The 72,089-nt window shown below is 41.5% G+C and overlaps 1 protein-coding gene across 1 annotated transcript; it reads left to right on the top strand.

Annotated features, from left to right (window-relative positions):
* The first annotated feature begins 36,691 nt into the window (after positions 1–36,691).
* hsd17b12b (hydroxysteroid (17-beta) dehydrogenase 12b) lies at positions 36,692–62,007 on the top strand. The gene is made up of 11 exons (XM_080729217.1): positions 36,692–37,027; positions 47,257–47,303; positions 47,910–47,985; positions 51,107–51,214; positions 52,675–52,739; positions 54,414–54,458; positions 55,297–55,331; positions 58,162–58,243; positions 58,930–58,995; positions 59,792–59,941; positions 61,717–62,007. The coding sequence occupies exons 1-11, from the start codon at positions 36,841–36,843 to the stop codon at positions 61,822–61,824; spliced, it is 969 nt and encodes a 322-aa protein (XP_080585343.1). The 5' UTR covers positions 36,692–36,840; the 3' UTR covers positions 61,825–62,007.
* The last annotated feature ends 10,082 nt before the right edge of the window (positions 62,008–72,089 follow it).

Raw genomic sequence — 72,089 nt, 5'->3', positions numbered from 1 at the left:
TGGAAAATATATCTCCTGCCTGAGAAAATGTGACTTGTGAAGGAATTAACTGTCTCACACACACACACCTCATCTCTTTTAGCGTTTTATGTTTTCTTGCCGTTGCTTGATCATACTGCAGTGTCACACACACAAGTAGCAATGTACAATGAAAATGCGGAATCCTGAATCGTCCGTCTGTTGGAAACCTTGTATGTTCAAAATTGTTACTTTTCAGGATTCAAATCTTAAAATGGTAGCAGATCAGAACTTATTTTATTTTACTTATATTTTGTTTTTACTTATGTGTGACTGTAAGCTGTGTGGTAAAGAGGGCATTAACGTGTGTGTGTGTGTGTGTGTGTGTGTGTGTGTGTGTGTGTGTGTGTGTGTGTGTGTGTGTGTGTGTGTGTGTGTGTGTGTGTGTGTGTGTGTGTGTGTGTGTGTGTGTGTGTGTGTGTGTGTGTGTGTGTGTGTGTGTGTGTGTGTGTGTGTGTGTGTGTGTGTGTGTGTACAGATTCACCCCACTAGTTTGTAGTAAAAAGCTACTTGATGAATGAAGCTACAAGCTTGGATCATCCACATGAATTAAACAGTGCACAGCAGCAGGGGAGTGAGAATCTACAGTGACTCCAGTGGTCACGGTGGGAAAAGTACAACAATGTTTTACTTAAAGAGGTGGTGCCATGATTTTTTTCCCCCCTCTAAAACATGATTATCAGGTATTATGATTATACTAGGAGGAAGATTTTTTCCAAAAAGGTATACAGAAAGAGTTAAAATTGGGTTTGTATGTGGCCACACCCCCAGTTCATTAAGTATGCATGGATCTCATGGTGGGTGGTGACCCAGCTGAAGTTAGCCACACCCCACAGTGTTGGGTGAATGGTAATTAGGGGAGGAGTTGATACTGTGACATACTTAGTATGTGTGTTTTTTAACTGACACTTTTGACCACAAGGTGGCAGCATCCAAGAGAAAACAAACAAATACCAAGAGAATACATACTTGCTCATAAAAACCACACCAGGGGGTCTAATGAAGTATTTTACCTCCTAGACACATGAAAAACAGAAAAAGTACAAAACTATGGCACCACCTCTTTAAGTAGAAGTATCAATGCTGCCTGCAATATACTATATAACAGTGATATTCAACTGGCGGCCCGCAGGCCAAACGCGGCCCCAGTGGAGCTTTCTTGTGGCCCCTGGAGAACATTCCATATTCCAATGTAAAAATAAATTATAAATGAATAAATCACCATGTTGCTAGGTAGCTTGGCAACATACAAGAGCTCACCAGATGAGTTCTGAGTGCAGTTCATCCATCCATTTGAAACCATTTCTGGGTCTTGAATGGATGTTGTCCTTTTGCCCCAAAGAAAGAATTCACCTGGCGTGTGTCCTTCTTTCATCTTCTCCATCATCAATAACTTCAAACACATCTTGTGCTCTTATCGGGTGCTCAAAATAAAAGCAAAAACCTTTCATTCATACGAACATGTAAACACTTCACCTTGCCAGCCTGCCTCAAATACTCTTCCCGCAAAGACGTTTCCATGCCAATGACCCATGTAGAACATACTGAAATACTGTATCTACTTCCTCTTATGTTAATATCAGAATCTAAGACGAAAACATCAAAATGCATGCAGTGAAGCAGGCCCTAATAAGTTACCATAGCCTAATGGACATACTGTACATGTCCATTGTTGTGTCTTATTGGACATAATGGCGAACAACAAACGGTCAAGTGGTTAACCTTGAACATTTTTGTTCATTTCTGTTGTCACAGTCTTGTGGCCCCGGACTTCAATTGATTTTACAATTGTGGCCCACTGCCTAATTTAGTTGAATAGCACTGCTATATAATGTATCCACCTCTTTCCGCGGGAATTTACTGGAGATGTTTTTGCGCCACACTTCCGGTTGACAGGAGACATACAAGCTCACGTCGCGTCTCAGATGCGACCGCTGTGAGCTTGTAGATCGCACTCGGCTGCGACGCCGGAAGCTCAGTACAACTTCTGCGCAATGCACGATGGGATGTTGGAAAGTTGTGGATAGAAACTCTCAGTTACGAGTAAAAGTCTGGTCAAAATCTACATGAGTAAAAGCACACAAGTCAAACATACTAAATATACAAAAAGTAAAAGTAGGCTACTCATGTGGAAAGGAGGTGCCATTTCACAAGGTTTTCAAATAATAGTGGTGGAGTAAAAAGTCTCCACTACTAAAAATACAATCTGTCTGAGATGTAGTGGAGACTCCACTACATCTCAGACATGTAGTGGAGACTCCACTACATCTCAGACAGATGTAGTGGAGACTCCACTACATCTCAGACATGTAGTGGAGACTCCACTACATCTCAGACAGATGTAGTGGAGACTCCACTACACTACATCTCAGACAGATGTAGTGGAGACTCCACTACATCTCAGACATGTAGTGGAGACTCCACTACATCTCAGACATGTAGTGGAGACTCCACTACATCTCAGACAGATGTAGTGGAGACTCCACTCCACTACATCTCAGACAGATGTAGTGGAGACTCCACTACATCTCAGACATGTAGTTGAGACTCCACTACATCTCAGACAGATGTTGTGGAGACTCCACTACATCTCAGACATGTAGTGGAGACTCCACTACATCTCAGACATGTAGTGGAGACTCCACTACATCTCAGACAGATGTAGTGGAGACTCCACTACATCTCAGACAGATGTAGTGGAGACTCCACTACATCTCAGACATGTAGTGGAGACTCCACTACATCTCAGACATGTAGTGGAGACTCCACTACATCTCAGACAGATGTAGTGGAGACTCCACTACATCTCAGACAGATGTAGTGGAGACTCCACTACATCTCAGACATGTAGTGGAGACTCCACTACACTACATCTCAGACAGATGTAGTGGAGACTCCACTACATCTCAGACAGATTGTATTTTTACTGTGGAGTAGAAGTACAAACTAGAAATGGCTCAAGTCCTTTTATACCGGCTTGCACCTTAAAGTTATACCATGTAACTTTTTTTATAAAACAAATCTTAAAATTGTCCTAACTGTTAAATTGCTAAAGTTTTAGAACACCCACTCCGTTATTTTCAGCTTCTGAAGCCTTCTCTTTATATGTTTTCTATGAGCCGTGAGGGGGGTAGCATTTCGCGGCAAAATGACGTAATCTGCATCATCTGTATACGTTGTGTATACGTTGGCCAATCACATCGCAGATCATACACACATGATACACTACCGGCCAATTACAGTGCATCTTGTGTCTTTTCAGGAAATAGCTTGCTTCAACAGCTTTGTTTACGCTGGTCTAGAAGTCTAGCATGTAACTCCCCAACCGCAGCTCGTAGAGGGACACGGGAGACCGCGATGGATGCGTCTCGGCGAGGCGAGGTGGACGCGGTGGTCAGAAGGCCCGGTCCGCGGCGAAAAACGGCCGAAAAAAGCAGAAGCGACCGCGGTTTGCTATTCTGCTACAGACCACTAGTTGAGCAACTTACACAGTATAGCTTTAAAGTTACTAAAGTTTATATATAGGGATTTAAAATTAAATAGCCCAAGTAGGCAACAATATAACTATACAATCTGTCCATCAAAAGAACTTACATTCACACATAAAAAGATGGCCTAAAACAGACAATGGCCGGGTTTCCCAAAGCGATTTTAGCCCATCGTAGCTCACGCATGGTCGTAGAGACCAAGCCCCTACCGTCATGTTCCCGTGTTCATATGGGTTTCGGCAGAGCGACTTATTTAGGCCCCTACAACTACACCATCATTCAGATTTCACAAACAAACTTTAACAAAGTGCTTAATAAAGTCTAAATACGGTACAGCATTCTATAATTACCCGTATCCTCCGTGTTCTTTAATAAGAAGCCTTTTTATCCGATCGCTGTCTGTTTATCTCAATGAGGTTGGTGCGCATGGGGAAGGCCAGGAAATACATGGGAAAACAGAAAGCGATGGGATAAAAAGGCTTCTTATTAAAGAACACGGAGGGTACGGGTAATTATAGAATGCCGTACCATATTTAGACAGGACTCAGGAGTGAGACTTTATTAAGCACTTTGTGAAATCTGAATGTTGGTGTAGTTGGAGGGGGCTAAATAAGTCGCTCTGCCCGATCATCTTGGTCTCTACTTTTACTCAAGTAAAACATTTGAGTACTTTTTCCACGCTGTTTGCAGGCCATTGTTGCAGGAACGCGTGTGCCCCGGACCTCGTCTTAAACCAGTTCTGTGTGTCTGGTAACTGAAACTTATTGTTTTGTCTACAATATGTTTATATCACCACTCAATCAATGTGATTTGAGACGTGAGTTCGCACTACACGAACACTACCCGATGTGTGCTGCAAGTCCCTTTAGTTAAAGGGGAGGGCATCCCGCAGCGAGCCAATATATATTTTTTTTACTTATAATTTTTATCCCACGATTTTGTAAACCCATTTTTCACCCAGTGCCAATTGCCTATGTAATCCTGGGCTCTGCTCTCCCTCTGCCGCGCCTGCGGAGACAACGGACTGACCTCATGCTTCCTTCAATGCATGAGGAGTCCAAGTTGCTTCTTTTCACCTGACAGTGGGGATTTCCCTGGTTTGGACGTAGCGCGTGGAAGGAACACGTTATTCCAACCAGTTCCTTTCCCCTCCATCAGGCACCCCGGCTGGCCAGGGGGAGGCATTATTGAGACCAGGATTACTGCATGTTTTTGTGAGGGTATCAACCCCAGGAGACACGGGGAGACCATGCAAACTCCACACAGAAAGGCCCTATCGCCAACCCCACCTAGGGTGTGGGTGCTGATGACGCCAAGGGAGGAACACGCCCCCAGTGCCCACAGCGTCCCCCGGCGGGAATCGAACCCAGGACCTTCCAGCTGTGAGGCGAAGCGCTAACCACTGCACCACCGTGCCCCCACGAGTCAATATATCTAATTGTCTGAATATAAAAAGTAAACTTGGATGGGTGTGTTTCAATTACCCAGGCTGTTTACTTCAAGCCGAGGAAGGCTACTGCATCTCTGCTTCAACTGGTGATCTTAGCTTTAATATTCCTAAAATAATAGGCTATCCTGTGGAATGGAAGTGAGGTATTGCAAATGTATTCTTGGTTGTTTTGGCCAGTGAGTGAGACTTAAGTCACTTAAGTGAGATTGGTGCAATTCCGACAAATAAACGCGCCTCGTCGCGACATGTTGTGAGCTTGTAGATCTGCTACTTTCGAAGCGAGACCCGCTGGGCTGTACGGAGAAGTGTAACTCGGGCTTATATAGTTTATGAGGGCTTCCCAGAGAGGGGTCCACCCTATGTTCCACAGGTTCTATGTTCCCCACTTACCCCCCAAAAAGGTTCTATGTTCCCCACCCACCCTCCCCACAAAAAGGTTCTATATTCCCCTCTCAACCAAAAACAGGATCTACTGTATGTTCCCCACAAAAACTGTACGTTCCCCACTCAAATGCAGGAAATGGTGGGACATCTTGCCGAGGTGCCCAGATGTCTCCACCCCTTAGTGCCCACTTGTCCAAATGCCCAGACATAACAAAAGTATGGTGTCCAGATGTCTCTAGTGCCCCCTGTCCCACTAGTATTCATAATCTCTACCCATTATTGGGTGTTTTGAGTTGTTATTAATAATTATAAAGGAATGTTTCCTGCATTTTTGGATAAGTGGGAAACATACCTATTGTAAGTTGAGCGGGGAACATAGAAACCTTTTTGTGGGGGTAAGTGGGGAACATAGAATCTGGGGAACATAGGACCTTTTTTGGATAAGCGGGGAACATAGAACCTTTTTTGAACATAGGTACGGTCCATTCAGAGACATGGGCAGGGCCAAAGAAGGTCTCAGCAAGAACAGTCACCAACGTCATTTTCGCCATTTTAGGCTCCATGGGACGCCGCCATGACACTTTGGGTGGCGGAAGTGCCACCCAAAATAACATTAGCGTCTATGAGCACTTTGTCACTTCCGCCACCCAAAAGTGTCATGGCGGCGTCCAGGCGGGGTCCCATGGTGTGCCAACTTCCGGGTGTTGTCTGTTCCTGCCTAACCTTCCTTGGGCAGGGCAGACCCTCCCGTTCTAGCAGAGACAGGCGTGTCACTGTGTGACGTGTCTCTCTTTCCCCCCATAGCCTGGACGAGCGCGTTACCATGGTCGAGCTAAACTGTCCTGTCATTGGCCGTTACCATGGCCACGGTTAGCCAACCCTGGAACTAGTCTGTAAAAGTCGTGTAAAAGTATCTCATTTGGTCAGTTAAGAAACTGACCGGCTTTCACAAGCCGGTAAATATTGAACATTGGAAACACTCAATTGTACTCAGTACTTAAAGGGCCACTTCACCTCTGGGACAAACCGATCTTATTTTATTGTTGTTTGGGACACGATCAACACAATCCTGAGTTATTTTTTGTTCAATCTGTGTTTTTAGATATTTTAGTATTTCAGCATACATGTACTAGTGATGCATTTTGCATCATGTGATGCAAAACGCATCACTGATGATGCAAAATGCATCACTAGTCATGCTGAAATACTCAGGATTGTGTTGATCGTGTCCCATACAACAATAAAATAAGATCGGGTTGTCCCAGAGGTGAAGTGGCCCTTTAAATAAATGTACTTAGTTTCTCCCCACCACACTGGGTGACACAATGAAGCAAGCAACACCTTTCACAACAACGTTTTGACCTGAAAAACGGCCACACAATCAATCAATGAAGATAAACATCGGCACCGGCCTAAATTAAAAAACTGGCAGAACATTAAAAAAAAAGAAATGTAGAAAAAAGAAATCATCATCATCCACGTATCAGAGACTGCAGGGCAGTCACAGTGCAGCTGTGCTATTTATAGAATCCTGCGAGGCAACAGCGCAGCTGCAGAGAGGGCTGCTGTGCATGCATGCATGCATGGGCTTCTATAAATACCAGCAGAGGACTGCAACCACTGCATCAATTATTCTCTTAGCAATTATTCTATTCATTATACGTAGGCCTACAATTTGCATGAATGTGAAGTGTCTTTTTAAAAATATCTTGTTTTATTATTTTTATAGATCAGCGAATTGATGTGAAAAGCGTTTGATACATTTGATACGTATATATTTTTTTATAATCAACTAAATCATTTAGTTCGATTAACCACTTCATTTCTATTTCATACATTACCGGTGGCATCTAAATGTACATAGTCAATCTGCAAGCTCACTGTGCATCACATCGCGAGCGTGTAGATCTGCGATTTGAGCTATTTTTGCCATTGTATCTTAAAAAGAAGAAAAAAAAAAAACAAGTTTTGATTGATTAAATCGATTAGTTCGACTAACCGCTGCGTCCCTACAAGAAAAAGTTTGCAGACTAGCACAACATAGGGATGGGATGATATGAAAATGATACAATTATTTTATCGATAATCAAAATATGAATGCAACTTTTCTGAAGCACTTGAACCCCCTATTTTTGGGGTAACGTTTGCCGTACATAGACGATATGCAAGCTCATAACGGGTTGCGTTGCAACATGTTGTGAGCTTGTAGATCTGTTTTTTGCCACTTTTCTGAACCACTTGAACCCCCTATTTTTGGGGTAACGTTTGCTGTACATAGACGATATGCAAGCTCATAACGGGTTGCGTTGCAACATGTTGTGAGCTTGTAGATCTGTTTTTTTTTCTTTTTTTTCTTTTACAGGTCTGTTTAATCAAGTACGTATAGATTAGAGGGTTTAAAGTGGAACTGATCAAAAGCTATTTTGGAATTCCTCCTAGCGTAGACGGGCCTACGGCAGCAGAGGACCACGATAAATTAAAATGTATGCGATGCGATCGTTGTGAGCGTTTTCTTTTATCGCTACAAACGACAATAAGGATTTGCTATCGTCTCATCTAGGGCTGTCACAATTATTACATAATCGTCTAATCGCAATTATTTGACATAACCGCGATTATTTTCCATAATTGTCATAATCGTGTCCATGTTGAAACATGTTCATATTTTTTTTTAAGTAAAAAAAAGAGTGGAAATGGCAGATCTGTGAGCTTGTAGATCGTCTATTTCCACTATCAATGTTCTTTTTTAAGTAAAGTTGTCAAATATGTCAGTAATTTCTTTGTATATTTAGGTTATGTGTCAAATCTGCCATGTGAAACTTTAAAGCCTAAAAGCCAAACAGGAACGTAATTATCAACAACAAAAATTAACGCAATTAAATCGTTAATCGCAATTATTTGAGTGACAATTAATTGTCATGTAAAATAAATATCCTAATGGTGACAGCCCTAGTCTCATCGCTAACAGCACCAAGGCATCACGTTTAGCCTAGCGGTTCCACATTGGGTTCCATTGAGCAGAAGACTGTTCCAGTGCTGCTGCATGGCTAATGGATGAGGATCATTCTTAGCCCTGCAAGGCTCGAATTAATTTCTACTGGCCAAAAGAAATTCAGATGGTTGCATTTTGGGGATATTTTTCACAATAATAACATATGTACATGTTCTAGACATTCTAATGATCACGAAAAAAATATTACAGGCATTTTACGTATGTTTTAGTGAGGAATAGCTTCAGTTAAAAAGTGAGATGTTGTTCGTCCAGACGCTGGAATTTCAACTTCTCTGGGAGGTGTGAATGTCAGCCTCTGTCGTTTACAGTTTACAGTTTAGGCATTTAGCAGACGCTTTTAATCCAAAGCGACTTACAATAAGCAGATAACATCACAATAATAAACAAGATAATATGTCAGTACATCATCAATATAACACATGCTGTGGTAGGTATTTTTATGCAAATATCGTGGCCAATGGCCTTGTAATACTAAACAATAGGATTTAATGGTGATGTTAATGTGAAAAAATAACAGGAAAACTAATTATACATTTTTTTTAAAAATGATTTAAAAAACGTTGCCAAAAAGCAACGCTGGGCCTTGCAGGGTTAGATCCTGGGTCTATTCCTGGCTGTGCTGGGCTGGGCTGGGCTGAGCTGACTGCAAGCCACTCTGTTTTGGAATGTTTCTCAATGAATAATTGACTGGGGTGGTATTTTTGAGCATGCAGCCACGATGTCTTGGGTACAGTGTGTGTATAAATAGATCGTGTGCAGCAAAGCGTGCATGGATTTGTCAGAGCAGGCGGCTATGTGTGTGTGTGTGTGTGTGTGTGTGTGTGTGTGTGTGTGTGTGTGTGTGTGTGTGTGTGTGTGTGTGTGTGTGTGTGTGTGTGTGTGTGTGTGTGTGTGTGTGTGTGTGTGTGTGTGTGTGTGTGTGTGTGTGTGTGAGAGAGCGAGAGAGCTGTTATGTAATATACATGTGAGTGAGCACACCACTGCATTGTGTGTGTGTGTGTGTGTGTGTGTGGGCTACTTGTATTGCTATATTTCTGAGGACCAAACGTTCCCACAAGTATAGAATTTAAGAAATAGACACATGGATATCATGGCTGGAAAAAATAGTTTTAGAGACAGGTTTACAATTAGAACAAATGTCAGGTTTAGGGTTGGGTTTAGGATCAGCCATATAGATGTTGGGTTTAGAGGTTGGAATAAAAAATATAATATAAAAAAGAATCATAAAACACAATTTAAACATACATAGCTGCATACATATGTCATGCTCAGACAAAATTGCTGATCTACAAGCTGACGCTGTCTATGCTTAACAGTTAAAAATGCCAAAAAACCTGAATGGCATCCATAAAGCTGTCGTCCTAAAATGTCCTCACAAGTATAGTTATGGAAGTGTGTGTGTGTGTGGCTCTGCATCCATTGAGTGGGTTTGGAAAACGCTCCACGTTCAAATCCTCAATGGAACGCTCTCAGTGAAATGGAAGGGTCCATTTTACACTCTCAGTGAAATGGACAGAGGATTTGTACAGTGTAGCACACAGTTAAACCCTCAGTGTTGTTGATGTTGAGTTACAAATGGATGGATTAAGACATTTGTGTGTGTGTGTGTGTGTGTGTGTGTGTGTGTGTGTGTGTGTGCGGTTTACAAAATTCACGGTTCGATATTTTAGTGTCACGGTCCAATACCGTTTGGTGTAGAGGGGAAAAAAAGAGCAGACTAAGTACAAAGTGAAAGGTCAAGTTTATTAAGTATTGACGGTTCAAGTGGTTAAATATCTGAAAACACTAACTGACATGAATCCAAAATACACTGACGATTGTGCTGTCAAACTATGAAACTATATGGAATCTGGGGGTCCCTGCTTCTTCTCTCTCTCAGCTAAGGGGTCCTTGGCCTGAAAACGTTGAAGACCCCTGTATTAGATATTGTGATGTCAAGTGAAGCATGACCAAAAGCTTCACTTTTTGTTGTGCAAAGGTTAACAGAAAGCTTCAAAAAATAATAAAATCACAGACCTAGAACAATAGTCTGTTGCCTATAGCAACCACACGAATTACAGCTTACGAGAGTTCATGGTGATCACCAATTGAGAAACTCAACTCTGAGAGTGTACAAATGGAACCAAATAGAGCCGTAAGGGTCATTTGTACACTGCACTCTCAGAGTTAAATTAACACTGATCAAGTGGTTCATGTGTGTTTTGCAGCAATTGAATCTGCAAAGTATACTAAACGAGTTACTAAAGCTGTCACGTGTATTTTAGCAAACGTTGGACACTTTGCCTCTGAGATGTAGAGCAGTGGTTCTCAACCTGTGGGCTGGGACCAGGCATGTGCACACATAGACATCAAAGGGGGCTTGAGCCCCAGTCCTTTTACCCGTCTGTAAAAAGTGCCCTCTCCAGACCATGAATGCAGTTTTTACTAAGGTGAAAGAAATGCAAATGTCCCTCTTTCCCTGCCATACCTGAAGGCAGCATTCAAGAGAATTGCCTCGTCCAAACTCTCCTTATCTTATGTTGAAATAATTGCCCTCAGTGTGTAGAGATCCGTGCCGTATGCCACATCTCCAGTAATGACTTGATTGCATATTGCTACGTCCTACTTTGTCATTCTAGTATCTCATACAAAAGAAGCAAAAAAATAGCATCGCGCGTTTTGAGCTTGTAGATCGGCTATTTTTTGCTTCTTTTGAATTGTAATCATGAATAGTTTTTTGTTATTTTTGAATTGGAATCCTGATATTTTGATTTAATTTCAAACACAGCTGAAATCAATAATATATCAGTATTCCGGTATTAACCTGCGGGCCGCATATTCCGGTATTAACCTGCGGGCCGCATTAAGTGAAGGTGGGGGCCACATGTGGCCCCCGGGCTGCCAGTTGCCCATGTATGATATATAACATATCTCTTAGCAAAATAGCATGCATGCGTGTCCCGATGAAGCCGGTCGATTTGACATAATGGCCCAAGTGCGTGCCACCCAAATGCGTGCAGTACTTAAAGCTATACTGTGTAAGTTGCTCAACTTGTGGTCAGTAGCTCTATAGCAAACCTTGGTCGCGTCCGCGTCTTTCGGCCGTTTTTCGGTTCTCACACCCCCGCGTCTGCCTCCACCTCGCTGAGATCTATCTTTTGAGGGGTCCCTGATTGCTGTGCGTTCAGCCATTCCGGAGATACACTCCTTCACCCATGCTTCACCGTGCACCCGAGTATAGAGACACACGGGAGACTACAAATATGGCTGCCCTAGCGACCCCACTCCAAGATGCGCTGTGATTGGCCGGCAGTGTATAACCCTCGCTGTGATTGTCCGGTAGTGTGATGACACAATTTTGCCGCGAAAACCGGTCCCCGGTCAGGATCATAGAAAGCATATAAAGAGAAGGCTTTAGAAGCTGAAAATAACGGAGTGGGTGTTCTAAAACTTTAGCGATTTAACAGTTAGGACAATTTTAAGATTTGTTTTATAAAAAAAGTTACATGGTATAACTTTAACATCAGCAAGAGTGCACGTTACCAACAAGAGCCTGTATGAGGGAATACCAAGGGTGAGCGAGACAATTGCTGCCAGAAGAAGCAGGACACTGCCAAAGACACCAGGAGCTTCCTGCCAGCAAACTGGTGCTGTGGGAACCAACACATGGGCACCAGTCACCAGGACGTCCCACAATAACATACGTGGATGTACTCAAGAAAGACGTAGGAGCACAAAGTACCAACGAGCTGGCCAGATGTATGGAGAACCGGGATGACTGGAAGCGATGATGGAAGGCTCGTCTGAGGACGACCTAGAGAGACTAGCGCGGCAAAAGAAGGTTTACTTAGGAGACGATGGAAGATGGAATAAAGTCAGACAAGTACTAATAGTAGGGCAACCATAACCCATGTTAAAACGCATAAATATGAAACACACTACAGAAGCTAAAACCACTGATGCACAGAACTGGTGTTTTGAGACTAGCTAGGAGAAAGACATTGGAGCAACTGGAGACAGCCATCTGTATAGTCTCCAGCCTGGTGTCAGGAGCAGGGGCATAGTTCTGCCGATTTAAAATGACTCCAATACGTAAGTAAAACTTCCTTTGATTGGCCGCTAGTTGCGCTGTAATTAACATTTTCATGAATAATTTATGGTTCCTATCGCTAGTTAAAAATTGCCTTTCAATCACCATCATATGCGTTTTGTCGAAATTTGGTCCAATTTATTTTAAAATAAATGATAAAGTTGTGGGGGGCGTGGCCAACTAAACTGATACCAGCCGGCTGTGTTCTTCTTCGTGTGCTGTATTTCGGGAGGCTCCAACCACATTCTCCCATGTATCCCTGCGGTTGCACGTGACCGTTGGCAGCCAATAGCATCCTTTGGTGCCTTTACAATCTATGATGGCAACACCCATGCCAAGGACCCATATTGTGTCATTTGCGCTGCATAGAAACCAATGGCTTCGCTTTGTCCATATATTTTATACAGTCTATAGACGGGTTTCTTGTTTACAAACATTGAGACTAAATGCACAGCTGACTGTATCATGTAATCAATTCCGTCCAATCCCCAAACCTGTTGTTTTGGGGAGCGCTGGTTTCATTGGCTAATTTTGGTACCGACCCTGCGCACGCATCTAGTTCTTATCAGTGTAACGTGGACCAGAAACCCGTCTATGGTCAGGAGCCAGCAGGCTCCACACACACACACACACACACACACACACACATACATACACACGCACACCAATAAGAGGGAAAGATATACAAAAGGGAAACACACAGGACAAATACTTAACATGACACATCTATTTTCAAATGGCCGAAATGTACATAGAGCTGAAGTGGTTAATTGTAGTGGAGTAAAAGTATAATGTGTGAAGTGAGCAGTGCAGGCTACTCAACAGCACCCCTAGTGGGGGGCAGGATGACATGGTTCTGAAGTGTGTCCATGTTTGTATGGATCAAATGGTGGTACCTGGCTGATAAAGGCACAGGATCTCATGATGTGTTTCATGAACCATTATTGGGAATGAGTGCATCATGACATTGAGTCATTGTGTGAAGCACATTACGGTGTAAAAAAGACTGGATGAGATGGAGAATTCTTTCTTTGGAGTGATGGACCAAAACCACTCAAAACTCAGAAGTAAGTAGCTAAATGGAAGGATGGTGGATATGGCATGTACTGTAATGGACGGACTGCATTCAAAACTCATCTTGTGCTCCCTGTTGATGTGTCACTGAAAATGTAGCAATGCAACATTTGTCAAACTACCCTACCCTTCCCAAGTGAAAAAGGTGGCTGAACTAGGGGTGCAACATATCGAATCGAAAATCGAACCGAACTGAAAAATATCGAACCGAATAACCCTGTACCGAACAATACAATACAATACCACTCCACATCCACATTCCCCTGGAACCCCCTCATGGACCTAGGTGTCCGCAGAGCCCACTTAGAGAACCACTACCCTATAGGTTGGGTACGGTATTGTTCAAAGTTAAAACTAAAAAATACAGTTATAAAAATGCATTAATAAATCAAGGACATTTCTGTTTATTTTTTGTATCGAAAAAGTATCAAACCGTGTTACCAAAATATCGAACCGAACCGTGAATTTTGTGAATCGTTGCACCCCTAATATATATATATATATATATATATATATATATATATATATATATATATATAGTGGTCCTTAAACGTTTTCCAGTGGTCAAACATGATTTTCTCTTTTTATCTTTCTTCTTTTTTTCTTTTCTCTTTTTGTCTATCTAAACGCAGAAGGTCCCATTGCATTAAAATGTAGCCTATACAAATCCTTTGAAAATGGCAGATCTGCCAGCTTGTTGCTTGGCAGTAGCAGCTTATAGATCAGCTTTTTTTTTCTCAAATTGGTAGGTCTGAAGTGGTTTTGTTTTGTAAAACAATATCAAGTAATTTCACAACTGTGGCCCCCTGCCTAATTTGAATACCCCTGGCCTATATAATATAAGTGCCATTTCGTATTGCTGCTGCTTTCTCTCAATAGTACAGGCTGTGCGACTTGTTCACCTCACTGCAGTTCACACACACTGATATGTCAATGAAGGTATTTGATGCAGAAGGTGCACCGGATTGGACACTTGATGAGACCTATATGCAATTATACTCTCTGTTTCTCTTTCTCTGTTTCTGTCTGTCTGTCTGTCTGTCTGTCTGTCTGTGTGTGTGTCTCTCTCTCTCTCTCTCTCTCTCTCTCTCTCTCTCTCTCTCTCTGTCCCTCTCTCTCTCCAACATTACGGACTGTAGCTTTAAAGTGGGAGATTCTTCTCGTGACGTCAATACCTAACCAGTGAGGCAGCCCTCGGGAGGAGAAACGATCGTCGATTTTCTCCCTTTTCTTTCTTTTTTTTCCCCCCTCTCCTGAATATGAATCCATTCCATACACAAAAACACACTCTATATAGACTGAATGAAATGTCGTCCGGGCTGCTGTCTTTAACATGTTACAGAACAGAGTGGTCGCTACAAATGCACATAAAGAGAGAATGTGAATTAAGGGGCTTCTTCGATAAAAAGCCTCATGGAGGTTCTGCTTTGGGAGTGCACGAATGCCTCGCGGTTATCATTTCGTAGTAGGCCTACGTGCACTGCTATCAAGGATTCTTGCATCAGTGCACACAGGTCTCTGCCGTGCATTTTAGCCCCACATTGTGCAGACAGGTTAGGGATATACTAGCCTATGTGACGGTGATCACGCACATTTTAGCCCGGCCGTTTTTCTACCAATTATTTGTTTTTTCTTTTTTTCTAGAAAAAATGACAAGTATCATGTTCGGTATTCAAAATGTACTCGAGTAAAAGTAGGCCTACACACACACGTATTGTTATCAAAATGCAGAAGGTCCCATTGCATTATATAGCCTATACAAATCCTTCGAAAATGGCAGATCTGCAAGCTCATTGATTTGCTGTAGGCTTATAGATCGGTATTTTCAAATTGGTAGGTCTGTAGTGGTTTTGTAAAAAAAAAATACAAAGAAAACAATATTTGTCTTTGAGATATAGTGGAGTATAGGCCTATAGGAAGTAAAAGTCTTGACAATTGGAAATAGGCAGCTACTCCAGTAATGTAGGCCTACTGAACTCAAAATTGTAGGCTACTTCTGCAGTAGCCTTAAATGTATAGTTACTTTACACCTGCCTGCCTGCCTGCCTATAGGTAGGCAGGCAGGGTAGGTAGGTAGCTATACCTACCTACCTACATACATACCTACTGTATAGCTACCTTTGCCTACCTATATCTACCTACCTACCTACCTGCATAGCTACCTACCTACATAGCTACCTTTGCCTACCTACCTACCTACCTACCTACCTACCTACCTACCTACCTACCTGCATAGCTACCTATACCCCTACCTACCTACCTACCTACCTACCTACCGTGCAAGGAGAGAGAGAGAGAGACATAGATATGTGCACGCGCATGCGGTATGCTCGTCCGCGTACGCTCGACATTCCTCCCGAGGAACCTCTGGGAGTTTTTTTTTTCCTCTCTCTCTTTTTTTTCCTCACGCTGCGAGTTAAAAATAGAAACGTGGGTTGGATCGTGATCCAGAAATAGATAGCGGGGGCATCTCTCCTATAAAAGGCTCTTCCATTCAAGAGTACAGTGGAAGCAAAAACCGCTTGAGCTGTTGTTGTGTGTATATGGAGCAAGATAATATGCCTTTTTCTAAAAATGTCATAGATTTGTTTTTGTATTTATTTATTTTATTATTTTTAGGGGGGGTAATAGGGCTAGCCTACTTTTTGGTGGGGTTTTTTTCTTAACGAGAGCATCCGTTGCTACAATGGTGAGTTGTGAATCAATACCCTGCCGTATGTTATAACTGGATCTGTTTGCAAGAGCTTCTTTCGTTTTTTTTTTAGTGTTTGAATTGTTGTTCAACCACTGCAAAACGTTGCAGGTTCTGTTCTGGTGGCCGCTAAAATGCTCGTCTTTGCCTTATGAAGTGTAGGGAGAAGAATGCCTTTGGAATTGTAGGTATATCAGCATTTCGCGACAAGGATGTTTGCCTAGATTATAGACCTACCCCGTGGCTTTAATGGTGTGAAGCCAGTGTTCCTTTTGCAGCTATACAGGGAGGGAATCACCCTCATATGAGACAGCAGGGTGGTGTGCAAGTCGATTATTATTATAATGATCTTTTCTTTTCACGCTTCCTTTTGCATTGACGATTGCGAACCTTTCACTCCGGAGCAGGAGACATAGAAAAATATAGCCTGTTGTTTTCATTTCAAGGATTAAAAGATGATGTTGAAATGAAGTTGGCTATAATTATTGTAGCCTCCCGCATCCAGTCCTGCATGTGAGCCTCAGCCTGCACTATTATAGAACCACGGCGCTGTCCTTCTTGTCGTGGTGCTGAAGTCGAGAGCGGTTGTGCCTTCAGCCTGAAGTACTAGGGAGCTGTCCTCTCCTTGGTGGTGCTGAAACAAACTGGGACGTACTAGGGAGCTGTCCTCGCGTGGTGGTGCTGAAATAAACAGCGACGTACGGGGCAGCTGTCCTCTCGCGGTTGGTGCTGAAACGCTGAAGGGGGCTCGGGCGACTCCTTTTTTTTCTTTTTTTTTTTAAGATTTAGGTTGTAGTAGACAGACACTCGTGTCTCCTGAATCTCTCTAGACATTCCAGGCAATTGCACCTAAATGTGTGGTTTCCTGTGGCTACTCTAGCTTCATTATCGGTCAAAAAAGAAGGAAAAAGAGAAAAGAGGGAGAAAGAAAAACGTTAAACAAAACGTGTGTGGGTTTAACCTCTGCTTACTGATGGATTGTGAATGTGATATATATTTTTGGCTTCACATTCAGTGTGAAGGGGAGGGTGGGAGGGTGTTGCGAGTACTATAGCACAGCTTTTACGTCCAGTGCAGTGAGGGATGGACAGATCGCCTCCCAGATACACCACCTACAGTCCCATGTAGCTGCTAATAATTTGATTCCTGCTTGCGGATTTCAGGGCTGTCTCGAGTCGTGACTCCTTAAAGTGAGTGTAACGCGCCGTTGCTGCGTCAGTGGCTCCGTCTGGCTCCGTGCGCCCGAGACAGATGGGGGAATCGTGACCGAGTGGAAACGAAGGGAAGAAAAGGGAGGCTCAGCCAATGAAAGGCACACGAGGGGTGGGGTCGTCGGATACTTCTCTGGGAAGTCGAGGTTTAGAACCGTCTCTCTCTCTCTCTCTCTCTCTCTCTCTCTCTCTCTCTCTCTCTCTCTCTCTCTCTCTCTCTCTCTCTCTTCTTTTCTGTAATCCTTGGCAAAAAACGTGCAAGAGGAAAGTTCACCGGTTATTAGTGACCATGTAGGCTAATTAGGGACAATGCACAATTAACTTATTTTTTTTTCAGCTTCATGCAATGAATATATATATATATATATATATATATATATATATAATATATATATATATATATATATATATATATAATGCCCTTTTTGATGATTGAAGGTTGCAGATGTAGATTAAATAATAATAATATAATGATAATTTCAATAAATGGCATAGATTTGTTTGTACATTTCAGTTGTTTGATCTAATATGGGACTAATAAATCAGGTATTAAATAATAGTACTGTTTATTCGAACCCATGCAGAATCACGGTAATTTTTATTTTGTCAGTGCAATTAATCAGTTATTATAGGAGGTAGCATCCATAATGTCAATATCGCACATCCCTATACAGTATATGAATGTATGTACATAAACCTATCAAACCAAATTAAGTATGAATGTTACTGTTACTCTATAGAAAACAGGCTACTTTTATTTTCAACATATTGACATAAAAATCAAACCTCGGTTCGAAGTGAAGCGGTGAATCTTTATTCTATGTGTTCTAGAGCTATGAAATCTGTGTTCTAGATCTATACTTTCTATGTGCTTTAGTTCTATATTTTTATGAATTCTGAATTCTGAATGAATGATTTTATCTGGAGGGCCAAATTGTCATGTGAAGCTTGACCAATCCTCAATTCCGAATGCACGGGACATGTACGGGACAGACAAAGCCTGTTCATTCTGGACTGGAATGACCATATATGGACATGTACGGGACACACCAAGCCACTCCTTGGAAGCGGCTTTCACCGCTTCAAAAACTAGACTTTTGTCAGTATTGTCTAATCAAAATGTTGTTGATTAAAGGGGTTACTTGGATTGAGCAATCAGGAAAAGGGGGTACTGAAGCAAAAAAAAAAAAGTTTGAGAACCACTGCTATACAGTATATAACCGAATGTATATGAATCAATAACACACCATTTAGTTTTAGTCCAATTTTAGTCATCTGAAACTGCTTAGTCTTAGTCTAGTCTTAGCTTACTGATTATCGGAATCTTAGCCTTTTAGTCTTAGTTGACAAAATGAACACTGATATGACCCAAACACTGATATGACCCAAAACCCTTTTGCCATGTTGCATGTAGTAATTATGTCATCCTTTGCCTCGTTGCATGTGGTATCTGTTCACACCTCTCTGACTGACTTCAACTCAAAAGTCTTTCTCGTAGCAGTTTTCTATGAAGGGGTCCCAAGGTAGCCTGGAGCAGTGGTTCTCAAACCTTTCAGGCTGTGACCCCCCAAAATAATGATATTTGAACCTCATTGCTCGTGCGCCATGAGGTGCGCTCACCACTGGCATTGCCAGGAATGCTGGTCCCTCATTGGCTGTTAAGGATGACGTTGCCAGAAATGCTGGTCCCTGATTGGGCTACGAGTTTAAACTCCACAGCTACCTACCTACCTACATACGCAGCCGAACGCTGTACTTGTGCGCTCTGCTGGCGCAAGTAATGATGGACCTTGATATGAAAAGAGTTGACAACCACTGGCCTAGACCTCCGTGAAGTTGGCACCCCATATGTTGAAAAAATGAAAATGGTGTCATTCTTTAGTGCTGAATTTGAGCTGAATTGTGCCATCAATTTTATAATTTGTGCTGCTATCATTATTGAGATATTCTAAGTTATATGTTTTGGCTCCAAATCGGGAAAAAATGGTCTCGATCTTTAGTGCTGGGTGTGCTCTAATTTGTGCCATTGAAATCATCAATTGTGCTTTTAAATATATTTATATATATAAATATTTATATGGTTATGAATTAGCAGATTTAGCAGCAGTATACTGATTGCCCTACAGAGGGCGGTGTAGAGCAGCAGTATTTCATTGTAGAAGATAGCAGCAGTGGTGGTGTGTAGAATATCTCAATAATGATAGCAGCACAAATTTTAAAATTTACGGCACAATTCAGCACAAATTCAGCATAAAGAATGACACCATTTTTCATCATATGGGGTGCCAACTCCACAGAGGTCTGGCCTAGAGATTGGTAGATGAGCCCAACAGAATGCGACTAAAATCGGTTTAATTGTTTCGTTTCATTTCTTTTAGCGTGAGACACAAGAGGACTCGTGGCTGCGATGGATGTAGCTGGTGTACGTTGACCGGATCTGGAGCAAACTGTCCGTCACAAATCTTTTTGCGGTCTGGGCTTGCTGTGCATAACGTCAACCTGGGAAGCCCTTACCCCAAAAAGCATTTGTGGAGGACTCTCACGTCCACAGGTCACAGGTCTTACATCTGGTGTCCAACATGTTCCACAGCATTACGTCAGAGCAGTGGCAAAGATGGGAGTCCTCATGGAAAATAGGCATTACATTTTGGATAACACGGTTCTATTGTGAAAATAGCAGATCTACATGCTCACAATGCCTCGCGCTGCGAGGCGTTGTGAGAATGTAGATCGGCTATTTTCACAATGTCTGAAAAAAAAAGACTTTTGTCAGTTTTTTACGGTTTCTTGGGCTGGATATGGCAGCCTGGAACAGTTGTTCAAGTGCAGCTAAACTTGGCATGTTAGTAAACGTGCCACAATTAACAATAATAATGCATTGCACCTGTGCAGCTGACCTGCGGAACCTGGTAATATACCATTTTGTCAAGATGGGGAGAATACAAGTGTGGAGAATATAATTATAATACCTTGTTAAAGTGACCATCTAACATATAATTTTCCGAATGTCTGTCTGTCTGAGTGTCTGTCTGAAACCGCGTTTCTCATCAGTGGCTGGAGCAATTGATCTGAAATCGCATCACCATAAGCATATGAACACACCTGACATAACTGTGAAGCCCGTTTGTCACTTTCGCAAATCGTATGCTGTATATTTGCATTTTTATGGTGTATCTATATCTATTTAGCCTACAGTACCTTTTGTGACCACACATGTTAAGGGAGGGGCGCTGTTGTTCAGGCCATGCACAATCACACACAAACCCACACACACACACACACACACACACACACACGGGGGGAGTGTGTGTGTGTGTGTGTGTGTGTGCAAGCAGGCGGGCGGGTGTGTGTGCAGGCGGGTGGGCGGGCGGGCTGGGGGGGGGGGGGGGGGGACAGTATCTCTGTAGCCATTAAAGGAAACAGGTTTCTTACATTGATGCTGCTACATCATGCAAGCACCAGTTAAAGTTACTTTCCATCCCTCATATACTGTGTGCACAGTGCACATCCCATAACCCACACACTGCACATCATTTTGAAGCTCATATCTTTGAACGGGTAAGGGCTAGTTATGTTAAATTTGGCATTTGTAGTTATTTTACTGTAATTTAACAACATAATATTTATATTTAAAAGTAGCTTTTATTTTCCCCCCTGGACCCAGGGTATGGCAGCTGCATACCCCTGCCATACCCAATTGACGCCCCTGCGTCGGAGGCAGTGGTGGAGGAAGTACTCATGTGTTTTACTTAACTCTAGAACACTAACGCAAGGGTCTTCAACGTTTTCAGGCCAAGGACCCCTTGGTTGAGAGAGAGATGAAGCAGGGACCCCCACAGCCTGTTCATAGATTCCATATAGTGTCATCGTTTCACAGCACAATCGTCAGTGTATTTTGGATTCATGTCGATTTGTGATTTTCAGATATTTAACCACTTGCTCTGTACTTAGGCTGCTCTTTTCCCTTCTACACCAAACCTCTTTGTTAAAAATAGCAGATCTACAATCTCACAACGCCTTGTGCTGCGAGGCGTTCTGAGCTTGTAGATTTGTTATTTTTGCTAAAGTTCTCCGAAGTTCAAGTGGTTAATATAGAAAAGGAGAAAAAAAGGTTTCTATCTCACAAAGATTTGGAGGACCCCCTGTAGTAACTCTAAGGACCCCCTAGGGTTCCCAGACCCCCTTTGCAGTGCACTAACGCTTAATTTTGTCACACCATCACTGACGTGGGGTGTATTTTAACCGATATAATATATTCCATGAAAAAATACTTTTCATCGACATATATAATACAAATATAATGCAAATATATAGGTACAACAATATGACAATACATGGCAATTTGAGGTACTCTTCTTTAATATTTCAATATGGAGAAAAAAACAGATACTGTGTCATTGGGGGGGGGGGGGGGGGGGGGGGAGTCTGTGAAAAAATGTGTGTATTTAAATATTCCTAGAGTAAAGGAGCTGGGAACTCCACCCATCCCCGAGATATGTGAGAACGTTCCAGTGACTAATTGCATCAACTGCCCATTGTGGGAATATGGGATCTTTTTTTACTCACTAACGCTGGGTGAGATTCACCCAGACTCCTGCCATGCAGGGACGTGCTGGGCCCCTGATTCAGCCCGGGAAAAAGAGTTGGAGAGGCCCTTATTGCGCGCTATAGAGAGAGATCTCTCTCTATAGCGCTGCTGCTGCTACTCAAAGATTTGCCATTTCAGATCATGACAAGTGACAAGCCAGTGGGCCAATTATTGTATATGAGTTATATTTTGTTGTTGTCGGGTGGAAACCTTGTATGTCCAAAACCGTTTGTTTTGTATTTATCATTTAAAAAATGATTCAAACTAGTGAAAACAGCCGATCAGCTGTTTTTACTACTTTTGTGCGACAGTAAGTAGTAGCTCAGTCGGTAGAGCACTCGCCTTTGGACCACAAGGTCATGGGTTCGATTCCTTGCACCGCCAACTCAGTGTATGAGTAGCACGGCTTGGCAAGTCGTGCGGCAAGTACTGGGAGCTGATGGTAGGTGTGGCGCTCCACCTCAGCAGTCCATCTCCCAGGGGTCTAGCGCATTGTAAGGGGGACAGACTCCCGCGTGTTACCGGCTGATACCGACAATAAGCCACTCCCGACCTACTTGTGCGACAGCCTTGTATGATGAAGCAGGGCTTTGCTTTGCGAAAAAAATTACAAATTTGAAACTTGGAGATACGAGGTTTCTGCCTGACAGTGACACTTTACTTTGTTGGCTGCTCAGCCCCCAAAATGGAAAGTAGGCTGACATTTTATTTTAATTTTTTTCCTAATGGCCAGCCTGGACCGGCCGGGAATGAACCGGCCATTCGGGAGTTGTCCCGCTTTTCCCAATGGCCAGCACGTCCCTGCTCCTGCCTGTAGAAAAAAAACACAGGGATGGGGGCAGGGAAACCTCCTCTATGATGTCACTGAGCATCCTGAAGGTACCCATAAGGACCCGCCCACCTCAGACATCAGCAACATTATGAAGATCACATCAACATGATTGTGCAGGTGAAAATCACCTGGCGTTTAGTGTTCTAGAATCTGTGGGGTATAAGTAAGGTATCAATACCACCATGTAGAAATACTCTGTTATAGTGCACGGTCACTTTGTTCTACCAATGAGGGCGGATTCTGCTAATGCATTTCAATGGGAATGGAGCGGTTTTCTGCCAATTTCAGATTTTAATAAATAAATAAATCTCCCATTCCCATGGCAGAATCCGTCCTCAAAGGTGGAATAAAAGTACAGTGTGACTGTGGCCTAACAGTGGTTCTCAACCTGTGGGTCGGGACCCCCACGGGGGTCCCCAAATTATTTTGGGGGGTCCCCTGATGATTAACTAAATGTAAAACATTGTCTTCTCACTCAACAGTAAACAAACCAACATAAAGTTGAAGCGTATAGAGGGTATCTAAAACACTAAACACATCTAAAATGACAAATTAAACATTGGCCAAATTGTCATATATTAGAGGCTGAAATTGTGAAAATAGCAGATCTACATGCTCACAACGCCTCGCTTTGCGAGGCGTTGTGAGCATGTAGATCTGCTATTTTCACAATAGAACCGTGTTATACAAAATGTAATGCGTCAACTCTTGGTGCTTGTCGGGTGGGGGGGTTTAAAATATGATTATTTTGGGGGTCACGGCCTGAAAAGGTTGAGAACCACTGGCATACATACCTGTCTTTGGGCATTGCGCATAGGAGTAAGCGACCTGTTATTGAGCTGAAGTATTGTTATATAGTCCTGTAAATTGGGTTAAATATTCTGGAATAGTTTTGGAAAAGTTTTGGAAATTAATTGGTAAAAATGTGTGGGAACCCTGAATTGTAGTAGGCCTATTGATAAAAGAGCAGCATGACCGTGCCCTAACACGTTCAGAATTCAAAACTAACTTGAGTAAAAGTACAAAAGTAAAAATATGCTTAGGCCTAATGTCCTACCAAAAGTAAACTGATCATGCAGTATGTCCCATTTCACAAGTTTGTAAAAATAGTTTTGAAAGTACAATATTTGCCTCTGAGATGTACTGTATACTAGAAGTATTGAAATTATAAATACCCCAAATTATAAATACCCACTATTGATTATAGTAAATTTACCCCCATTGATTCCGGAATCAATGAGGGTAAATTTATTGAAATCAAATTATTGTCTTAGGAATGTGACAAATACCAAAACATATCCATGAATTCAAGTCTCTATGCACGCACGCACGCACGCACGCACGCACGCACGCACGCACGCACACACACACACACACACACATTAACAAATGATTAACATCATTTAATGGATGGTGTCAGCCTGTCAGGGCATTCTACATTTAGGTAGGATAGCAGAATGTTTGTTCTATCATTATATTTGGGTGGTAGCAGATCAAATATGCGACCCAATCCTCTGTATAGTCCAGCCCTCCTAACCTCACCTTGTGTTTTCTGTCTGAATGTTCTGGTTTTCTTCCCTCTGAGAGAACAGAGAATCAACATAGTTTGTAAATGTTTTTGCTATTGCTTTGATCTGAATCAGTGTTAATGTTGTCGACTAAGACTAAAGACGAGGTCTTTAGTGATTTAGATGTTTAATCAACTGAGACTAGACTAAAATAATTTCAGAAGACTAAGACTAAATGTGTGTTGTTAAAAAGTCTAAGACTAAGACTAAATCTAAGACTAAATGGAATTAAAGCCAAATACATATTTTATCTTTACATTTGAGAATGTAGGCTCTTATCTGTTCTTTTCAAATCTGGTTGGTTTTGCACAGAGAGTAGCAGACAGTGTCAGATGTCATTGATACTGTTACTATATTATTTACAGAGCAGAGATGTTGTACCTGGCAGTGGCACTGTGGAACACACTAGGCATGTAGCCTAGCCATAGCAGTTTTACTTGAACATTAACATAAGTATTGTATTTGCTATATTAAGGTGCAATGGCATTACAGCCAAGATTGAGTTTTTTTTTAATTATTATTATTTTTTGAGAACTCAGAATTGCACTGTAATTTTCTGAATCTTTCTGATATTGCACTGACAGAGTAACATTAGAAGAATGTACTTGTTCAGAGTTATATTTAGCCTAAAAGACTTAGCCTGAAAGTCTAAGACTAAAAGTCTAAAACTGATATTTAGTCAACTAAACTAGAAACTAAAACTATTTCAGAAGACTAAACCGGACTAAGACTAGATTTGATATGATTTAGAAGAATAAGACTAAATCAAAATTTCAAAAAACAAAAAAAAAAAAAAAAATGAATCTCCATCCGACACATAACCATTGGTATGCTGTTGCTGTCGGGCAGAATCCTCTCATCTCTTTACGTTTTTATACAATTTCTCATCAAAAGTAGCAAAAACAGCCGATCTACAGGTGCAAAAGGCTTCTCAGTACGATGCAGTTGGGGCTTTGAGTAGATTTGACATTTCAACATTTTGATTCATGAAGAAAAAACCCTTTTGGACATGTGAGGTTTCCACCCGACCGCAACAATATTTGACATGTATTTAATGTACATATTACGGTAGTTTGAGTGTCTCTGCTGTTCCCTTAAAGCATGTTGATCTCTTTGTGTCTGATCATCACTCATGCATTTTATTTGATTATGTTTTCCAACACGTCACCACGGACCCAGACACACACATGGTGTGCTCTCATATTTTAACAAAAAGAAAAAGAAAAAAAAAAGGAGAAGAGTCTATTATGTCCAGAATTGAACATATACAGCTGTGGTTTTCAACCAGTGGTCCGGGGACCACCAGTGGTCCTCGAGGGGATTCCAGGTGGTCCCCAGCTAAATGATGGAGAGTTGGTAACCAATTTCTTTTTTAAAACAGAGAATAAGGGGATTCACTATCAGCTTGAAGGCATTCGCCCTTCTTAATATAAGTTAATGTACAATTCAAGAGCTGATATCCCCCCCCCCCCCCCCCCCCCGATCTAATTCATGTGAATAATCATAGTCTGAGATGTGTATTCAACATTGTTTAACGGTAATTTGTGTAAATCGTAAAAGTGGAGAAAGTCTTAAAGCTTCTTTACTGACGAGGTTGAATCAGGTCTGCTCTGGCATCATTCTCTGACGTACGTTGCTGTTATGTACGACTTAACTACTTACGTACCCTCTATTCTTAGTCAAACTGATCTTTTTCTCTTTTTCTTTCTTTCTTTCTTTCTTTCTTTCTTTCTTTCTTTCATTCATTCATTTTTCAATATCTTTGAGGCATTTTCAGGCCTTTATTTGATAGCCAAAATAGATAGAGAGAGGAAATAGCAGGGGAGAGAGAGAGAGAGAGAGAGAGAGAGAGAGAGAGAGAGAGAGAGAGGGAGGGGGGGGGGGGAGGGGGGGGGGGGAGATGGAGATGGAGGGGGAGGGGAAGGAGAAGGAGATGCAGCAAAGGGCCTCGGGTAGGATTCAAACCCGGGCCGACTGTGCAAGGAGTGAGCCATAACCAGGATTATGGCTATTTTCAAATAGTCACATTTTAAGGCTGAATGTAAAAGCTGGCTAGTGAAAATTGGAAACACTCCATAAAAGTAAAAAACTCGAAGTGTCCTTGAGCAAGACACTGAACCCCTAGTTGCTCTCAATGAGCAGGTTGGTGCCTTGGTCTCCTCCACCATGGGTGAATGTAAAGCGCCTATTGGATAAAGGCACTATATAAACCATTTACCAGCCTACTGTTCTTATTTTTAATGAACCTATTGGCTATTTTTGAAGACTGTTTGCCCTCAAATAGGGACGCAAGGGTTGTACATGTGTTGGGAGTCTTTGTGACTGTTCCACTTGTTGTGTCTGACACTGTGTTTCTCAAACCTTTCATGTCAACGACCAGGGACATGCTGGGCCCCTGATTCAGCCCGGGGAAAAAGAGTTGTAGAGGCGCTATAGAGAAAGATCTCTCTCTATAGCGCTGCTGCTACTCAAAGGTTTGTGACAAAGTGACAAGCCAGTGGGCCAATTACATCAGTTATATTTTGTCGTGGTCGGGTGGAAACCTTGTATGTCCAATACCGTTTGTTTTGTATTTATCATTTTAAAAATGATTTAAAAACTATTGTGAAAACAGCCGATCTACAGTGTGCTTGTAGATCTGCTGTTTTCACTACTTTTGTGCGACGGCCTTGTATGATAAAGCAGGGCTTTGCTTTGCGAAAAAATGTACAAATTTGAAACTTGGAGATACAAGGTTTCTGCCCGACATTTTTTTCCCTAATGGCTGGCCTGAACCGGCCGGGAATGAACCGGCCTTTCGGGAGTTGTCCCGCTTTTCCCAATGGCCAGCACGTCCCTGTCAACGACCCCCACTTTTCTTCCGTTGCCCTTTTTCTCCCCAATCTAGTTATAATTATTTCCACCCCACACTCATTTCTGTAGCCTTCGTCCTACTCCTTCCTCCCCAACCTCTCTGCTGACAGGTGCCCTCCCAGCCCGTAGGTGCCCTCCCAGCCCGTAGGTGTCCTCCCAGCCCGTAGGTGCCCTCCCAGCCCGTAGGTGCCGTCCCAGCCCGTAGGTGCCCTCCCAGCCCGTAGGTGTCCTCCCAGCCCGTAGGTGCCCTCCCAGCCCGTAGGTGCCCTCCCAGCCCGTAGGTGCCGTCCCAGCCCGTAGGTGCCCTCCCAGCCCGTAGGTGCCCTCCCAGCCCGTAGGTGCCCTCCCAGCCCGTAGGTGCCCTCCCAGCCCGTAGGTGCCCTCCCAGCCCGTAGGTGTCCTCCCAGCCCGTAGGTGCCGTCCCAGCCCGTAGGTGCCCTCCCAGCCCGTAGGTGCCCTCCCAGCCCGTAGGTGCCGTCCCAGCCCGTAGGTGCCCTCCCAGCCCGTAGGTGCCCTCCCAGCCCGTAGGTGCCCTCCCAGCCCGTAGGTGCCGGCCCAGCCCGTAGGTGCCGTCCCAGCCCGTAGGTGCCGTCCCAGCCCGTAGGTGCCGTCCCAGCCCGTAGGAGCCCTCCCAGCCCGTAGGAGCCCTCCCAGCCCGTAGGTGTCCTCCCAGCCCGTAGGAGCCCTCCCAGCCCGTAGGAGCCCTCCCAGCCCGTAGGTGCCCTCCCAGCCCGTAGGTACCCTCCCAGCCCGTAGGAGCCCTCCCAGCCCGTAGGAGCCCTCCCAGCCCGTAGGAGCCCTCCCAGCCCGTAGGTGCCGTCCCAGCCCGTAGGTGCCCTCCCAGCCCGTAGGTGCCGTCCCAGCCCGTAGGTGCCCTCCCAGCCCGTAGGTGTCCTCCCAGCCCGTAGGTGGTAGGATTACATGCAGTGACCAGCATCACTCTCCCCACCCGGCTTCCCTCCCCTGAACACAAGCCAACTGTGTTTGTATAGACCAGTGGTGGGCAACTTTGACGATGGAGAGGGCCACTATATTTTCACACTCACTCCAGGGAGGGCCACAATGCATATACTATACAGGCAAAAATAGCCGATCTACAAGCTCAAAACCCGCAGCGCAACGGGTTTTGAGGGTTTCTGAAGCTAGACATTTTTTTGTGCTGTTGGGGCTTGCAGCCGCATGAAGCTGGATATTTCGGCTGCGAACCTGGATATTTTTGAAACCGGATAAATAAGTGGAGAGATTGAAAAATATCCGATTCACTGAATCCGTGTAGACAGGGAACCCGGATATCTCTGAAGACTTTACTGTGTGCGTGCTTGTTAGACCTACCATATCTTTGTCGTGTGGACCTAGATATTTTGATATCTGAAAAACCTGGATATATGAAATATCCAGCTCTGTGTAGCCATGGCCTTAATTGGAATCCTGAATTATCTTTAGCTTTTTTGTTTTTTTCAAACAGGAATCCTGAAAAGTAACATTTGTATTTAATTTCAAATGCATTTATATGTTCTTCTGTCAACGTTATGAACTTCAATAAGCTATAGACTGAAGTAATTAAAGTGGGTCATGTTTGCATGTTTGGAATCGTAACAGCTGAAATCAATAATATATCAGTATTCCGATATTAACCTGCGGTCCGCATTAAGTGAAGGTGTATGGTAAAGACACTCGACAAAGCTGGATGATGCACCACGGTGCATTCACAGCCTCTGCGGTGGAGGGCAGGCAATTTACTAAATTATTACAACATTTTCAAATATATTCTTTCAAAGATGTTCGAGACATGGCAGCTCTACAAGTTCACATGTTGCAGGACGGCAATCTTTTAAAAACCAAAGTATAGGCTAAGACAATTTAGCTGGAGAACCCCTTCAAGGACATCTTATTTGACAAACTGCAAACGTGTTTTTGACCTTTCTCCCCTATAACTTGTGGAGTACCCCAAGGTTCAGTGTTAGGTCCAATCCTTTTCTTCTTTATATGCTTCCCCTTAAATTGAAATATCAATTCATCTCCCACATAAAGCCTACACACGCACGCACGCACGCACACGCACGCGCACGCACGCACGCACGCACGCACGCACGCACGCACGCACGCACGCACGCACGCACGCACGCACACACACACACACACACACACACACACACACACACACACACACACTTTAACATGTCTGCCTTTGGTGAAATTATTATGCACTTTACATTTTTGTCTCTGTTCTAAATAAATGTTCCTGAAACATGTATTATTATTATTGTTGTTGTTGTTGTTGTTGTTTTCATTATAAAGCATTTAATGTAGGCTACATTGCTTTTATTATTATTCTTCCGAATAAAAAACAAGCATCTTCAATCATGTAAAGCTTGTTTGATACAGAACACCATGGTTACATGCTGTGGTGGACAGTAACTATACATATTGTCTCTGTCCACAACTGTTACTCTTCAGGATTCAAATTCAAAAGTATCAAAAGCAACAGCATCAAAAGTAGCAGATCTACAAGCTCAAAACGCGTTGCTTCGTTTATGCATTTTGAGCTTGTAGATCTGCTACTTTTGATGCTTTTGTGTGGCGCTGTATGACCAATAGGGTGTTAATTTATGGGGCAGGGGTTTCTGCCTGCCAGCAATGATTTACTTGAGTTCTGTACCTTTAGGAGTATTTGTTTTTGTTCTTTGTAAGCTGATGACTTTCAACACATTTCAAATATAGCCTAAATATTGTACTTTCAACTCCATTTCCAGGAAGGGACTTTTAGTTGGGACTCAAACTTACACAAATATATGATGAATATATACTGTATATATTATGAAGCCCTATTTCAATAATATAGTGAAAATAGCTGATCTACAAGCTCACAACACGCCACACCTTGACACGATGGCTTGTAGATCTGCTATTTTCACAACGTCTGACTGATTTTTGAAAACATAATTTATGATTTGGAGGCCTACTTTTGAATACTTGAGTATACACTTTTGTCCGCCACTGCATGGCTACATGTGACTCATGCATTTCTCACCATGATTCTGGAGGAATCTGGACATTAATTATTGTTTTGTCCCCGAAGCAAAGGGAATGGAGGGCAATTTAAAGAGCACTTTAAATTAATATCACATATTGTACAAGGTCGTGCTGACCTGAATATATATATATATATATATATATATATATATATATATATAGAAGTGTCTGGGTCTGTGAACATTATAGCAGCACTCACAGGGTTGTTTTGAAGCTAACGATGTCAAAGTGTTCTCTGGTTCAATACTGTTGAACTGTTGAAGTTATGAACGCAGAAATCCTATGTGCTTTGGGGGGATTTATTTGGTCCCCACCTGAAGTTGTTTACATAAAGTTACTGGGAAAAAAATGCTTTGATGTATATAATATACCAAGATGATATGCGTGTGATGTTCTCTCTCTCTTTCCTTTATTTTCTTTACTTTTTTTTTACACTTTTATTGTTAATTTCATAGTATGGTATGGTTGTTGTTTTTTGTTGTGTTTTATAAAGCAACTTTGGGTATCCAAAGCTCTATAGAAATTGCACGTATTGTTTCTAATTGTTTTACTCTGTTATTATCTGTGCGTGCGTGCGTGTACGTGCATGCATGCGTGCGCACGTGCCTGTGCGTGTGCTCTTCAGGAATATCCACTACATTTACAATCATTAGATGATAAGATCTGAGACATCAAGAAGGAACATGTGGAGGTCCTGAGTCATAAACAAATATATACCGTATCCTACGTCAATCCTATATTGATTTACAGTGTGATATTCTAATCATTTATTTCCCCAGATGATGTTTTAGATGTGTCATTTAGCACATGGAGTTGGATTTTAAGATTTGCATCGTTTTACAGTATTGAATAAAGATACTGTATGCTGCCATATAACAGCTGCCTCAAAAACTGTGTTTTCCAGTTTTTACGTTTTTATTTTATTTTGGTACTTGTGTTTGGGACATGCAGCATACAGTCCAAACAATTCAAACGCTTGATTCTTACCTGAACCAGGTCAGTGTATAATATGTAGCCTACCTGCACTGTACATATGAATAATCACTAAAGTGTATTATCATTATCAGTTTTCTATACCCACGGTGCACAAACGTTTTCATGTCCAAGACACCCAAAATTAGATGTATTTCTCCTTGTTCTCTCAAATATTGTATTTCTTTCTCTCACTGTATTCTAAATAAAAGATGATGGTGTTACAGTATAATTGTGGCAATGCTTTGATGATAATATTCAGCTTCCCTCTGAGATGTGTCTTGCATCCCAGGATGTAGGCCTACATTATTTCACATACATAGCACAAAACAACTGCGTTTACAGTAAAGCTGCACTATTTAACTTTCCTCTTCTCCCCACAGATTTGAACCCGGTTGCTGACATTTTTACCATTGAGCTAATAGAGCCTGCCTGCTTGCTCAGGGGATACATGTAATCTTTTCCATCAGGTCAAAATGTTGTGTCAGATCCTGTGTCTAGGTGAGACAACCTTTGACACAATCTAAATGTCTCAATAGAAGAAATACAACCACCCCACAATAAGTTATACTTATATTGTATTAACATACTCTACAGATTGTATAAGTTATATTTTATACTCTACCATACAGATTATATAATGTACAATCTGTATGGTAGAGTAGGTTAATAAAATATAACATAATTAAGTTATATTGTAATAAGATATGAAGTAAAGCACAAGAGGCATGTGAGACTCAAAGTTTGTCTTAAAAAAAAATATATTGGAGATATGAGGCGAAAAACGTCTCTTTAAAGTCTTTTTATTTGAAGACAAGTTAAAATCAACACGACAGATCCAGGGACCAAACAATGGAAATGTGTCTGGTCCTCCAAATCACACGATAATTATACACAAGAGATACAATAGCAAATGGTATAGGCCATTATGGTAAAATCAAGTCAGTTGGACTGTCCCCTTCACACAGAGATGGGGCAGATGTATGATTTGTGTTTGGCCCAATTTAATTTCTTATTTCAGGTCTACCTTGTCATACAGTATGGGCCTGTGTGTTTGTTGTGTCCCTATAGTCTATGTACATGTCTATTTGCACATGTGTGTGCATCTTGAATGTGTGTACGAATTATATAAGCATACAGTATGTGTGTGTATTTGTGTAATATAGATTCAGGCCTCTCCTATCCTGAGGGAAAATGTCTCTTGAATCCCAATGCTCTTATTTGGAACAACAATTAGAATTCTATTTGAATAGACTCTATTCTAGTTATTTTACTACGGTTGTTTCTCTGTCAATTACAAAATAAGGTTTGTTCTGAAAAAGACAGTTAAAAATAGTTGTATCTGTAGATTAAATGTATTTTGTTGAATATCTGTGAGTTAGTTCAATTAGGCTACTTTAAGCTATTATGCACGTTTGCAAAATATGTGTCAGTGTATTTATTTAGAAGGTGTTTGTGTGTGTGTTGCTCAGAAAAATAAATCCTTATATTTTTTCACTAAAGATGGGGTGCCTTGGAATTCTTGTCTTTGTAAGTCTGCAGTCCACGCCTTTTTGGAGCTCAGCAGTACTTCTTTGAAAAAACCTTTTGTTCATAATATTCCATCTCCAAAGAGCACCATATCTATTAGAGCTGACCCCTGCAGAGCTTCCCCCCCCCCTTTTTTATTGTGTATAAGTGTATGTGTATGTGTATGTGTATGTGTATGTGTATGTAATAATGTACATGTAGTAAAATACACCAGTAAGACGCCCTAAGGGCGAGAAGCGACCTCACCTCGCCCTGAAACATCAGAGCTTCTTGAAGCAGGCGTTAAGTAATACATGAACGTATGGGTGTAAAAGCACTGTAGGACATGGGATTCCAGCATTCCACAGCCGGACAGCTGCTTGTGGATACCTGCGTCCTCTGTGTCGTTTGTGTGAGAGTGAGTATGAGTGTGTGAGTTATTGATTTTTTTCACAATATGTATCTGTGGAACCGAGTAAAATCGAATGCCTACAATTCCAAGTGCTTGTCCGGTTGACTTGAGAACAACTGCACTAATACACCATCATCTTGATGTGTCATACAGAGTCATAAAGAAAAAAAGAAAAGAAAAAAAGAATAACAAATACAATCAGTATTAGTAAGTACAATCTAAAAAAAACCCAATATAATCAGTAAAGAAAAAAGGATTCTAAAAAAACCTAAAAACAAATGCTAACTAGCTTCCTGTATGGTCATTGAGTGTTTCAGTAGTGCTATGGGTTTAGGTGGAGTCTGAAAAGGTGAGTCTTCAGTCCACGGCGAAAGCTAGCGAGTGAGTCCGTTGTTCTAAGTGCGACAGGGAGTTTATTCCACAGCTTGGGGGCCAGGAGGGCAAACTGTCTCGGACAAGTGGATTTTATACCAAATTTACCAAATATACCAAATTTTATACCCAGTGGTGTGATATGGATTTTAGAAGTGTGGGTCCTCTAAATTCATGACGTCATGCACGCACGCTGTTTTTATTGTTAATTAGTGTGCATATGAGGCGCGCGTGCGTGCAGCAAAATAAGTGTGGGCTCGCTGAGCCCATGGCACCTCACCCCTGTTTATACCCAAAAATCAGTAGTTTATTCTTCTTCTTGATCGCTATGGACGCAGGTTGGCTGGGGTTCTATGCCAGGGGTTCTCAACGCCAGGCCGTGACCTCTGAAAATAATCATATTTGAACTGGAGACCCACACACACACACACACACACACACACACACACTGACAAGCACATGGAATTGTAGGAGTTGAGGCATTACATTTAGTTTGACTCGGTTCCACAGATAAATATTGTGAAAATGGCTGATCTACAAGCTCACAACAAAGCCTCGCAACACAAATGCGATGCGTTGTGTGAGCTTATGTTGATATTGTAGATCATTGTAGATATTTTCACAATTTTGCCTCCTCCTTATAGTAGTTGACAATTTGGCCAATGTTTGACCAGTTTTTATAGTATTGATTGATGCAATGATGCTCTTATTTATTTTCTTTCTTTCTTTCATTTTAGGTATTGAAAAGGTTTTTCCCCAAAACAAAATCCTGTGGAGACCCCCTGGGGGTCCTGACCCGCAGGTTGAGAAGCACTGCTAGAGGCCAAGCTGCCACGTTCATATAGATTTAATTCAGGGTTCCTTTGAAAGCTCCGAGCCAACAGTTTAGGCGTGTGTTTACCATTGATGCTGCAGTTCTATTTTTAGACGCAATGCTGTTACATAATGGACCACTGCTGTTCCACTTGGCTGGCTTGTGCTCACTGTGTGTGTGTGTGTGTGTGTGTGTGTGTGTGTGTGTGTGTGTGTGTGCGTGCGTGCGTGCGTGCGTGCGTGCGTGCGTGCGTGCGTGCGTGCGTGCGTGCGTGTGTGTGTAAACAAAGGTAAACAAAGATTCAAACAAATGTGCATACTGTCTAATATTGCCTGTCAAAAGGATTTCAACAACAACATCATCATCATCATCAACATTTTGACAAATTAGAATATCATATTTTGGATCCAGCCAAGTACACACATACAATGTGAATATCGTTATTATTTATTGTATTTTAATAATTGTAATTAATAATATTTTGTTTTATTTAGCCTATTTAACGATTCTACTGTACCTCCAAATTTGTATTGTGATATGGTTATGTTGTAGCCTAATCTATTGTGTCAATGACAATGTTGTGTGTATCTGCTCAATACAATTACACCTTGATCTTAAAGCTCTACCAGTTTTTCTCCTCAGATTAAAGTTATTAATAATAAGGGTAATAATAATAAGTGTAATAATAATAATACTAATGCATTTTATGTGTAGGCTATTGCACTTTACTTTTGAAACCAAACTTCAAATTGCTACAGTACCGAGGAAAACAAACAAACATAAGATTTGCATGATAATAGTCAAAGAAAGTTAAAACTTGCTGTGTTTTGTAAGGGTTCGCCAGGATTTTATGTCGTCTGTGTAAAAACTTTTAAAATCAATAAAAAAAGATTAAAAAAAAGAAAGTTAAAAGGGGCAGGGTTTTAAAACCTAAAAAGCTAACCAAAAACTTTGTTAAAAAGGAAAGTCTTTAGTCCTCTTTTAAAAACATCAACAGACTGTGCAGCTCTCCACAGCAGGGGGCGGCTGAGCTTATAGTGTGCTATTCATGATATTGTCATTTTTCAATAGTAGAGTAAAATGTAATTATGTCCTAATTATGTAATTAGAAAGAAATAAACATAAACATCAATTGGCAATCTCAATTCTATCATAATTGAAGAAAAGGGAGAAAAAAAATATTTAGATTGGATGTAATATTATTAATGGTGGAGCTTGCCTAAAAGTGGAACAGGAGATTAGTCCAACGTTTAGGTGCAGCTATTTGGAGAAGGCCTTGGGTAACCTTTGAGGCGTGTACTGTATTGGCAGTATGTCTGGTAGCCTACTTCTGAGTTAAACTCGCATCACTAGAATTTCCTCATCGGAAACCAAATTCTGAGTAATATTTGTCTATAAAAGCACAGCCTCTTTACTGTAAAAGGTAGCCTAAATGCATGTTGATGATAAAAGTAGCCTTGTTTTTGTTTATTGGAAGATTATTTTATCAGGATGGATATTCTTACACTCCTGACTTGGTTGGGGCGAGGCAGATGTAGTAGTTCAAACATCCTCCTTTGCCAACATTAGCAATATTCTTGGCATTATTTGAATATACAGCATTCACAGCCCCTTGCCCCGGTTTTAAATTCGTCCCACTTTGCTTAGCAAACTCATATTGATCTATAGGGTGTGCCAAATGTAGTTCTAAGAGCGGCCATTTCTTGTGACAACACAGCCTTACACAGGTGTTCTGATTAGACTATAGCATTAGTTCTATGCAATCAAACAATTGAAACACCTGTGTTTTGTCACAAGAAATGGCCGCTAAGGACTACAATGACGTAGCCGCTGGCACACACTATAGGCTACCTACCTTCCTTTTTGCCTTGTGTCTATTGCTGTAATGTCACTTTTCTGTCACTGGGAGGAGACAAAGCTTCAACATTTAAACGAAGCTACAGTGCGTCGTGCTGCCAGGAGGAAAGGGAGGAAACGCAGTAGAATATTCACTTATTGTTATCAATGTCTTGATAACAAACCCGGTAGAATATACACTCATAATTGAATAATAACAACGTCTTGATAACATTGCTGCTGCACTGCACAATCCTATTAAGGCGGTCATTTAGAATACCTTCTCTTTGTGAAGATGCAGCTGCTAGCCTGCTATTCATGCGCTGCCTGGATACAATGCAACGCTTTATTAATATTCTCACAAAATACGTATTGTTGGCCAGAGAACCAATCACAAACCACGTACGCGCGTCGTCCCTGACGAATCAGAAAGCACGTCGTCAGACGCGCTATGACATCAACCAATCAACAGCTCGGCTGATCACTTAGTGCGGAAGTGTCAACGCGGAAGGGAAGGGAAGGTAGAAACTGTCAGATTCACGCTGTAGTTCATAACCAGAGTTCCAGACTCACCAGTCGCTCTTCTCTTCTCTCCACTCCGTCGACGTTATAAACAACAAACGGCAGAAGTGTGCGTAACGCCAGGATAAGCATGTCTGCGGACGGGGAAGCTGTTTTACGCACGTTACGCGCGGCGGAGACGCCTCTGTTCTGGCTGGGCGCGCTGACCGCGGCCTGGCTGGCGTGCAGCGGGGTGTACAGCCTGCTTGCCGGACTCAGGGTGTGGGCGCTGGGCAACGGAGGAGCCGTGAGCCCCAAGAGGCTGGGGAAGTGGGCAGGTGAGCACTGAGCACAGAGAGACACACTGGTAGTCCATGGGGCCATACGAGATGTCGGTATCCGAAAGGTGGCAAAGGTTACCATGCATTTTTGAAAAGCTCTAATATCTGTAGATTATATTTTGGTATGATAACCCTTTTCTGAGACACAGCTAAATTGGTGTTATCAGCCACTAGAGTTGGTGTCCTGGTAGCTCCTTTCGGAACCCCTCACTCTGCGTAGCAGTGGAGTGAGGGGTTCCGAAAGGAGCTAGTGTCCCCTGTTGTCCGGCAGCCTCTTTAATGTAAAAGGTAAATGAATGTTGATGATAAAGTATAGCCTTGTTTTTGTTTATTGGAAGATTAGTTTACCAGGATGGATATTCTTACTCTCCAGACATCACAACACTTGATATGATTATATAAATGGTTGGGGCGAGGCAGATGTAGTAGTTCAAACAGCCTTTGCCAATACAAAAATCAACGTATTGGTTATTATATTTTGGTATGATAACCCTTTTCTGAGACACAGCTAAATTGGTGTTATCAGCCACTAGAGTTGGTGTCCCATTAACTTTACTATACAGGACAAAAAAAGCTAAACATTAGTCTGCTTTAAGTAGCATATGAGGGGTCAAACTAGGGGTTTTTCATGATTCTGAATCCATTGCAAGCATCTGTTTTGCACGAAAAACATGGTAACCTTTGCCACCTTTCGGATACCGACATCTCGTATGGCCCATGGACTATGGTGGAAGTACAAGTACTTTTACTTTATGTCAATGATTCTCAAACTTTGTCATTTCAAGGACCCCCATTATTATAACCCTGACATTTACAGACCTGTATCTGTATGCAGTGGCTTTCAACCCTTTTCATATCAGGATCCATTATTTATTTGGCATTTGAGCCACGGACCACCGTTTGATGAGATTTAGCCTCTCAGATCTGATCCAACATTTTAACATTTTGTTGTCCTTGGATAAGATTTCGTCCGCAATGCCATGCTGTATTGATGTTGGTACCTGGAGAGATAACAGGTCTATCAAACATAACAATTGTTCTACCAATTGTGTAGACTTCTTGCACTGTTTAACAATCATTTAATGGGTCCATTTGGTTTCATTTTGCACTCTCAAGAGTTAAAGATCTATAAGGGTCTATTTAGTTTTGGTTACCAACTCTCCATCATTTAGCTGGGGACCACCTGGAACCCCCTCAAGGACCACTGGCTGAGAACCAGTGCAGTGTAAAGGGTCCATTTGGAACCCCCTGAGAACCCCATCCATGATGATCAACCCCACTTTGAGAATCATCAGATCAATCATCATCAGCACATTAGAAATGAATTGAAAGTCCTGTATTCAAAATGTCACTGGAGTAAAAAGTACCAAAGTATTGACAACACCAAACATAAAGTAGGCTATACTAGGCTCATTCTGCAGAATGAGCCTGTTCACTATCTGGCCTATTGGTTTGTTGACTTTGCTGTGTTGTAATTGCAATTTTGAAATTACTTTGTGCAGGACGTTATGTTCGCCTTTATCCACCCATGATACTGCATACTGTGCTGCTTGGAGAATATACATCGTAGGCTGCGTCATTAGATCCTAATCTTTTCATGTTGCGAGTTGCGACCCCCCGAAAGAATCATATTTGAATCGGGACCCCCCTACCCTGACAGCTGTTTTCACAATGAGGCAAGCCTCTTTCTTAGATAACATTTGGCAAATTGATTTGTATATGGTATTAATAGGTCTTAAAAGTCAGTGTTGATTTGTTTACTGTTGAGCGAGGAAACAATGTTGGGGGGACCCCTGACCCCCAGTTTGTGAACCACTTGGCTACATAATGCATAGGATATTGTATTTAATTTGATTCAAGTTTCTTTTTCTTGTATTACATTGCAATTGGTTCTTTCTCATTAGACATATCAGCTAATTTGATACAATATAACTTATACAATTGGGTGGTTGTTGTAATCTTTTTATCCTTGCTCTTCTATTGAGACATTTTAGATTGTGTCAAAGGTGACGTCTCACCCATAGACACAGGCATTTTGAAGATTCAGTTTATCCCCTGTGCAAGCAGGCAGGCTCTTTTATATCCATGGTAAAATATCAGCACTTGTGCAGGAAACCAGGTTCAAATTAGTTCATATGGAAGATCTTGTAACTAGGGCTGTCACAATTATTACATATAATCGTCTAATCGCAATTATTTGACATAATCGCTAATATTTTGTCATAATCGTCATAATCGTGAATGTTGAAAAATGTTCATACATTTACAAACATTTTCAGAAATAGTGGAAATAGCCGATCTACAAGCTCACAACGCGTCGCATCGCGACGCGTTGTGAGCTTGTAGATCGGCTATTTCCACTGTTCTTTTTAAAGTGTAAAGTTGTTAAATATGTCAGTAATTTCTTTGCATATTTAGGTTATGTGTCATATCTGCCATGTGCAACTTCAAAGCCTAAAAGCCAAAGAGAAATGTAATTATCAACGACAAAAACACAATTAAATCGTTAATCGCAATTGTTTGAGTGACAATTAATCGTCATGTAAAATGCCATATCATGACAGCCCTACTTGTAACTAATTGAATGTAGTATCTAATGTAACAGAGAAAAAGAAATACACTAAATGGCTTGAAGGCTATTGTTTGGTTATTCTGGATCAACCGGTAATTGATGAGGCAAGTTAAGTTGGAGAGACTCATTCCAAGATGGTGGTGGTTGTGTTTTAATACCTGCTATGAATCTTGGGTAGAAGTAATTAAATGTAGGTGGTAAAGTAGCTCTACCACAGTTCTACTTAAATGTTTGGGCACAGTATCGAGGTATTTGGTTAAAGATGGCCATCTGAGCCAGTCCCAATCAAAGACCTGATCATTATCCTGTGATATCATAGGCTCTGTCTGCCTTGTCCATTAACCGCTTCAGCTCTATATACTGAATAAAATCTGCTATTTTCAAAAGATTGTTAATACATTTGAAAACTTACGAAATGGGACACTGCAATGCATAATGAGTACTTTTTACTTTTGATACTTTTGAATTCCAGACATTTACTTGTAATATTAGGGTATGTCTACATTGCAGTATTTATTCTTATTGAGTATTGGTTCTTCTTATTCTTTGTATAGTCCTTTGACCCACCAGCCTTTGACAAACTGAGCACGTCACCCATTGCGTAATTATAACAGTGATTGCTCAAGTATTACATGAGGTTCATGGCTCAATGTTGATAAAGGCAGTCGCTTTGGCACGTTCCTTGATGCACATGTTGCATTATATTGCTGTAAGATCATAGTCGGCCTTAGGGAAAAAAAGAATTTTGTCTGAGTTGGAAATTAGGCCTACAACTATTGATTGATAGTCTGATTAAATACTGAAGCCCTTTTAGATGTCAAAGTTATACTTCATTGTGCAACTGTGTCACGCAACATTACAATCATTTCGTTGTATATATGAATATACTACTGTATATGCTGTACATCGTCTGTCGGGTGGAAACCTCATATGTTAAAAACTTTATTTTCAGGATTCAAATGAAAGAAATCGCACCCGTGCGAAGTGAGCGGTGCAAACTAATTCCTGCGCAAATCAGTGTTGATAGGCATGCATGGCAATATTCTTTTTGTTGTGTATGATGTCAGTCTAGAGGTCTGCTCAGACTATATAAGTCTTTATCGTCATTTCTCATCAGTTAGTTGACCAAGCTACGGATTGTAACTTGTAAGAGTGTCATAGTGTAATGATAAGTGACCTTATTTACCTCCAGAGAGGCCTCCAGAGAGGCGAGAAGAGGCCATAAGATGAATATTTTAGTTTTTCAAAGTCTGTTCATTTGTATTTTAAACTTGTATTAGCTGCCTATCATTTATAACCTGTAAGATTTTCCACAGTCTGTCTAAAAGTGTGGTTATTTTATCGCTTATAAGTGATATTCATCTAATATAATTTTGAAATTCAAGGTTAGCACCGCTCAATAATTTTTTATGACGTATTTTACGCGGCCTAAATGCGTTCTAAATCAGGGTGAACCACTCGGGTGCCTCTGTGACTATGACATCATGGACAGATCAACAGAATTGAAGTGTTTCATTGGTCTAGCGAACTCATGTCATCATCATTTGTGACATCATAGTTTTGGTAAAAAAGCGGTCTATAGGAGCGGTTAGCACCGCTCAAAAATAATAATGCAAAACTAGCAGATCTACCAGTAAGACGCCTAAGAGCGAAATGCGAGGTCGCGCCATATGTCTTGGCCATATATCGTACATACAATCCCTTTTATATATGGAGAATCTAGATCCCTTTTATACCCATATATGGAGATCCCTGCTCTGAGTATCTGACTGACAATACTGTGATATCACTCGTGATGTCACAGTGATGTGTCTGCCTTTTATGCCCATATATGGAGATCCCTGCTCTGAGGATCTGACATCACTGTGATGGCACATGTGATGTCACAGTGATGTGTCAGAGGAACCACAGTGTCAGGCGTTGCAGACAGACAGACAGACAGACAGAGATACGGTCAAGCTGTGACCGTTCACATAATAAACTGCGACCTACGGTCGCAACAAAACACATTACTTCGCATTGCGTTTTGAGCTTGTGGATCTACTACTTTTGTGTGACGCTGTAGTATGATCAAAAAGGGCACTAATTTACAGAAAAAAATAAAATAAAGATATGATGAAATGATATATACAAAAAAATCTATTGTCTCCGAAAATCTATAAAAAAAAAGAAAAAAAAAAAAACAGTTGTACCCCTATACTGTAGTTAAAGGATAGTAACGTGTAAACGCTCACCCCAGTCTGTTTGGTGGGGTATATAAACTGTCTAATCTTGTGATTGGATTAAGACCAGGCAGGATTATCACATTAGGCAGCTGACTGTCTGTCTGTCAGTCCATCTGCACAATCTGGACATTGATAGAAACAGAACCTTTGAGCAGCAGGTTTGTTTGTTTATTGATGGCCCAACACGTTCTATCATGATGCCAGCTTACATGTCAGACCGGTGGCGCACCTTGCCTTTAGATCTGTGGTTTTCCACAGAAGTTCAAGTTCCAATGGATCCATTGTAGTTATTATTTAGTAACACGCTCTTGTTAAAGGTAGGGTGAAGGGCAGCTAGGGGTGGGCCGGCGATATGGACAAATACAATATCACAATATTTTTCCAAGCGGTAACACGATACACAATCTTATTTTCTTTTTCATGTTGGTTTTTAGTACAACCACCTAAAAGCCAAGGTAACAAAAACTAAAAGAAAAATATATTTTTGGGAGAGTTACAACAAGTAAGTAACTCTGACAGTATACACATGAAACCAAATCCATTTGGTTTCATCTGTATACTGTCAGAGTTAAGGGGAGACCTTAACATTGTAGTCAAGTTTGAGAACTACATTTCTGTTTGGCCTTTAGGCTTTGAAGTTGCACATGGCAGATATGACAAATAACCTAAATATACAAAGAAATTACTGACATATTTGACAACTTTATGTTTAAAAAAAAGAAAATTTATTGTGCAAATCGCCGATCTACAAGCTCGGTGTGACGCGTTGTGAGCTTGTTGCGACCAGGTCGCAGTTTAGTATGTGAAAAGGCACATGCTGACTCTGTCTGTCTGTCTGGACGTGTACACTTTTGTACGGTCTTATGGGTTTGTCGCTCTGACATCACTGTGATGTCAAGGGAACATCCTACCACACTAACAGAATCCCCAATTTTATGCCCATATATGGAGTTCCCTAATGACATCAATATTAAGCCCATATTTAACCGGACTTCATATGTGAATGCCCATATATGGAGGCCACATCGGCCACATACCACACTAACAGAATCCATATATGGCCAAGACCGATGGCCAAGACAGCCCATATCTGTGTGGCTGTGTGTGTGCTGTCTGTGTGTACAGACAGGGATCGCCATGTATGGGCATAAAAGGGTATGATGTCAGATGTCATAGACATCATAGGACTTTCACATAAAGAATAACTGAGTAAGCATGTTTGGGCTCTCACAGCATATCTCCATATATACAGTACATGGATCTCCATATATGGGTAACTGGTCCGATATACATCACTGGCCAGATGGCAAAGACATGGCACTATTTTTGAAAATGTTTGAAAATGTATAAACACTTTTCAACATGGAAACGATTATGAGTATTATGTAATAATTGTGTCAGGCCTACGTGGAACGTTATTTAGTGCCCCTCCCCCTCCTCGTTCATTCACAGAGTCCTCTCTCTCTCTCTCTCTCTCTCTCTCTCTCTCTCTCTCTCTCTCTCTCTCTCTCTCTCTCTCTCTCTCTCTCTCCCCCTCTCCCCCCATCTCTCTCAGTTAAGCTGACATGACTGAAGTAAGGGCTTGGTTATGTAACCACACTGCATCCATTCACAGTAGAGCATCCTTCCATTCCACTGCCTCCATTCACACTATTCACTGCACACTGACTTCAAGAAGAATTCCTTGAATTGGTGGTGTTCTCTCCCAAACAGTGTGGTCCATAACAGGCACTCTTGTCCGTTGGCCCGACCCGACCACGGCTCCGAACCGGAGCGATTGGTTATAATGATAATCCGCTCATTTCTCTCGCTCAACAATCAATAATAATATTGAACTCACGTTTGAAAGATTTCCGAGTGCGCTCTTGGTCAACAGCACCCAGTGTGCACCCAGTGTGCTCCACGGCTTGTACACAATAATGGCAGCACCCAGTGGGAATTGACACTGTATCGACTAGTATGACAGACATTTACTTTTACACAGTTTTTTCTTCTTATTTTTTCCTTTCTTTTCGAGTGATATAAATAAGTGGATTATGATTGTAAACCGCTCCTTTCTGGAGCTGTGGTCTTGTCTGGCTAATGGACCACTTTTTGGGGAGAGAACGGGGACTGCCCTTAAGTCCAAAGGTTCATTAGTCCGAATTTAGTTAGGGTTACTAAGGTTAGGGTTAGTTATAGTATTCTTAACAAATTCGGACTATTGAACCTTCGGACCAATGCCATGAGAGAACAACACAAACTAAAGCAGTGGTTCTCAAGATGATTAACTTCATGTGCAACATTGTTTTCTCACTCAACTGTAAACAAACCAACATAAAGTTAAAGTGTATAGAGGGTATCTACACATTTCTAAAGTGACAATTTAAGGACTTTTTAACACATCTGGTGCCAACCCCGAGTTTCCCGAGTTTGTATTGGTACCAACGCTGTGCCAACCCCGAGTTTCCCGAGTTTGGGGCGTTTTTGAAAAAAAAAAATTTTTTTTCAAAAAATTGTTTTTCAAAAAAAAAAATTGGACCTCCAGAAATGTATTAGGCATGATCGCGATCGCGAAATTGCATGTTTAACCCCCATACCAACCCATTCTTTCAAACATGGCAGCCATGTTTGTTTACATCTGAAGAAAACATAATGGCCCATAAATCATGAATGCCTAAACGGATTTCCAAGCGGATTTTTTTGTTTGAAAGCTGTGAACAGTGTGCACACACGTGGTGCATCAGCTAGGCATGGGCGTGCACTTTTTACACAATTGCGCAATTACATGGAAGTCTATGGTAACCATGGCAACGTGGGACATTGAAGAGAAAAAATCATAGCAACATAAGTGTTAACACCTCTAAAATTACAAATTAAACTTTGGCCAAACTGTCAAATATTAGAGGCAGACATTTTAAAAAAAGCCGATCTACATCACAATTGTGAGCATGTAGATCTGCTATTTTCACAATAGAACCGTGTTATACAAAATGTAATTCCTCAACTCTTAGTGCTCGTCCGGGTGGGGGGTCCCCAGTTCAAATATGATTATTTTGGTGGTCACGGCCTGAAAAGGTTGAGAGCCAATGGTGTAGTGACTAGTGGCATTACGTACGACAGACATTTACCTTTTTTCTTTGTTCTCTCTCGAGCGATTGAAATAAGTGGATTATCATTGTAACCAACCGCTCCTTTCTGGAGCTGTGGTCTGGTCTGTCGAATGGACAAGATTGCCTGTTATGAAAAATAAAATAAAAACACCTGGACCACTTTTTGGGGAGAGAACAACGCCAACTAAAGGAGTCAGGAATTGTCCTAAAAGTGTTGCCAGATTTTGCAAGAGAAACAAGCTGCCAGTTGGATGAAAACGAACCTAAAAGGCACAAAACGGCAACTGCGGACAGGGGTCCGCAGCCAAATAGATGTATATCAATTTGGGGGCGTTTGAGAACCACTGTACAGTAATGAATGGCATAATTGCTAATAAAGTAACGGTTAGGTGCAGCTCTCCATTCATTCCAGCGCGGGGTTGGTTTTCCATTGCATGTGTTAAGCCCGTATCAGAGTCGGGTCCGCGGTGGAAGGCACCGCGGTGTAGTGCCGTGTAGTCTTTTTGAGCGTTAACGTTGTGAGAAAAGACTACACGGCACTACACCGCGGTGGCCACCGCGGACCCGACTCTGATACGGGCTTTACTCTGTAACGTAGCTGGAATACGATCCCAGTAGCATCAATCATTTAGCGGGGTATCAGCTGATAGATGCTGCTTTTCCTCAACCTGTGGGCCGGCAGGGCCTAAAAATTATTTCGCAGATCTACAAGCTCACAACACATCACATTGCAATGCTTTGTGAGCCTGACGAGTTGCTATATTTGTGCACATTTTGTGACATTGTGGCATTCATTTATATAAAAAATAAAGAAATGAAATGATATATATATATATATATATATAAACAAGTTTAAATATGGATATAAAACAAGTTTAAATATGGATTTCAGATACAAGGTTTGTGACAGTGGTGATATCCATCCCCCCCAAAACGCCAACAGACCTCACCCGGTCCCCGTCTGTCATCCCACTTCCTCGGTGCCCTGGCTATATTTAGCCAGAGAGGGGGGGTGTGTGTGTGTGTGTGTGTGTGTGTGTGTGTGTGTGTGTGTGTGTGTGTGTGTGTGTGTGTGTGTGTGTGTGTGTGTGTGTGTGTGTGTGTGTGTGTGTGTGTGTGTGTGTGTGTGTGTGTGTGTGTGTGTGTGCGTGCGTGCGGGGGTATAGGGGTGTGTGTGTGTGCGGCTGCTCGCGCAATGTTATCTCTTGATGGGTGGGTGTGTGTGTGTTGCACGCTACGCTACACTTGTCCACGTGCATGCCTGTACACAATGAATGATGACCTGAGAGGACCTCCTCTGCTTTTACACGCACGCACACACACACACACACACACACACACACACACACACACACACACACATACACACACACACACACACTGTCTCTGTCTACTGTCCTGAACAAATCCTAACGCAGAATAATTTGCCAGACCAAAGAACACTTATACAACACTGTGTACTTTAGTGTCTTCTTTTACTTGTATGCATAGTCAAGCTATCTTGTGGCAGCTTACTGCCTTGTACAGTATTTTCTGGACTATAAGGCGCACCGGACTATAAGGCGCACTGTCAATGAATGGTCTATTTTCAAACTGTTTTCATATATAAGGCGCACCTGACTATAAGGCGCACATAATAGACGCTACCGTTGCGTTATGCATCAAACAGATGGAGCTGTGCTAAAGGGAATGTCAATGTCAATGAATGATCCATATATAAGGCGCACTGGACTATAAGGCGCACTGTAGTTTTTTGAGAAAATTAAAGGCTAGTTTTAAGTGCGCCTTATAGTCCGGAAAATACGGTATATTAGTTTGTTTATTTTGCTGCACTATGAGTTTGTAGATCTGCTATTTTTGAAAAGTCGTGAAAATGTTGAATGTAAGGAATATATCATTTTCAATGCAAACCTTTGTAACTCAAATCTTGGAACAACCCTGGAGCAACATATTTTGAGATGGGGGTCCGCGGCCAAATACCAAGTTATTTTGGGGGTCCTTGACATGAAAAGGTTTGAGAACCACTGATTTTAGAAGAAGGATTTAGGAGACATTTATAGAATCGGGTCAAAATATTCAAAGACTTGCACATTTTCTAGATCTTTCAAAAATGGCAGATCTACAAGCTTGTTGCGAGCTTGTAGATCTGCTATTTTTATAATAGTTAAAGCATAAATTAATGGTTAAAGTGGTTACAATCTAGAATAGAGTGACACAGAGTTGCGTTCCCGCTCTAAATGGGTGAACAAATACACTTCTTTGTACATAATAAAACCGTAACCTCACTCTCTCTCTCTCTCTCTCTCTCTCTCTCTCTCTCTCTCTCTCCTCTTCTAGTTGTGACCGGAGCCACAGATGGAATAGGAAAAGCCTACTCAGAGGAGGTGAGATTCACTGCAGTTTGATTCTTTACTGCAGGGCTTTTCAAAGTGGGTGACGGGGCACCCTGGTCGTGACGGGGCACCCTGGGGTGACGGGGCACCCTGGTCGTGACGGGGCACCCTGGGGTGCCGCGAGATAATTTGATAATATTTGGAATTTATTTGGACACTTGAAAAAATATTTAGTATCATTTTAAACCTGAAGTACAAAGTTATTTTCAGTCAGTTCTAACCAAAATGGCTATTGTCTCAATGTTTTCCTCGCAACATAATCACTAAAATATCGTCACTGTCGGGCAGAAACCTCGTATCTCCAAGTTTCAAATGTGTACGTCTTTTGGTAAAGCAAAGCCCTGCTTCATCATACAAGACTGTCGCACAAAACTATTGAAAACAGCTGATCTACAAGCACAAGTAAGAAGCACAGATTCTGCTCTGAACCTGCTGTAAACTTGTGCTATGTCTCTCCCCGTGTGTGTGTGTGTGTGTGTGTGTGTGTGTGTGTGTGTGTGTGTGTGTGTGTGTGTGTGTGTGTGTGTGTGTGTGTGTGTGTGTGTGTGTGTGTGTGTGTGTGTGTGTGTGTGTGTGTGTGTGTGTGTGACATTGCAGCTGGCTCGCAGGGGGTTTTCCATTGTACTGATCAGTCGCACGCAGGAAAAGCTGGATGAGGTGGCCAAGTCCATTGGTAAGTGCTTGTACGTGTGTGTGTGTGTGTGTGCGTGCTACACCCAGCATTCCAAGCCCATTCTCCCATCAGTTGTTTCATATTGTAGCTGAGTGGTTAGAGAGCCCGCCTGGGAATCTGCAGTTCCCAGGTAGGATTCCAGTTCTCTGCAATGTGAACTGGAAGACAACTAACCCCTGACTGCTCCACGCTCCTCTGTGGGCAGCACTCAGCTGGCTGAAGTTTCCCACCGGGATGCAAGAGGTATAATAATAACTAGAAGGATGTAATTGGAAATTGCAAGTGTACTACAGCAGGGCTTTTCAAAGTGGGTGACGGGGCACCCTGGGGTGACGGGGCACCCTGGGGTGCCGGGCGAGATCATTTGATAATATTTGGAATTTATTTGTACACTATAGTATAATATTTAGTATAATTTTAAACTTGAAGTACAAAGTTATTTTCAGTCAGTTCTAAAAAATGGCTATTATCTCAATGTTTTCCTCGCAACATAATCACTAAAATACCGTCACTGTCTGGCAGAAACCTCGTATCTCCAAGTTTCAAATGTGTACGTCTTTTGGTAAAGACTGTCGCATAAAACTAGTGAAAACAGCAGATCTACAAGCACACAACGCCTCGCGGTGCGAGGCGTTGTGTGCTTGTAGATCTGCTGTTTTCTCTAGTTTTAGTACATTTTATAGATGATAATACAACATGAACGGTTTTGGACATACATGGTTTCCACCCGACAACGACGATATGCTATAAGGTTCTGGGAGTGAAAATTATAATGTAGGGGTGCCTCGGATAAAAAAAAAAATTATGGGGTGCCCTGAGACAAAAAAGTTTGGGAACCCCTGTACTACAGAGTACTGTGACACAGTATGTCAGTCTCATGGAAGATGGTATAAAGTAGGACAAGTACTATAGTCTGGTTGGTTGTTGTACAGGATGACCATTTTGAATGTTCAGCAATTTATTGTTTCACCATGTTGCTAGGCAGCTCGGCAACATGGTGAAAACAAGAGCTCAACAGATGAGTTCTGAGTGCAGTTCAACCATCCACTCGAAACCATTTCTGTGTCTTGAGTGGATGTTGTCGTTTTACCACAAAGAAACAATTCACCTGGAGTGTGTCCCTATTCTCCATCATCATCAAAATCTAAGCCTGTGCTCTATAAAGGACTGGCACAGAAAACATCAAAATGCATGAATGCAGTATGAAAGCTAATAATTTACCATAGCCTAACGGACATACAGTACATTGCTGTGTACATTTCTGGGTCTTGAGTGGATGTACCCAACGAAATAATTCACCTGGATTGTATCCATCTTCCATATTCTCCATCATCATTAACTTCAAGCACATCTTGTGCTCTTATCAGTCGGTGTAAACACTTCATCTTGCCAGCCTGCCTCAAATACTCTTCCCTCAAAGACGTTTCCATGCCAATGACCCATGCAGAACATACTGAAATACTGTATCTACTTCTTCTTTTCTTAATATCAGAATCTAAGTCTGTCCTGTGTGCTCTATAAAGGACTGGCACAGAAAACATCAAAATGAATGAATGCAGTACAGGGTTTCCTGCAGGAAAAAGTCTTGACCAGGGGGGATGTCATGGCGAAAATTTTTGATAATTAATTAATTAATTCGAGTAATTAATTCACTTCATTTTTAATATTAATTCTTATTTTTGCCCTATAAAAACACATGAATGTGCCCACAATTCGTGCACAGATGATGCACTATGCATGTACACTCTTTTCACAGCTTTCAAACAAAAAAATCCGCTTGGAAATCCGTTCAGGCATTCAGGAGATACCAGCCCTTATGTTTTCTTCAAAGATAGGGTTGGTATGGGGGTTAAACATGCAATTTCGCGATCGCGATCATGCCTAGTACATTGTTGGAGGTCCAAAAAGTTTTTTTGAAAAAAAAAATTTTTGAAAATTTTTTTTTTTTTTTTTTTTTTTTTTAGACCCTTGGGGGGGCGGGGGGGTTTTCTGGCCGGGCGGGGCGCCTGGCCTGTAAAGTGCTGCAGGAAACCCTGCAGTATGAAGCAGGTCCTAATAAAGTTACCATATAGTCTAGTAAATCTAGGGAATAAATACACTCAGGTTGGACAAAATTTTATTATTTAGTTTTTCAACTGATTCAGACAGGAAATTAGGTCTACTAGCCAGGGTAAAACATCTACCCTGATCTGCTCACTGCAAATACCCACAGTGGCCAAATCAAGTTGGGCTCCCATCGACTTTCTATACAGGAGGAAAATACCCAGAAAAATAATCTGCTTTAAGTAGGATGTGAGGGGTCTAACTAGGGGTTTGTCATGATGCTGAATCCATTGCAAGCATTTGTTTTGCACAAAAAAACATTCCTTGGGCTAAAAATGGCCCCAGAAAATGATGGTTTAGTGATGAAAAGTGATGAGTCATCACCTTTTGTGGGCGTTTTCTGGGGCCAATGAATGTTTTTTGTGCAAAACAAATGCTTGCAATGGATTCAGCATCATGACAAACCCCTAGTTAGACCCCTTACATAATACAATTTTGTCCAACCTCTGCCTTATATTTACTGGACTAATAGCCTAATATGCAGAGATGGGCACAAAATCCCCCAAAAAAGTATTTGAAATCCAAATAAAAAATATTATGTGAAATACTTACCAGGATACTGTTACCAGGATAGTATATTTGTGACAGTATCCTGGTCAGTATTATTAGACAAAGTTATGACCAAGTATTTTTTGATTTCTTTCTTATTTTTAAATACTTTGTTGTATTTTGTGTCCATCTCTGCCTAATGGACATACATGTCCATTGTTGTGACGTATCGGAAATATAGCAAACAACAAACGGTGAAACGGTTAACCATGAACATTTTCCTTTCTGTTCTGTTGTCACGGTCTTGTGGCCCCCGACTTCAATTGATTTTTACAATTGTGGCCCACTGCCTAATCTAGTTGAATACCCCTGCTCTATGTATCTGCCATGTGCAACTTCAAAGCCTACAAGCCAAACAGAAATGTAATTGTCAACGGCAAAAACACAATTAAATTGTTAATTGCAATTATTTGAATGACAATTAATCGTCACTATTCTTTTAATGTTTATTTTTTATTTTTTTCTTCAGAGAGCAAAAGTGGCGTGGAGACCAAAACCATTGCGGCGGACTTCAGTGCGGTAAACATCTACCCCAACATCGAAGCTGGCCTTGCAGGCCTGGAGATTGGTGTGCTGGGTAAGCATCGCTGTTGGGCAACGATACGCTGAGAGCAGCTGTTGTGAATTTAGTTCTGTGGTTTCCCAACTAGTGGTCCGGGGACCACCAGTGGTCCTTGAGGGGGCTTCTAGGTGGTCCCCAGCTGAATGGTGGTACAGGAGGAGTACAGTAGGACAGAGCCACTGCGGTGGGGGCTCCTCCACACAATGGGGTTCAGGGTTCCCACGGTCATGAAATTCCTGGAAATATTTTGAAATTAGAAAAATATTTTTCCATTACTGGAAAAGTTTTGGAATTTATCAAGGGTTCTGGAAGGTCCTGGAAAAAATAGCTATGCATTGTCTTTGGTTATTGATTTTGTTAATACCTCTGAAATGACAAATTAAACATTGGCCAAATTGTCAAATATTAGAGGCAGAAATTGTGAAAATAGCTGATGTTGCGAGGCGTTGTGAGCATGTAGATCTGCTATTTTCACAATAGAACTTCTACTCTCACAAAATTCCTCTACTCTTAGTGCTCGTCAGGGTGAGGGGGTCCCCAGTTAAAATATGATTATTTCGGGGGTCACGGCCTGAAAGGTTGAGAACCACTGCCATACACTACCTGTCTTTGGGCATTGCACATAGGAGTAAGCGACTCGTTATTGAGCTGAATTATTGTTATATAGTCCTGGAAATTGGGTTAAATATTCTGGAAAAGTTTTGGAAAGGTTTTGGAAATTAATTGGTAAAAATGTGTGAGAACCCTGGGGGTTCAATAGCAGTGACGAGTGACATGACTAAAGTGGTACAAATAACCTGCTGCTCTACATTATAAACCGTAATATAAAATAAATAATAAGTAGGCCTAGACACTACAGAGGGTTCGGGCACAGAGGCTACAATGTCGCCTGACAGCGTTGTGGGATTGCGTCCCGATTCCGAAGGCCTTTCCTGCTTGTCTCTCCATCTCTCTCTCCCTTGATTGATTGACTGAAGAATTTATTAGAAGGTTGCCGTTTCATGACAGTACAAATCACTGGTACAAGGTCAACTAAAAGGAGATCCTAGTAAGCTTTTTGGCTTATTTACACAGGAACCACTTCATGTATCTCATATAACATTGAAAGACAGACGGATAGAACACAGTACTTTGCATAGGATAACATCAATATTACAAAAGTTATAATTATAAATGTATAAATTATAAAAACACGGTTTGCCTACCGTGCTATCAATAAAGGCACAAAAATACCAAAACAAATTAATTACTGAAAAGAAAGCACTTCAGTATATTCCTCTGTTTGTTAGTTTTCCTTTTCTTTTTTTTTATTCATTAAAAAACTCAAATAAGCTCACCTAGATGTCTTAGAACATTTGCTGCCCTCTTAAGGTCATAGAGAGGAATGACACTTGATGCCAAATGTTTTCCATTCGTTTTGTAGCTGTATATATTCTAGGATTTTGAATGTCATTAAGTTCTCTATTTGTCAACAGTGAACAATGTTGGAATCTCCTATTCCTATCCGGAATTCTTCCTTGACGTCCCAAATCTGGACACAGTAAGTTGGATAGAATGTGTTGCTCTCACTAATGGTTCATATTTACATACAGTATGAAGAGCTTCATTACAAAACTAAATCCAACAAAGCAACATATCGTCATTGTCGGATGGAAACCTTGTATGTCCAAAACCGTTCGTTTCGTATTTATCATCTAAAAAATTTGCTAAACTATTGAAAACAGCCGATCTACAAGCACACAACGCCTCGCACCGCGAGGCGTTGTGTGCTTGTAGATCGGCTGTTTTCACTATTTTGTGCGACGGCTTTATATGATGAAGCAGGGCTTTACTTTGCGAAATAACGTACAGATTTGAAACTTGGAGATACAAGGTTTCCACCCGACAACGACGATATATTTTACTTTTTTGTTAAAATTTAAGCTGCTGACGTGTTATAAAAACAATACACTCTTGGAGATGATATAACACTATAACACAGCTACACACACTCACACACATGCGCACACACGCATGCACGCACACACATCATAAAAATATATTAAAATCCTAAAAAGATATATATTCAGTGCTTTCTTATAGCTTATGACAAAGCATGGACGTGACCCTTTGTGTTGACAGGGTTCCCACGGTCATGACATTCCTGGAAATATTTTGAAAAGTACTGGAAAAGTTTTGGAATTGATCAAGGGTCCTTGAAGGTCCTGGAAAAAAATAGCCATTGTCTTTTGGTTTATTGTATCTGGTTATTATTTTGTTAATACCTCTGAAATGGCAAATTAAACATTGGCCAAATTGTCAAATATTCGAGGCAGAAATTGTGAAAATAGCAGATCTACATGCTCACAACGCCTCACGTTGCGAGGTGTTGTGAGCATGTAGATCTGCTATTTTCACAATAAAACCGTGTTGTACAAAATTCCTCAACTCTTAGTGCTCGTCAGTGTCCGGGTCCCCAGTTAAAACATGATTATTTTGGGGGTCACGGCCTGAAAAGGTTGAGAACCACTGGCATACCCTACCTGTCTTTGGGCATTGCGCATAGGAGTAAGCGACTTGTTATTGAGCTGAATTATTGTTATATAGTCCTGGAAATTGGGTTAAATATTCTGGAAACGTTTTGGAAATTAATTGGTAAGGATGTGTGGGAACCCTGTGTTGATTTAACTCAGTGTAAAAGAGTTAAACACTACTTTTCAGTATTTCAAGTTAAATAGTAGGACTCCCACACTTAATGAAATGCTCCAAACTCAGATGTATTTGCGCACAGTTAATGTTTTACTATTGGTCTTCATCATAACCATGTTATGGTCTTATCTCACCTCCCTATTCTTTGTCAAATTGAAAAACAGACTATTGTTCTATGATGTGCATTTAGGTGATATTTACATACAGTAACTACCAGAACCTCTCTGTCGTTTGCAATGCAGCTCTTTTCATCTCTAGCCTAGTTTGTCTAAGAAGTGATGTGGTTTCTGTTTATCTGCTGTTTATGTTGTATAGTGTTAAATTTGAAAAATGACGAAAAATGTTTGTCGCCCTTTTTCATTGATGAAAGCTAAATAATAATAAATAAAAAACAATAGTAATAAATTGTAGACAAATATAACTACCGGTAAATGAAGTTTTATTAAAAAAGAGTCTGACTAAAACTAAATCAAAATTTGCTGTCAAAATGAACTCTGATGTTGTGTTTTTTTTTCTTTTTCTGCAGTTCATCGACCAGATGATCAACATTAACATCACATCGGTGTGCCAGGTGAGTGCTCTGACTACATGTGTCCAGCAGGGGTCATCGCCACGCTGGCTTGTGGTGGACATATTTTTGTCAAAATTCAATTTTTGCCACTGGTATGCAAAATGAGTAAAACAACTTACCAGAAACACATAAGAGACAGCCCTTGAGTGACCAAAACGGGTATCAGAGCGTGTTCAACGGGTCCATTTGGTTCCATTTGTACACTGTCAGAGTTGAGGGTATCTTTGCGAATAAAACATTTGAGAAGCACTAGTACTAGTGGACTCCTAGTATGCCATAGATGTCGTAGTAAATCAGTGTCCTCTATATTCTTAAGAAATATGGATGTGACAATATAGCTAGCAGTGACAAGCTCACAACACGTTGTGAGCTTGTAGATCGGCTATTTTCAGCATTCGACCCACGGTTGACCAAATCAGCGACTGCCTATAAGTCTGAAGGTTCATCAGTCCGAATTTAGTTAGGGTTACTGAGGTTAGGGTTAGGGTTAGAGTTAGGCATAGTATTCTTAACAAATTTGGACTAATGAACCTTCAAACTTTAGATTTAGATGCCTAAAATCATATGATATTTAGGCGACTAAAACTAGACAAAAGAAAAATCACATTACTAAAATATGACTAAAACTAATTTAATGTCATTGCAAAGGCACTGAATGTTCCTAAAAGTACAGTTTATAGCATAGTTCACAAGTTAAAAGTCAAAGGAACAATAGCTACACTAATGAACCTAATTTTCAGAGGGGGTTGAATCATTTCGATCACAACTGTATGTACTCTCCTGTCCTGCTACAGTTCATTGTTGCTCATGCTGTGCCTTTCTCTCTGTCCTTCTCCAGATGACTCGTATCGTTCTGCCCGGAATGGTGGAGAGGTGAGCAACTGTAACATCTAACTATCTTCTACACAAGTGGTTCTCAAACTCTTTTATGTCCGGGACCCCAAAATGATATCTATTTGGCTGTGGACCCCATCTTAACCCATTTAGAACGGGTACACATTATTGTGTATCATTATTTTATGCTTTAACTATTGAAAAATAGCAGATATACAAGCGCGCTGCAAGCTTGTATATCTGCTATTTTTCACTGGTTAAAGCCTAAATGGGTTAAAGATCTGCAGAAATGTTCCTGATTTTACGAAAATAGCACATCTACACGGCACGCTCATAGTGAGGCACTTATGAGCCGCTATTTTTTAATAGCCAAAGTATAAAATATGATTAAAGTGGTTGAAATTATTCTGACTTTAGCTGGGGACACCTGGCACCTCCCCAAGGACCCCCGGGGGCAGGGCTCCAGGGTGCGACCTATTAAGTCGCATATGCGACTTAATTTCATAAAGTGCGAGTTAAAATGTAACCAGGTCGCGCTGGTGCGAGTTGGAAAAAAAGAGGGGAAAAAAAGAAAAAAGAAAATCCTCAATCGAAGATCGCCTGACGCCTCTCTCTCTCTCTCTCTCTCTCTCTCTCGCTCCGTCTCTCTCTCTCCCTGGCTGCCTGCCTGCAGAGGCTATGCTCGGCCCCTCCCCTTCTCTTTCTCTTTCACTCACATATACAGTACTACACACACACTTTATCGTTGGTCCGGTGGTGGCTGGTGGGTCACACGCAGACAGACAGACAGACAGACAGACAGACAGACAGACAGACAGACAGACAGACAGACAGACAGACTCTCTCTCTCTCTCTCTCTCTCGCTCACATTGGATAGATATCACATATACTAACCTTTCTTTGTATAACCGTGCTTTTTTCTGTTGTCATCGTGGATCGTGGATGTTTCCACCGTTGGTTACATTAACCTACTGTTACGTTAAAACAGCTGTGTGACTCGTTAAGTTCCTCAGTGCCCAAAATGCGCTTCTCACTTCATAGCCAATTAGCTCAAATGAACGGCAGCTGTAAACTTTTCTGTCTCGGTGTCTCGTGTGTGTGTGTGTGTGTGTGTGTGTGTCTTTGGTGTAGCGCGTGTGTGTGTGTGTGTGTGTGTGTGTGTGTGTGTGTGTGTGTGTGTGTGTGTGTGTGTGTGTGTGTGTGTGTGTGTGTGTGTGTGTGTGTGTGTGTGTGTGTGTGTGTGTGTCTCCAAGTGAACGTTTTCTGTTGATATCAAGCAGCTTACTTCCCAGTATCTCACTCTAAAACCATAAGGACAATTTTATTTTTCCATCGTGCATGAAAGCAGGCCTATTGCATTTAGTCTACGTTGTGCAAGTTTAAAGTCATAGTTCTATATTGCATTTGTTAGCGGAGATATTCGTAAATCTTTCTTGAATTAATGTCTTTAGTTTGCAAATATTAACTTGAAGCAAAAATACATAAAAACTAGGCTACAGCTTTTTTTTTACTTATCATGAGACATATTGTTATCGGGGTATTCAACAACATTATATTGAATATCAAAGGCTTTCCTAATATCACACAGCCTTAGTGCTGACCTATTTTTACTGCTGCTCATGCAGAGAAACCTAAAGTTCAGATTAAAATATTTAGCAAATATCAAGTTTGGGTCATTGTCAATCTTTACATCAAGGCAAATTGAAATGGCTTATGGTATGGAAATGAACACAACTGTCATCAGTATAATAAGGCTATGTATTAATACCACGCTAATACGCTATACAAAGAAAAATATGGTGCTACCTAATTTCTGATGGTGCTACTTAATTAAAACGTAGGTGGCACCAGTGCTACCTGTGAAAAAGTTAGTCTGGAGCCCTGCCCGGGGGTCCCCTGACCCCACTTTGAGAACCAATGAGCCACACAAATACAGATGCACACATAATGTTAGGAGTTAGGACACAAGTCGTCATGAGAATCATTTGGTACACTGCTTTACAGTGTTTCATAACAAGACTTGTAGAAATCAGAAAAATAGTTAATTCCGTGTTGTCATACTACTGCTTCACACAAAGTGTGAAGGTGCTGATTCTGCTCATGCGAGCTTTGCAAAGGGTTCAGGGTTCAAGGTTCAGGGTTCAAGTTTATTGGTCTCCCTCAGGAGAAATTTGTCTTGGAGACAGAGCCACATCTGCATTGTACACAAAAACACTTAAGACAAAAAAGACAGATACCAACAACCAGAAAAAGACACACTGCACCCACACCTAACGTACATTGCCTCTACTCAATCTATCGTTTAACATTTGAATTGACATAGGAACAAATGAGTGCTTATATCTATTGTAATGGCATTCTGGAGTTCTATATCTTCTGCCAGATGGCAATACATGCAGGGGGTCAGACACTATGTTTCGAGCTTGTCTTAACACTCCTTGTTCATAGATGGCCTGGGGGGTGATCGGGGGGGATACCCATGATCTTCCCTGCCGTATTTGCTAGCCTAGCTATTTGAGACGTATACTTAATTAACAGTCAGGTTACTAAACCAGCTAGACATACCATATCTCAGAATGGATTCTATACTAGCCCTGTAGAAAGTCAACATAATATTCACGGTGACTCGCGCGCTACCACCCGCTCGGCGGGTCGCCTGAGACGGCGCGCCTCCGTCGCATTTGTTGGAATGTCGGTCTTCCATGTTTTCTCAGTCTTGCATTCAGCCAATGAGAACGCAGGGCTTGCCCCCCACACCCCCACGGTTGTGTTTAGGTTGTAAGGCAAAAACTAGCACGCGACAGAGACGATAACCTTGGGCCTAGGATTGCTATGAAAGTAACTGATGGTTCCTTGGTGGTGTTTTCAGGAAGAAGGGAGCCATCCTCAACATCTCCTCTGGAAGCGGAATGTATCCTGTTCCTCTGCTCACCGTCTACTCTGCGTCCAAGGCAAGAAGGACCCTCTGACTGACATGGATGCATTCTTCTCATAGAGCCGTCTCCACTGGCTTAAAATATCTCAAAACAAACATGTTCCAATAACACTGGAATTCTTCAACAAACTAAATGTTTTGTTGTGCATATTTTGTGAATCATATGGCATTAGTTGGTAATTGGGTATATGCATATACGCCATTTTGTTCTACTTCCGGGTGTCTTTCAACTTCCTTCATAGGTGTTACTGATGATACTAATTTAGGCTCTGTTTGATTTATTGTACAGTGGTTCTTTAATTTCAAGGACCCCATAAACTCTGTACAAATGGAATCAACAAATGGAAGCAAATGGACCCTTGCGGGTCCATTTGCTTCCATTTGTACACTCTCAGAGTTACACACCTGTATGGGGACATTTGGAACCCACTCAAGGACACTTTGAGACCCACTGGTTTAGCAGAGTGTTTCCAATGAGCCAACATTCACAATATCAGCACCCTGACTCTGTTTGACCAGAATGGAACAGAGCCTTCATTAGTATCATCAGAAACACCTGTGAAGGAAGTCGAAAGACACCCGGAAGTAGAACAAATGGCGTAGGTGCATATAGCCTATTGTCTGCCCTCCAGCGACATGTTGCATTTATGATGGTAATATAATTAACCTTGTGTTGGTTTTGGATACTTTTATTTTGTCTAGGCATTTGTGGACTTCTTTTCGCGAGGGCTCGATGCTGAATACAGGAAGAAGGGCGTTATAATCCAGGTATGACCTGCACCAACAACTTGGTGACGGCTGGGTGTCTTGTGGTTGCAGAAGAAATGGTTTTGGTTTTAGCCTGAAAGTCATTATTATATAAATATTTTAACAAGTTGTATTAAATGCAGGGTTCCCACGGTCATGCAATTCCTGGAAATATTTTGAAATTAGAAAAATATTTTTCCTGTACTGGAACAGTTTTGGAATTGGTCAAGGGTCCTGGAAGGTCCTGGCATAATAGCTATGCATTGTTTTTGGTTATTGATTTTGTTAATACCTCTGAAATGACAAATCAAACATTGGCCAAATTGTCAAATATTAGAGGCAGAAATTGTGAAAATAGCAGATCTACATGCTCACAATGCCTCGTTGCGAGGCGTTGTGAGCATGTAGATCGGCTATTTTCACAATAAAACCGTGTTATACAAAATTCCTGAACTCTTAGTGCTCGTCAGGGTGCCCGGGCTCCCCAGTTCAAATATGATTATTTGGGGGGTCACGGCCTGAAAAGGTTGAGAACCACTGGCATACACTACCTGTCTTTGGTCATAGGAGTAAGCGACTCGTTATTGAGCTGAATTATTGTTATATAGTCCTGGAAATCGGGTTAAATATTCTGGGAAAGTTTTGGAAAGGTTTTGGAAATTAATTGGTAAAGACGTGTGGGAACCCTGTAAATGGCAAACATTAACAAATCAACCAAGTGTAAAATCTGCCATTATGATGCAATCAAGGCCTGGAAAATACACTTGTGTATTGTTGTGTTGTACCAATCAAACTGGGTGTTCTTCCTTGTTGCCAGAGTGTCCTGCCGTTCTTCGTAGCCACCAAGCTGAGTAAGATCAGGCGGCCCACGCTGGACAAGCCCAGCCCAGAGCGCTACGTGGCGGCAGAGCTCCGCACCGTGGGCCTCCAGAGCCAGACCAACGGATACCTGCCCCACGCCGTCATGGTGAGGAATAGAACCGCCCCCTCGTCACAGACTCTTCTCCCCCCTCCTGGCCCCCAAACTGTGGAATAAACTCCCCAGTGCAATAAGAACTGCAGACTGACTCCCTAGCTTCCACCGTAGTCTGAAGACCCACCTCTTCAGAATCTACCTAAGCCCATAGCACTTACCGTTAGGGCATTCGCCAAATATTCGAATATCAAAGTCACTATTCGACGTTGTTCACCGAAGTCGAATATTCGCTTATTTTCATTGTTTTCTCTTTAAAAAAGATATAGTTTATAAAGCTTGGCTAGATAGGAAGTCATAAGAATGTCTTGTCAATTCCCCTGGTGGATGAATTTGTTAATGCTCTTTACCAGGGGTTTTCAAACCTTTTTAGGCTGTGACCCCCAAAATAAACATATATGAACTGGGGACCCCACCCTGACAAGCACTCGGTTCCACAGATAAATATTGGGAAAATAGCAGATCTACATGCTCACAACGCCTCGCAACGCGAGGTGTTGTGAGCATGTAGATCTGCTATTTTCACAATGTCCGTCTCTTGCTTACTTAATATTTGCCAGTTTGGCCAGTCCTATCGAATATTCGACTATTCGAATACTTTGAGCTCGAATAATTCGAATACTAAAAATCACTATTCGTGAATGCCCTACTTAGCGTAGTACTTGCCCACCCTCAATGACTATACCATACGTGTACATGTTATATTGATGTATTACCTTGCTTATTGTAAATCGCTCTGGATTAAGAGCCCTCTGCTAAATTGTAATATGTGCAGTAGGGGTGGAATCATAGATTAACTGCGATGCGGACAGGGACGATTATGTATCGCTTCACAAATGACCAAAATAATTATTGGAATCGAGATGCATCTGTGATTTATAATCGGATCGTAGCCCTCTGAATCCGCTTGGAATCGTCAGGTACCTCTAGAGATTTCCGCCCCTAGTGTGCAGCACAACGTAATGCATATGGCCGGACCGCCGGAATGTATATAGGGCTGACGTAGTTATTGCATGTTTTGTAATAATAATCAAAACATAAAAAGTAGAGTTCGTTTTTTTTAATAATTGTAGTGGAGTAAAAAGTACAATATTTGCCTCTGAGATGTAGTGGAGTCGAAGTAAAAGTACAGAAAATTGGAAATACTCCAGTAAAGTACCTCAGAATCGTACTCAAAGGAGTAGTTCACCTAACCTCGCAAGCCATCCCGAGTTACATCATCACCAATGTGCTTCCTTTCTCGGTCTGGTGTCTCTCCCATCAAGCCTCTTTATTAGAACTTGGGTTTCTAATGTCCAATCAAAAGTTCACAAATCGCGAATAAAAGCTGCATTAAGTGAAGTTTTATCTGAAATCAACGGCATCTCATAACTTAAAAACGAACAACATTTTGCACCTTTGGAATTTCTGTCTGGAAAAGACGTATTTGATGTTCTCCCGACGATGTGCTGATGACTACTGACTGGACCTGTCAGTCAAAGTGAGTAACTACGTCATCGCGTAATGCGTTGTCTATGGAGGACTCCCAGACTCCCTGGCTGTTGCGAGGCTTTAGTTCACCCCCATCCAGAATCAATGGGGGTACATTTATTTTTGTCTTAGTAATGTGACAAAACCAAAAAGTATTATTGACCTCAAGTCTTTATGGGGTGAGTAATCAATAGATTAAAAAAAATATATTTTGGGGATGAACTACTCCTTTAAGTACAGTACTTGAGTAAATGTACTACTTTACGCCACTGAGCTGCCGTTGTGTGTTCCTCTTCCAGGGCTGGGTGACCACGGCTCTGCTCCCAGCCTCTCTGGTCACCAGCTACGTGATGGGCCTGCACCTGTCCATGCGCGCACGCTACCTCAAGAAGCAGAAGCAGGGTTAGAGGAGCAGGGACCACCACCACGCAGGGACCAGGGACCACCACCACGCAGGGACCATTACCAAAACTAACCAAACCAAACCATGGGAATGAATGGAAACCAGCTTGTATCTTCATGGACCCTGAGCGGAACGCAGAGATGTGAAGAAGAGCTCCAATCCATTAACCCATTTAGGCCTAGGATTATTGACTGCTTTAACCATTGAAAAATAGCAGATATACAAGCTCACAGCGCGGCACCGAGTGCCGCGCTGCGAGCTTGTAGATCTGCTATTTTTGAAAAATCATGATTTTTTTTTGCAAGTCTTAGAATATATCTATTTAAAAGCGAACATTTGTAACTCAAATATCTGCTTCTGGGGGGGTCCCTGGAACAACATATTTTGAGATGGGGGTCCGTGGCCAAATACCTGTAATTTTGGGGGTCCTTGACATGATAAAGTTTGAGAACCACTGATTTAGAGGAAGGATTTAGAAGTCGGGTCAAAGATCGGGTCAAAGATATCCATAGACTTGCACACATTTTCACGATTTTTCAAAAATAGCAGATCTACAAGCTCGCAGCGCGGCACTCGGTGCCGCGCTGTGAGCTTGTATATCTGCTATTTTTCAATGGTTAAGGCATAAAATAGTTGCTAAAGTGGTTAAAATCTAACGCGACTCGGGCGCGTTCCAGGTATTTGAGTGTTAAGACCTGCAGCCTACAACTCTACAATTGTCTTCTAAATCCTTTTAAGGTTCTTGAAAAACGTATGTTTCTATGATCAGTGGTTCTCAAACATCTTCATGTCAAGGACCCCCATAATTATATGTATTTGGCCGCTGACCCCCATCTCAAAATGGTCTCTTCCAGCGACCCCCCATAAGCCATAAGCAAAGATTTGAGTTGCAAAAGTTTGATTTAAAAATATATATATTCAAAGATTTGCTAAAGTGTTCATGATAAAAAAAAAATAGCAGATCTACAAGCTCATAGAGCAGCACTCGGTGCTGCGCTATGGGCTTGTATAATGTATATATGCTATTTTGGATAGCATAAGTATAAAATAATGGTTAAAGTGGTTAACATCTAAAGTGACACAGATGCTTTCCTACCCTAACCTCGACCTCACAGAAACTATGCCCCCAAACCACTCCCACCAGCGTGAAACACCTTCGGTGAATGTAGCCAATGTAAAATTGGCAATTCTTACGGCAAAGATATTTAGGGCCCTATTTTCGTCCGTGCCTTGCCCCTTATCCCTAAACCTCTTTGTATTTTTACTATTTTGAAAAACATTTTTAAATAGTTCAAATGGCGACTATTTGAAGTATTTAAAAATGTTTTTCAAAATAAGGGGCAAGGCTTGGACGAAAATGTATCTCCCTGTGTATAGAATGAAAGTGTCAGGCCTAGTAGAGTACCCTGGGGGACTCCGCTCAACTAAGTATAGGGTTCAAGTTGAACAACTTTATGGCACAGAGCACTAAAACTGTAACCTTCAAAAAGATAAAGGAAAAAAAAACGACATAAAACACTGCTTTAAAGATGTGATGCAAGTAAATTATATGAATGACGACATCGGGTTGGTTTAGGATTAGGGGTGTGTGTGTGTGTGTGTGTGTGTGTGTGTGTGTGTGTTTGTGTGTATGTGAGAGAGGGTGTGTGAGTTGGTCTGTGATATACTGTAGGAATTATTGACTTGATTATTTTTTGGAGCTGAATTCTCTTTATGTTTAGAAGTAACCGACCTGTTAACAAGATTTAATTGAGTTTACAATGTTTGTAAATGGGTCCAGGCACCGTACTTGATGGCAAATGGTACCTTTCATAATAATAATAATTTCTCTACACATTACAGCAGGGGTCTTCAACAGGGGGTCCAGGACCCCTAGGGGGTCCTCAGAGTTACTACAGTGGGTCCTCCAAATCTTCCAATCCTTTTTATATTAACAACTTGAACCCTTGTGTCCATAGTCTGTGTAATGTAGCCAAAAATAGCAGATCTACAAGCTCACAACGCCTCGCGCTGCGAGGCGTTGTGAGCTTGTAGATCGGCTACTTTCGGCAAAGAAGTTTGAAAAGAGCAGACTAAGTACAGAGTGAAAGGTCAAGTTTAGTAAGTATTGACGGTTCAAGTGGTTAAATATCTGAAAACACAAATTGACATGAATCCAAAATACACAGATGATCGTGCTATCAAACGATTAAACTAAATGGAATCTATGAACAGGTTGTGGGGTCCCTGCTTCATCTCTCTCTCAACTAAGGGGTCCTTGGCCTGAAAACGTTGAAGACCCCTGCATTACAGCCTTCCTTTGGATAAACCATTAACCACATTATGAACCCTTGTGTCATAACAGGCGATTACTTGGCTAAGGTAGCAGACCACGACCCTGTGAGCAAGTAGATCTGCCATGTTCAGTAAAGAGGTCTTGTGTAGAGAGGGGACCAAGAGCTATGTTTTCATGCCTTATTTATTCCTAAACTTCTTTGCCTCATTTTACTATTTTGAAAAACAATATAAAATACTTCAAATGGACGATCTACGTCGACACGTTGTGAACTTGTAGAATTGGAATATTCAAAACAAAGCAAACAAAAAAAATCGAAATGGTAAAAAATGGCAAGAGAGTTTAGGGGTAAGGGGTAGTAGAACTGTGGTTGATGAGCTATATAGGGTTTAAGTGGTTTGTTTTAACTTACAAATATTTCAGTTGGAACTGTTTGTTTTTCTGTTTGGGTCCACGTATACACCCTGTTGATAGACTACTGTATACCGTTGCTGTCGGGCAGACGACATCGGGTTGGTTTAGGATTAGGGGTGTGTGTGTGTGTGTGTGTGTGTGTGTGTGTGTGTTTGTGTGTATGTGAGAGAGGGTGTGTGAGTTGGTCTGTGATATACTGTAGGAATTATTGACTTGATTATTTTTTGGAGCTGAATTCTCTTTATGTTTAGAAGTAACCGACCTGTTAACAAGATTTAATTGAGTTTACAATGTTTGTAAATGGGTCCAGGCACCGTACTTGATGGCAAATGGTACCTTTCATAATAATAATAATTTCTCTACACATTACAGCAGGGGTCTTCAACAGGGGGTCCAGGACCCCTAGGGGGTCCTCAGAGTTACTACAGTGGGTCCTCCAAATCTTCCAATCCTTTTTATATTAACAACTTGAACCCTTGTGTCCATAGTCTGTGTAATGTAGCCAAAAATAGCAGATCTACAAGCTCACAACGCCTCGCGCTGCGAGGCGTTGTGAGCTTGTAGATCGGCTACTTTCGGCAAAGAAGTTTGAAAAGAGCAGACTAAGTACAGAGTGAAAGGTCAAGTTTAGTAAGTATTGACGGTTCAAGTGGTTAAATATCTGAAAACACAAATTGACATGAATCCAAAATACACAGATGATCGTGCTATCAAACGATTAAACTAAATGGAATCTATGAACAGGTTGTGGGGGTCCCTGCTTCATCTCTCTCTCAACTAAGGGGTCCTTGGCCTGAAAACGTTGAAGACCCCTGCATTACAGCCTTCCTTTGGATAAACCATTAACCACATTATGAACCCTTGTGTCATAACAGGCGATTACTTGGCTAAGGTAGCAGACCACGACCCTGTGAGCAAGTAGATCTGCCATGTTCAGTAAAGAGGTCTTGTGTAGAGAGGGGACCAAGAGCTATGTTTTCATGCCTTATTTATTCCTAAACTTCTTTGCCTCATTTTACTATTTTGAAAAACAATATAAAATACTTCAAATGGACGATCTACGTCGACACGTTGTGAACTTGTAGAATTGGAATATTCAAAACAAAGCAAACAAAAAAAATCGAAATGGTAAAAAATGGCAAGAGAGTTTAGGGGTAAGGGGTAGTAGAACTGTGGTTGATGAGCTATATAGGGTTTAAGTGGTTTGTTTTAACTTACAAATATTTCAGTTGGAACTGTTTGTTTTTCTGTTTGGGTCCACGTATACACCCTGTTGATAGACTACTGTATACCGTTGCTGTCGGGCAGAATCCTCTTTCCATATTTCATTTTTTTCCCCCCCTTAAATGAATGCCCTTCTTGATCATACTATAGCATCACACAAAAGTAGAATATCTGCAAGCTTGTAGATAGGGCTGTCATGATATGACATTTTACATGACGATTAATTGTCACTCAAATAATTGGCGATTAACGATTTAATTGTGTTTTTGTCGTTGATAATTACATTTCTGTTTGGCTTTTAGGCTTTGAAGTTGTACATGGCAGATATGACACATAACCTAAATATACAAAGAAATTACTGACATATTTGACAACTTACTTAAAAAAAATAACTTTGATAGTGGAAATATCAGATCTACAAGCTCACAACGCGTCGCGATGCGACGCGTTGTGAGCTTGTAGATCTGCTATTTCCACTATTTCAGACATTTTTCAACATTCACGATTATGACGATTATGACAAAATAATTGCGATAATGTCAAATAATCACGATTAGACGATTATGTAATAATTGTGACAGCCCTACTTGTAGATCTCACTATTGATGCTTTTGAATTTGTATCCATTTTTGGACAACATACAGTATGAGGTTTCCACCCGACAGAGACGATGCACTATAGATAGGAAGGATTTCAATATCACTTGAGGTGTTTTGTGTGAGTGTGCGCATATGTCATTAATGTATGTTGATTTACACTGCGTCTGCTCAAATACTGTATTGAGTACGTTGATATTGATATGAGTGCTACAGTGTACTGCATATGATGCCTGTACGTCATTCATCTCTGAGTCTTGTCGTGCAGCTCATCAATAAATATGCTTTTCAAATAATTGTTTTCATCATCTGTTTGTGACACATCAAGACACCTGTCTTATTTGCACTGTATTTGATATTATGAGTCTAGACCATATGAATGCTGAAATGCTGATCTTTATTGACTGAATACTTTATTATAGTTTGCAAAAAGTACAGAGGTATGTGGCCATATGTATTCAATATACATACAGCAGAGACATAGCCTACAAGACTGCAAGAAATCATCAATACTAGCAGCAGTAAAAGTATATTTACAGAAAAAAGAAAGACAGTATGAGTAATTTATTTGGGGGAGCTAGAAGACTTCTCCAGGTCCAGTTGCAAATTGCAGAGAGGTGCCCTTTTATGGCGGTTAGAGATGAGTTCTCAACGGGCCTAAAAATGAAGGCCCGGCCATAACTGGGCCCTAACTGCGTGGGCCCGAGGCCCCGCCCAACTAGTAAGCATACATTTTAGGCCCTACCCGGCCCGAAAACGTCGGGTTGGGTCGGAGTAAAAGTAATGTAAATAATAATAAAACATCTATTTCTTTTCTCATTGAGCCCGAGGCAAGGCACCGCCCAACTAACTAGCATACATTTTAGGCCCTATATACCCTACGCTAAATGTCGGGTTGGGTTCGGGTATGGTCAGGTTTGGGCAGAATTTGAGAACTCAAATTGTAATACTAGAGTCACACTTTTGATAGCTGGTGGTAGGGCATTCCACATTTTTCTGGCATAATAGAATTCATCCCTATGTCTGTGCCTACTCTGCCTGTCTTCTACCCTGAGCAATAATAGCGTAATGAGCATGGGTTAGGTGAGTCCTAGGAGTGAGGTCTATATAGTCTGACTGAGGTGCATGCATAGTCAAAATGTCATTGGATGAGTGCTCCAGGCTTCCAGTTAGTGTCCTCAGTGCGTTCCTACTGACCCAACAAGGAGATCCTGCCCAACAATCATATTCTTTGGTTGACTTTCTTGATTACTTTTGTTGCCATTTTATCACCCAGATACTGTTGGTCGTTGGGCATTTGAGCCACAGATCACTGTTTGATAAGATTTAGCAGTGGTGTCAGTTCAGACAAAGCTAAGGTATGGCAACATGACTGGTGTCTTGCACGCGCGCGGACACCAGTCATGTTGCCATACCTTAGCAACAGGCATGATACATTTATTTTAAGTACATTTTATTGTTCCCCCCCCCCCCCTTTCTGCGGTTTCTTGGGCTGGATATGGCAGCCTGGAACGGTTGTTCAAGTGCAGCTAAACTTGGCATGTTAAAAACGTGCCACAATTAACAATAATGCATTGCACCTGTGCAGCTGACTTGCGGAACCTGGGAATATACCATTTTGTCAAGATGGGGAGAATATAATTAGGCTATAATACCTGAAGTGACCATTTTGTTAAATTTTGCATTTGCAGTTATTTTACTGTAATTTACCAACATAATAACCAGCGCAGATAGACAAAGAGACATTCATGGATTTATATTTAAAAGTAACTTTGATTTCCCCCCCTGGGTATGGCAGCTGCATACCCCTGCCATACCCAATTGACACCCCTGAGATTTAGCCTCTCAGACCCACTTCAAATATTTTGTACACAATTACCTGATGTATTTCTGTTGGTAGCCTACCATAGGAGAGATAACAGGCAAACCATGATCAAAATAAAACATACATTTTCCATTTGTGTAGACTTATTGTAAATTAAGTTATCCATCCATCTTCAACCGCTTATCCGGAATCGGGTCGCGGGGGTAACAGTTCCAGAGTTCCCTCTCCTGAGCAACTTCCTCCATTAAATTAAGTCATGCAGATTTTTTACCATAATTTTACTTTTGAGACAAACCAAATGGACCCTTCGGGCCCATGGTTTTATTTCACTCAAGAGTTAAAGATCACTTGTAGATCTATTTTCTACAAGCCCAGACCCCTGCATGGGGTACCTTGATCAACAAACAGGAATTGCATAATTGTCATATGGACAATATGGAAATCAACTCAAAGCCTGAATTTATCAAAGCCTACCATTATTTCATAATATCATTATTTAGCCTATGTTTTTTGTTTACAAGAACCAATAATTCAGACACAAACAAATAAAATGACATGTGGACAGCACATGATGTTCCACTTCTCACACAACTGCAACTCGAAACTCAAAACTGGTAAAAGACTAAGCTTATCCATACCCACCCCCCTCCCCCCAACCTAATGCTGTAAATATTTTGTATTTTTATTTCTGATTAATTTGTCTTTTTTGCATAGTTCTGTGAATAGTGTCTGTCATTGAATGTCTCAATGAATTGAGTAGGCTACAAAGGATCTAAACAAGCCATTACCAGTGAACTGTACTGTCTTATGCTTTTCCTACATGTTTGCAAACAGCTAATAATGTATTGGTATTCAATCAATGAAAAGCTTAGAGACCATGGCCAGTAAGTAACTGCACTGGTGTGTTGGCTCCCTCTGCTGGTGCATTTGTGTACATGTGTTGGAGGTTAACTTTGTGTTTACATTGAGTGATAAAGGAGTTCACCCCCAAAATACTTTTTGTCTCCACCAGCCGAAGGCAGGGGGAGAGTATGTTTTCGCCCCTGTCTGTCTGTCCGTCCGTCCGTCCGTCCGTCCTCCGAGTTTGTTACCTAGGAGTCTAACTGCTCAGAGGGAATGGGGTGTGTTTTTATATGGAAAACAATTGTGGTCGAGTAACCAGATAAATACTGAGAAACAGAGAATGAGGTGGGCGAAATCGATTGCCGACTGAAAAGAGGGCTTTAAATGGTACTGATGTGTGTTGTAATAGGAGATCTGTATGAAGACTGCTTGCACTATTTGTAACCTACTGTAACACGTAACAAAATATTCAAGATCCATTACCAACTTGTTTCATATCATTCTACTGGTGATAAGAGTCCTGTCAATAGATCAGTGGTTTTCAAACCTTTTTGACTCAGGGCACCCCTGTAAATAATATTTCCATTACACTATTACTTTTTTCAGAATCTTATTCTTATAGACCTATTATATTAGGCCTACGCTCCGTAAATATGCAAATCTTTTCCACCTGTGATACGGTATGTCACAGAGAAATACTTGTTTACATCAGAACTGACTGTACATAACTTGATACCAGCATCCCTATTCTGGAGGTTGGAAGGTTCACCAAAACATTTTTGGGGACGAGAGTGTGGCTAGATGGAAAAGAACTCATCAAGTACCGTAATTGCTGGACTATAAGCCGCACCTGAATATAAGCCGCACCAGCTAAATTTAGAACAAAAAACTAATGTTTACATATATAAGCCGCACCTGACTATAAGCCGCAGGTGTCCTCCCTGCTTCCTGCTAGAGCGCCCCTGGTGGCCGTTAGCTGTAAAAATCTATATATAAATCCTTGTTAAAGACCATTGTAAAACGAACTAATTGGCCGTTAGCTGTAAAAATCTTTATATAAGCCGCACCATTGTATAAGCCGCAGGGTTCAGAACATGGGAAAAAAAGCCACAGCTTATAGTCCGGCAAATACGGTACAGTGCAAATCAGGTCTGGATTACTAATCAGAGAGCTGGTTAAACTTACTGAAGTGATACTGATGAATTCCGAATATTATCAAATTATTCTGCGGCGGCACCCCCGGACTGGCATCACTTTGGGAAAACCTGCAATAGATATGTACATACTGTACTTACTGTACTTATACATACTGTATTGTACTTCACTTGTTTTCAGCCTCCCAGAGGAAACCCCGCTCCCAGACCATGAGACAAGCTCTGCACCAGGTTCGGTCTGGATCACTGCACCTGTGGTTTTCAACCAGTGGTCCTTGAGGGGGTTCCAGGTTAGCCTCGTAAACCAGCCTCCTCCAGAAATCTATGAAAATGTAGATTTCCGGGAGAGGCTGGTTCACTAGGCTATGGTTCCAGGTGGTCCCCAGCTAAACCTACCCCCAGGTTGACCTACTGTAGGTAACCAAATGGACCCTTGTAGATCTTTAACTCTTGGGAGTGTAAAATGAAACCAAATGGACCCGTCAAATTATTGTTAAACATCTGCATTACAAGAAGTCTACACAATTAGATAATGAAGTGACTTGTTCATTTGAATCAGCATTTGCCTGTTATCTCCTATTTTACCACATCAATACAGCATTGATGGAATTGTGGACAAAATCTTTATCCAACCGATGACAAAATAGTTATCCCAAGTTTGGGGTCTGAGAGGTTAAATCTCATCGAATGGTGGTCCGTTGCTTAAACGCCCAAAAGATTATGGACCTTGATATGAAAAAAGGTTGAAAACCTCTGCTGTAGTCAACCAGACTTATTTTTTCTGTAAACTTTTCTTTAACCCCAAAAGTCCATTGAATTCAATTAACCTTTTCTTTCCAGTTTCATGTGGCATCACCATGTGTAATAATGGTAAGACGGAATTCATCAGGACAGTACACATTTTTTTCCAGTGGATTCCTTGCAACTCGCGTCAGTACAACCATATTTGCAATTTCCCAGAATTGCACCTTTCTAGTTAACATGTTTTGATAACTTGGCGAATTGGGTTTGGCTGTTTTTCTGCCATGGAGTGGTAAACTCACTTCGCCAGTTATTGGTGAAAAAATGAATGCCTACAACAGGGGGCACGGGATGTCCTTGGCACAGTGGTTAGAGCTGTCGACTCACAGCTAGAAGGTCCTGGGTTCGATTCCCGCCGGGGGATGCTGTGGGCGCTGGGGGCGTGTTCCCTGGAGTTTGCATGTTCTCCCCGTGTCTCCTAGGGTAGATACCCTCACAAAAACATGCAGTAATCCTGGTCTCTATAATGCCTCCCCCTGGCCAGCCAAGGCGCCTGATGGAGGGTAAAGGAACTGGCTGGAATAACGTGTTCCTTCAACGCGCTACGTCCAAACCGGGGAAACCCCCACTGTCAGGTGAAAAGAAGCAACTTGGACTCCTCATGCATAGAAGGAAGCGTGAGGTCAGTCTGTTGTCTCCCCAGGCACGGCAAAAGGGAGAGCAGAGCCCAGGATTAGATAGGCAATTGGCACTGGGTGAAAATGGGTTACAAAATAGCAGGACAAAAATTATAGAAAATAAAAAGGAATGCCTACAATTAATCCAGAATCATGATGGAAAGGAACCTAGTTTGCCCCTCAAACAAAGAGTTAAACATCTGCATCAGCTTACAGGAACCCCAACTTTCAGCAACTGTCACTGGTCCCCTCAGGGCCATGGTTTTGTCTCGAGAGTGAGACTCAAAAGAGAAATGTGGTCTCCTCTCCGGGGACCCAAACCTACAAAAATACAGCACAGATGAATAGTTTTCTTATTTCTTCATGCAATGTTTTATCTTCTGACAGCCCTAAGTACACAGTATCTCTCTAAGGTACATAGAATCAGAATATACCTTGTTTAGTCAAGCAGATGTATCATCATAGTGGTGGATATGGGTGTGTCATAAACAAATTATCGTCACATGGTGGTTGCCCAAGG

The sequence above is a fragment of the Nannobrachium achirus genome (genome assembly GCF_963921795.1).
Source record: "Nannobrachium achirus genome assembly, chromosome: 7".
In the NCBI taxonomy this organism is placed as follows: domain Eukaryota; kingdom Metazoa; phylum Chordata; class Actinopteri; order Myctophiformes; family Myctophidae; genus Nannobrachium; species Nannobrachium achirus.
The sequence above is the reverse complement of the archived record's forward strand: the minus strand, read 5'-3'. Positions and strand labels throughout refer to the sequence as shown.

What these genes read in the sequence shown, in the direction of transcription:
- hsd17b12b (XM_080729217.1), top strand. Translation starts at nt 36,841, where the DNA reads ATGTCTGCGGACGGGGAAGCTGTTTTACGCACGTTACGCGCGGCGGAG. An exon ending in TGAGGTGGCCAAGTCCATTG is followed by an intron (nt 47,986 to 51,106) that starts GTAAGTGCTTGT and finishes TTTTTTCTTCAG; the next exon opens with AGAGCAAAAGTGGCGTGGAG. An exon ending in AGAAGGGCGTTATAATCCAG is followed by an intron (nt 58,996 to 59,791) that starts GTATGACCTGCA and finishes CCTTGTTGCCAG; the next exon opens with AGTGTCCTGCCGTTCTTCGT.